Source organism: Pseudochaenichthys georgianus, chromosome 19 (assembly GCF_902827115.2).
Source record: "Pseudochaenichthys georgianus chromosome 19, fPseGeo1.2, whole genome shotgun sequence".
NCBI classification, from domain to species: Eukaryota; Metazoa; Chordata; class Actinopteri; order Perciformes; family Channichthyidae; genus Pseudochaenichthys; species Pseudochaenichthys georgianus.
In genome coordinates this window covers 9,985,530-10,049,665 of record NC_047521.1, presented here as the reverse complement: position 1 = coordinate 10,049,665, position 64,136 = coordinate 9,985,530, and the positions used below count along the sequence as shown (strand labels likewise).

The 64,136-nt window shown below is 44.0% G+C and overlaps 3 protein-coding genes and 2 long non-coding RNA genes across 10 annotated transcripts; 2 read left to right on the top strand and 3 right to left on the bottom strand.

Annotated features, from left to right (window-relative positions):
- Positions 1-7,697: 7,697 nt before the first annotated feature.
- Positions 7,698-21,371, top strand: LOC117464332 (uncharacterized). Its single transcript, XM_034106700.2, has 21 exons — positions 7,698-7,770; positions 7,848-7,918; positions 8,002-8,097; positions 16,591-16,715; positions 17,105-17,248; positions 17,328-17,414; positions 17,502-17,666; positions 17,741-17,837; positions 17,922-18,139; positions 18,221-18,377; positions 18,655-18,863; positions 18,944-19,061; positions 19,187-19,386; positions 19,455-19,569; positions 19,650-19,819; positions 19,892-19,989; positions 20,067-20,197; positions 20,367-20,556; positions 20,644-20,785; positions 20,870-20,990; positions 21,061-21,371. The coding sequence occupies exons 1-21, from the start codon at positions 7,751-7,753 to the stop codon at positions 21,129-21,131; spliced, it is 2,745 nt and encodes a 914-aa protein (XP_033962591.1). The 5' UTR covers positions 7,698-7,750; the 3' UTR covers positions 21,132-21,371.
- A 14,587-nt stretch (positions 21,372-35,958) lies between these two features.
- Positions 35,959-38,452, bottom strand: LOC117464542 (serine/arginine-rich splicing factor 6-like). The gene is made up of 4 exons (XM_071206872.1): positions 37,711-38,452; positions 36,616-36,686; positions 36,188-36,400; positions 35,959-36,104 (listed from the first exon to the last, which is right to left on the bottom strand). The coding sequence occupies exons 1-2, from the start codon at positions 38,450-38,452 to the stop codon at positions 36,640-36,642; spliced, it is 789 nt and encodes a 262-aa protein (XP_071062973.1). The 3' UTR covers positions 35,959-36,104; positions 36,188-36,400; positions 36,616-36,639.
- Positions 38,453-38,630: 178 nt separating this feature from the next.
- LOC117464543 (uncharacterized) lies at positions 38,631-40,207 on the bottom strand. The gene is made up of 3 exons (XR_004554103.1): positions 40,081-40,207; positions 39,064-39,163; positions 38,631-38,710 (listed from the first exon to the last, which is right to left on the bottom strand). It is a non-coding gene; the product is annotated as an uncharacterized lncRNA (long non-coding RNA).
- A 3,342-nt stretch (positions 40,208-43,549) lies between these two features.
- Positions 43,550-48,754, bottom strand: LOC117464541 (uncharacterized). 2 transcript variants are annotated; one of them, XR_004554101.2, is made up of 6 exons: positions 48,671-48,754; positions 47,586-47,656; positions 47,308-47,370; positions 47,158-47,225; positions 46,998-47,074; positions 43,550-43,931 (listed from the first exon to the last, which is right to left on the bottom strand). It is a non-coding gene; the product is annotated as an uncharacterized lncRNA (long non-coding RNA). The 2 variants fall into 2 exon arrangements; XR_004554100.2 differs by having other exon boundaries at positions 43,550-43,905.
- Positions 48,755-55,047: 6,293 nt separating this feature from the next.
- LOC117464804 (ORM1-like protein 3) lies at positions 55,048-63,024 on the top strand. Of its 5 annotated transcripts, none has more exons than XM_034107501.1 (4): positions 55,048-55,327; positions 56,255-56,458; positions 57,006-57,157; positions 58,803-63,024. In XM_034107501.1, the coding sequence occupies exons 2-4, from the start codon at positions 56,285-56,287 to the stop codon at positions 58,936-58,938; spliced, it is 462 nt and encodes a 153-aa protein (XP_033963392.1). In that variant the 5' UTR covers positions 55,048-55,327; positions 56,255-56,284; the 3' UTR covers positions 58,939-63,024. The 5 variants fall into 5 exon arrangements, with proteins under 5 accessions (XP_033963392.1, XP_033963390.1, XP_033963389.1 ...); XM_034107499.1 differs by having other exon boundaries at positions 56,198-56,458; XM_034107498.1 differs by having other exon boundaries at positions 56,195-56,458.
- Positions 63,025-64,136: the final 1,112 nt, after the last annotated feature.

Below are 64,136 nucleotides of genomic sequence, written 5' to 3'. Positions count from 1 at the left end.
ACTGACTTAAAACAGTCCACCCGACCTTTGAAACTAATCTACCTACATGTAGCATGCTAATTTCGGTTATAAATCTTACCTTATCACCATGGATGTGCCTGTATTTAACAACAAAAAAGCTTACAGCACCGGGTATTCCCATGCGGTCTCCCATCAAAGTACTGACCCGGCCCGAAGCTGCTTGGCTTCCGAGATCGTGCGTGCTTTTTTATTTTTTATCTTTTATATCAAAACATAAACCGTTAAAAATTTTTTAAAACATTATAGTCCACCCCACAAAAAGCAGGACCCCAAGGCTTCCTACCAATTCACATTAATCACCCCAACCATACTCTCATTTTACATGAAGCACTCTTCATTTTTGACATAAGCATATTCACACCATCACACACTTTTCCCACATATCACCACCAACAATTTCTTTATCTTCCATACTCCATTTTCCACATTTTCCCGGTCTCAGCGATCTCCCCCATTGACAATCCTCCATACATATTCCAGACATCCCCCATTATTGTCTGGTCCTATCCTATGTACATTTACATATGAATATAACTTTCCGATACATCATCGAAACTCAAAATAATACAAAACAAATCAATGTAGCTCAAAATTAAAACAGAACTTCCCATCTTTCACCTCCACCAACAAACAGTTTTCAATAATATCGTTCATGAAGGATTCTTTGTCTTTTTGCAAGTACAAAAGCCCCACATCCCTTTGTATTGTTATTTTTGCTATTTCCCATACACTTCCCACCCTTTTCTCATAATGTGCTATATTTGTCCTTATTTTCACAGCATGTCTTGCATGGCTTAGACACAAATTCAGAAAACTCACATTGCATCCTTCGCTTTTCCCATTCATTCCAAACAACCATAACTCCTTCCATTCCATACATTTCACTTTTTTGTCCTTCCAACATCTATACACCATGTCTTTCATTTTTGCAAAAAACGCGTTCTTCGCACCTGCCTGTAATCTGAGAAGGTCCCGCCTCTCTGGCTGGCTCCCGCCCGGAAAATCTTCAGTGTTGATTGACACTTCAGTATAGCCTATCAGATAGCGCTGTGGGCGGGACATTGCTCGTGTACAGAGAGTGGTGACTGCAGACAGAGAAACGGCCGCATCAGAGCCAAAGTGTTATCGGCAATTTTATAAAAAAAGGCCGATACCGATAATCGGTCAAATGATGAATATCGGCCCCGATAATCGGCCTGGCCGATAATCGGTCGACCCCTAGTCTGTGGTGTGTGTCTGCCTGTGGTGTAATTGTATGTCTGTGATGTGTGTGTCTGTGTCTGCCTGTGGTGTAATTGTATGTCTGTGATGTGTGTGTCTGCCTGTGGTGTAATTGTATGTGTGTGTCTGTGTCTGCCTGTGGTGTAATTGTATGTCTGTGATGTGTGTGTCTGTGTCTGCCTGTGGTGTAATTGTGTGTCTGTGGTGTGTGTGTCTGTGTCTGCCTGTGGTGTAATTGTGTGTCTGTGGTGTGTGTCTGCCTGTGGTGTAATTGTATGTCTGTGATGTGTGTGTCTGTGTCTGCCTGTGGTGTAGGCCTGTGGTGTAATTGTATGTGTGTGATGTGTGTGTCTGTGTCTGCCTGTGGTGTAATTGTGTGTCTGTGGTGTGTGTGTCTGTGTCTGCCTGTGGTGTAATTGTGTGTCTGTGGTGTGTGTCTGCCTGTGGTGTAATTGTATGTCTGTGATGTGTGTGTCTGTGTCTGCCTGTGGTGTAATTGTATGTCTGTGATGTGTGTGTCTGTCTGTGGTGTAATTGTATGTCTGTGATGTGTGTGTCTGCCAGTGGTGTAATTGTATGTGTGTGTCTGTGTCTGCCTGTGGTGTAATTGTATGTCTGTGATGTGTGTGTCTGTGTCTGCCTGTGGTGTAATTGTATGTCTGTGATGTGTGTGTCTGTGTCTGCCTGTGGTGTAATTGTGTGTGTGTGTCTGTGTCTGCCTGTGGTGTAATTGTGTAATTTTTTTGTAATCTTGTATATTACTTTTTTCTCAGGTACCTGGCAACCGGTGACTCGTACAGGACCATAGCATTCAGCTATCGGGTCGGGCATACAACAGTGGCTGTCATCGTCAAGGAGGTTGCGGGTGCCATCTGGACCGCCCTGGTTGAGGAGACCATGCCGGTACCACAGACCGAGGACTGGAGAGCCATCGCTGCTGGGTTCCAGGAGCGCTGGAACTTTCCAAATTGCGTTGGTGCCATTGATGGGAAGCACGTGGTGATCCAGGCTCCGGCAAATTCTGGGTCCCTCTACTTCAACTACAAGTCCACCCACTCCTTGGTACTACTGGCTGTCGTGGATGCCCAGTACCTCTTCAGGGTAGTGGATGTCGGAGGCTTTGGAAGGAGCAGCGACGGTGGGAGCCTGCGGAATTCCGCTTTTGGAGAGGGCCTCCGAGATGGCAGTCTGCAGCGACCGCCTGACACCGTCATCCCAGGAGCAGAGCGGCGGGGCCTTCTTCCCCATGTGTTTGTTGGGGATGAGGCTTTTCCGCTGCTGGACAACCTGCTGCGTCCGTTCCCTGGACGTCAGCTCACCCGTGAAAGGAGGCTGTTCCACTACCGACTCAGCCGGGCCAGGTTGGTGGTTGAATGTGCGTTTGGCATCCTCTCATCTCAGTGGAGAATGTTCCGGCGTGTCATCACCACCAGCCCGGAGGTAACAGAGTTGTGTGTGAAGGCCACCTGTGTGTTGCACAACTTCCTCCGCAGGAAGACAATAGGAAGGTCATCACGCACACCTGTCGTCGCAGAGTCGAGTGATGAAGCTCCAACCCTGCGCGATGCACCTATGATGGGCTCCAACAACGCCACACGCCGATCCATCCAACTGCGGGAGACCTTCTGCTCCTATTTCAATGAGGAGGGTGTCGTGTCATGGCAGCATAACGTGGTGTAGGGTCACCATGGCTCCTCCAAACCAAAAGCTCTTTTAAGAGCTACCCATTTTCTTTAAAGAGCAAATGTTCCAAATGAGCCATTTTAAAATCAAACATTGCTAATAAACATGTTTCTTGAATTGATATTATTATATTATGATATGACTAACAACCTTTTTCTTTCAGCCCTGTTTTTACTGATAAACCACTCATAATTTCAACAGGTTTTCACTGAACAATTACAGAAGAAAGCACATTATATATACCGACATACATGAAGCTTCTGGTATGTTGCAACTGACAAACCACATGAACAAGTGAAGACACAGTATAGCCATAACATACTTGAAATAATGTTTTATTTGGTGAATTTGAGTGAAGTGTGTGTGATGAGTGAAGTGTGTGTGATGAGTGTAAAAAAATGTAATGTGGATCAGTACGTGTGAAAAAATTATAAAATTATAAATTGTCCTGCTGGTCCACGTCAAAAATGAGCTGGTGTACCCCGAGGCTCCGGACTCTTGCCCTCTGTGCTATTGTCATCCTTCTCATGGTGGACAAGAGGCTCTTGAAAAAGTGCAAGTCCTCGTCCTCCTCCAGCACTGGTGGGGTTGGCTGGGCAATTGGTCTGTAATTGCTGACAGCAGACAGCAGACTTCTTTCAAACGGGGAGATCTCCCTCCCCCTCCCTCGTGTTTTCCCCCGGACCTCAGCATTCTCCTCCATGCTGACTGCTGCTGGCTGGCGGGCTGGCTGGCTGGCTGGCGGGCTGGCTGGCTGGCTGGCGGGCTGGCTGGCGGGCTGGCTGGCTGGCTGGCTGGCTGGCTGGCTGGCTGGCGGGCTGGCGGGCTGGCTGGCTGGCGGGCTGGCTGGCGGACTGGCTGGCTGGCTCACTCGCTACCTGGCTCTCTTCCTCTTCCACCAGGGTGGATGGAGGCAGGGTCTGCCGGGGGACATTGCTGGACGTCTCACGGTCTACGATGAATGGGGTTAAAAAACCCATCACTGCCATGAAACGCCAGGGCCTGTACCCCCCTGCAGACCCTGCCCCGCTTCGTTTGGCCTCCTTTTCCTCATGTTTTTCCTTGCGGAACCTGTCCCTCAGACTCTTCCACCTTTTCTTGCAGATGTTCTCTAATGAAATGAAATGAAATAATAAAGTTAATAAATAATAAAGTCGGACGGCTTCCCTGACCACCGGTGTCCACCAGGAGGTCTACCCCTTGGTCTCTTCCCAGCTGGACATGCCTGGAACACCTCCCTAGGGAGGCGCCCAGGTGGCATCCTAACTAGGTGCCCGAACCACCTCAACTGGCTTCTTTCGACGCGAAGGAGGAGCGGCTCAACTCCGAGTCCCTCCCTGATGACCGAACTTCTCACCTTATCTCTAAGGGAGACACCAGCCACCCGGCGGAGGAAACCCATCTCGGCCGCTTGTATCCGCGATCTCGTTCTTTCGGTCATGACCCATCCTTCATGACCATAGGTGAGGGTAGGAACGAAAATGGCCCGGTAGACAGAGAGCTTTGCCTTCTGGCTCAGCTCCCTTTTCGTCACAATGGTGCGGTAAAGCGACTGCAATACCGCTCCCGCTGCTCCGATTCTCCGGCCCATCTCACGCTCCATTGTTCCCTCACTCGAGAACAAGACCCCGAGATACTTGAACTCCTTCACTTGGGGTAAGGACTCATTCCTTACTTGGAGTGGACAGTCCATCGGTTTCCTGCTGAGAACCATGGCCTCAGATTTGGAGGTGCTGATCCTCATCCCAGCCGCTTCACACTCGGTTGCGAACCGATCCAGTGAGTGCTGAAGGTCGCAGACCGATGAAGCCATCAGAACCACATCATCTGCAAAAAGCAGTGGTGCAATCCTTAGTCCACCGAACTGCAGACCCCCTCCCCCACGACTACGCCTCGAAATCCGATCCATGTATATTACAAACAGGATTGGTGACAAAGCGCAGCCCTGGCGGAGGCCAACCCTCACCGGAAATGGGTCCGACTTACTGCCGAGGACCCGGACACAGCTCTCGCTTTGGGAGTACAGAGATTGGATGGCCCTGAGTAGAGACCCCCTCACCCCATACTCCCGCAGCACCTCCCACAGTAACTCCCTGGGAACCCGGTCATACGCCTTCTCCAAGTCTACAAAACACATGTAGACCGGATAAGCGTACTCCCAGGCCCCCTCCAGGATCCTTGCGAGAGTAAAAAGCTGATCCGTCGTTCCACGACCAGGATGCATTGTTCCTCCTCAATCTGAGGTTCGACAATCGGCCTGACCCTACTTTCAAGTACCTTGGAGTAAACTTTCCCGGGGAGGCTGAGTAGTGTGATGCCTCTGTAATTGGCACACACCCTCTGATCCCCCTTTTTGAAAAGGGGGACCACCACCCCGGTCTGCCACTCCTTCGGTACTGTTTCCGACTTCAACGCAACGTTGATGAGACGTGTCAACCATGACAGTCCCTCAACACCCAGAGCCTTCAGCATTTCCGGGCGGATCTCATCCACCCCCGGGGCTTTGCCACTGTGGAGTTGTTTGACAACCTCAGTGACCTCCCCCCGGGAGATTGGTGTTGATCCCCCGTCATACTCCAGCTCTGCCTCTAACATAGAGGGCGGAGTTGTCGGGTTCAGGAGTTCCTCAAAGTGTTCCTTCCAACGTCCCAACACTCCATCAGTTGAGGTCAACAACGTCCCATCCTTACTGTACACAGCTTGGATGGTTCCCTGCTTCCCCCTCCTGAGGTGTCGGACAGTTTTCCAGAACAACTTTGGTGCCGCCCGAAAGTCCTTCTCCATGTCTTCTCCAAACTTCTCCCACACCCGCTGCTTTGCCTCGGCCACGGATGAGGCTGCTGCCCTTCGGGCCTGTCGGTACCTTGCAACTGCCTCGGGAGTCCCCCGGGATAACAAATCCCTGAAGGCCTCCTTCTTCAGGGGTAGACCTAGGACCAGGTGGAGGGATTATATCTCTTCGCTGGCCTGGGAGCGCCTTGGGATCCCCCAGTCAGAGCTGGTTGATGTCGCCAGGGAAAAGAAAGTTTGGGGCTCTCTGCTGGAACTGCTACCCCCGCGACCCGACCACGGATAAGCGGGAGAAGATGGATGGATGGATGGAAATAATAAAGTGAATTTCTTTAATTTATTAAATTATTCCTCCATTAATGAATGCTATTTTTATGCTACATTCCATGCTGGCTAAATATAATGTCTATGCTTGATAGCTGTGAATCAAATCAAGTTTTATTTATATAGCACATTTATAAACGATTTTTGGTCGAGCCAAAGTGCTGTACATATAATAAAATTAGCCTACAGTCGAGACACTTTACAACAAATACAACAACACAGATTGTTCAGAATATCAGTATGAGAAAAACGACACCCTCTGCATGTATTATATGTTATATATTATGCTTATACTTATATTATATATAATATTTTTTTATTATTATATTAATATATATTATATGTTATGCTACATTACTAGCTGGCTAAATATACTGCCTATGCTTGATAGCTGTGCATGTATTATATGTTATGTTATATATTATGCTTATACTTATTATAATATTTTTTTATTATTATATTAATATATATGATATTGTAGTGCCGAGAGATATGGGAGTCGGAGGCGATGCATCGAAGGTGGTCACCACAATATATTATTATGCTACATTACTAGCTGTCCGTTCAATGCTAAAACGAAGTAAACTGGATATAAACTCTCCAAACAGTTGAAAACCTACCAGTTTCACCAACTGTCTCTGCCACCTCCCGCCATGCCTGGTTCCTCCGGTTTAGGTCCCGGTAGGTGAACATTATTAATTTTTCCTCCATTTTCTGACATATGGAAAATAGTCAAGACCTGCATACACGCGGTTTGATTGGCTAGCGCTTGTACTGGCGGGAATTAAAAAACGGGATTTGATTGGCTGACGCCAGCTTCGAGCAAGCCTCGAGCCTCAAAAGTTGAACATTGTTGAACTTTTGACGCCGATAGACGCTCGCGAGGCTTGCAACGCCTTGCCATGCTACCCACAATGCAGTTCGGCGAATTTTGAAAATATCCTACGTCACCCCATTCAAATGAATGGGCGAAGCGTTGGAAGCCTTTGTTGACGCCTGTAGTGTGTACGGGCCGTTATAAGATATTCTAAAAAATAATATTTGAAAACATAAAAAAAATATTTTTTTAAATATTATCATTGCATAATTGGACAGAGCAAAATCGACCCGGGTGAAACGATAAGCTCGGGTTTTACTGTCTGTAATAAATGTTAGAGCATCCTTAGTGGTTTGAGAATATATACAAACAATAATCAAGTGTTAGATTACAGTCATTATAAGGAGGCTCAAAGGAGAAATCAAAAGCACATGTGATTTTAAGGAAAAGTTTAATTTATTATTAACTGTGGATTATTTTGTTGCTTCTTCAAATATAAGAAAGTAATATATATCAAATACAAATCTACTTTTGCTGAACAATAAACACTTTTTTTACACTAAAAATGTGTGTTTTTCCTTTCCATACATATGTGTTTACAATATGTTCTTAATAAACTAGGCATACATCAGCTCACCCTGTGTGTGTGTGTGTGTGTGTGTGTGTGTGTGTGTGTGTGTGTGTGTGTGTGTGTGTGTGTGTGTGTGTGTGTGTGTGTGTGTGTGTGTGTGTGTGTGTGTGTGTGTGTGTGTGTGTGGAATCCTTAACAAGCCTCACCTGTGCTTTGTCGTTAAGTGGAATATAAAGTAGCTGCTGATGTCTCAGGTAATCATCCAGTCCCCTTCCTTTTAGACTTGTGTTTTTGTTGGAAGGTGTGCTGGAACACACTGCAACATGCCGAGGCTTGGGAACATGTAAGTTACATTTCTTGTAGATTTCTTTCTATGTGTGTACTTAATTGTCTCTAAATGATGTGTTTTATGTGTTCAAGTTTGTTATGGATGGCTGCAGCTATCATCTTGTGTCAAGCCAGGCCTAATGTGAAGCTAAATTCGCTGTCAAGTAAGCTTCAATTCTCATTAAGTAATTTTACACAGCATATTAAGTCGGTTTACATTCTCCTCACAAGCCTTTTCTTTTAACAGGCAGTGGGTTAAGGTCTGACTGTGCCGCAAATGTAATGAGACTGTCGTTGGACAAGGCTTTAGCAGTGGGAAACCAGCTTGAGGTGGAGGCTATCAGTAAGTATTAACTGCTAATTAAAACTGCGGTCACAGACGTGCACGCAGTTGTGGGCGGGCCTTCGCGTCCGAGCGCCTGTAGGGGAGGGTCGCTGGTCGTCCCGGCGTCAAGCAGATGCGCGTGTCCTCCGAAATGAGCCGTTCGTAATTTCTCAAACGTTCGTGTCCCGGACTGCATCTTCCCCATAATACTCGGGCATGCATGTGAGTGGTGGAGGAGGGGGTGGTGGAGATGCAGGGCCTTCAGCAAACTCCAACAATTCTGCAGCAAGCTGCTCCCTGACAGTCTTCTGGGTGTGTGGCTTTGTCCTGCTGCATCTAACAAATGTGGAAAAACAAAGAGATTAGATTAATTCACTGGCTTATACTTATAGGATAATATTGGACTATAAATTAATAATATTACACCAAATAAATAAGTAAACACATGTATATTCATTCACTGGCCATTCATTTAGAAAATGTAACTCCAAAAAGACAAGTAAAACTATTTAGCATTTTGCCTAATCATTCCTGTAGCTTCTTGGCTAAGCTAGCACTGTGACGCAGTTCCACCAAACACATAAGTAATATATAAAAACAGAGAGATTACATACCTTTCCCGTGGTGGAAGTTCAACATCCGAGTCACTACTGGCCGGATCCAGGTCTGGCTGGAGGAGATCTTCATCATCCGACGAAGAGTCATCTGGTATGATCATAGCCCCGCTATCGTCAGCTAGCATCTCTAGCACCTGCTCGCCTCGGTGGTGAAGCTCTCCCTTCTGGCAGCGTAATGCGTAATGGAGCCGGAGCGGGCGTAGTTTATACTACGCAGGATCATATCTTTGGAACCCATTGGTCGATTTGGGTGATTGACACCTTTTCTGAACCGTTAGAGCCAATAGAATCGAGTGACAGTTAGTAAGTCCCGCTAAACACTTACGTCAAGTAGAGAGAGGTTTGCGTAAACAGCACGTGAGACAGCATTAGCTCGGGACTGCAAAACGTTATACCTACTCTGCTGCCATGAATGTAATGATAGATTATCAGGAACAATTCTAAAGTGACTAAGAGACATTGGATTAACCTTAAGCAGCGTTTTTATTCCCTTGAACAAGAGCTTTGATCACAAAACAGCAACGGTAAGACATACTTATTGTTATGGTTTTGAAAACTGTTGTTTTTTTTCTTCTCTGTTCTGGCTGATAGCTCAGTGAGTTTGTGTCCTACAGTGATGATACTTATAACAAAAATAATCTGTGGAGTATCAGCTTTCAGATGATATGTAGTTTGTGCAGAAAACATTAAGTTTTAAAGGTCGTTTTTGCTAGTTAGCACCGGAAGTAGCATCTGCCCGTTTTAGCTAAGGGCTAATGCTAACGCTTCTTGTGAGACTTTTGTTTTGTTTCGGTAAAAATAGTTCTTATTGTCAGTTAGCTGAGATTCTTCTCGTTAATCTGGTATAACACATTAATAGGTTTTTAAATATTAAGATGCTCTGAGACACAGTGTCGTGGAAAAAAAACATGGTCCCCGCCGGCTTAACAGGTTAACCTGTGGCGTGCGGTGCAGTGGGTTGTGCAGACGTTCTGCCCTTGACTGTTTGTTTACTCAATAAACGCATCTCCTCTTGATATTAGGCCATGTATGTTCCATACCAGTGGAGTTTGCTTTTTGTTGTGTTTATTGATCAAAAAGCAAACCTTCAATACAGCTGTTATGTGGTCAAGGTAAAGTAATAATTGAAGCTGTGTATTGGTTAATATTAGCGTATGACTTAAAATGAAAACGCTACAGCATTTCACAAAACGCCGCAGCATTTCAGAAAACACCACAGCATTTCACATTGGACGGAAAGGGTATTCCTTAGGGAGAACACTTCTTGTTTATGATTGGACAGAGCCAGCCAGACAGCACTGCTGTGATTGGTTGTTTTTGCTGCCAGTGAAGAAATGACGCTTCGTGATTGGTCAACGTCCGACAGCGCAATATGTCCCAACCGGTCCCTCCCAACACATCAGCCGTTAGCACACACTCAGAGCTCACAGCTCCTCATATCTGTTCAGAAACGAGGGATGGGAATTTGAAAGCAAATGTATATTCGAATATTCGACCCCCCAAAAAACGGTTAACCGGTTAACCGAAATGTACATATCCTATAAAAAATTGGGTAACATTTTTTTTTTTACCCATTTTTTTTTTCCAATAATTTTTTACAAATACATACATGTTCAAATAAGTGTAGAAACCAAGTCGAATTTGTCTAATGTATTGAACTGGTGATCACAGTTTGACAGCTATAGGCCTACAGCTTTCATGTGTGGAGGCGATTCACAATCAGGCCAGCTGTAGAGAAGACCCTCTCAGCTGGAACAGAGGTTACGGGTATAGCAAGGTATAGCATGTATATAAGTTTAATTTGGCATAGGTTGACCTCTACACCGCACTCACTTACCTGGTCGAAATATTTCCACACATTACTCCTTTTTGACGCCATGTCTGTTGTGTAGGACTCTTCTTAGAGTGTAAATAATTACCGGACTATGACTGGTAAAATGTTGAATACCGGCAAAACTAAATCTCTCCAGTCAAAATGTCTATGTACTTTGCCGCCACACACGGTTGCCAAGCAGCGCTTATTGTTGTTTAGGCTGGCCACTCATGTGTCGCGAGTGTTGACAGGGGGCGGGGGTCGGGAGCACGCTCATGAACTGTTAGCGCCGGAACCTCGCAACGGCTGCGGAGCTCATTTGCGCCACATTTGGGCCTAAGATGAGGTTTGAGTCTGCGTGATCTGCGTGTAGGGAGGGGCAGCAGCCATATCATTGGCTAGAACTAGCCAGATCTGATGGATTTGGACATAAACGCGAGTGAAGTATAACCGGACACGAGAGAGAGATCAGCACCTGCAGCTCTGCCCGCTGTGAGGGACCGGTGAGCGGAGCAAAACACACCTTTAGACGTCACCTAACACATTTAGCTATGGCATAGTCGTATATATATATACATTGAATTATTCAATTTGATAATAATAATCAATAAGATATAATAATCAACTTAGGCATCACTCCCAAAAAAAAAATTAATAAAAAAAAAAAAGATTAATAAAAATATTCATAACTCATATTCGAATAATTATTCGAATACCTGAATCATTTCGAATATTCGAATATTCGATTAATCGTTCCCATCCCTATCAGAAACTGGACAAAAGTTAAATATGTACAAACCACAGACTGTCTGTCATGGCGAATACAGTCGCTGCTTTATTTATGTCTGTATGACGTTGTTGTGAGTGTGGACGGAACAGCTACAGGTTAGCTTAGCCTGATGGATCCGATTCCATTCTGAAAACACGCATTTTAAAAGCTTTTCGCCTGCCGTCTTGTCTGCAGACTTGTCAAAGCATTAATTCATGGTTTTTACTAACCGTTATCAGTATTAGTTACTTCGGCATCACTTTGAAACGTGTATTACAATTAAATCACTGTCAAATATGTTCATTTTGTTGTAGTTTGTATCTCCAGGATTTACATGGAGATACTTCCCGCCCCCTCTCCAGCGCGTCTTGTTTGAATGACAGGAGCAAACACAGCTGACAGCCGCGGTGAAACTCAAGCGATTAGAGCGATGTGAATATTGGGCAAGGCAAGTTTATTTATAGAGCACTTTTCAACTCAAGGCAATTCAAATTGCTTTACAAAAAAGAAAAATGAAAGATATTAAGCATTAAAAAAGAAAAGCTAATCAAATAAACATTAAGGAAAAATACATGGATAAAAGTTACAGTGCAGTCTAAAATATAAATAGTTCAATTAAACATTACAAGAAAAAGTACATGGATAAAAGTTACAGTGCAGTTTAAGATATGAATAGTTCAATTAAAAGCAGCGACAAAAAGAAAAGTCTTCAGCCTGGATTTAAAAGTAGTCAGAGTTGCAGCGGACCTGCAGGTTTCTGGGAGTTTGTTCCAGATATTTGGAGCATAATAACTGAACGCTGCTTTACCATGTTTAGTTCTGACTCTGGGGACAGAAAGCTGACCAGTCCCTGAAGACCTGGATGGTTCATAGTTTAGCAGGAGGTCAGTAATGTATTTTGGGCCTAAACCATTCAGTGCTTTATAAACCAGCAGCAGTATTTTGAAATCTATTCTTTGACACACAGGAAGCCAGTGTAAAGACTTCAGAACAGGAGTGATGTGATCCACTTTCTTAGTGTCAGTGAGGACTCGAGCAGCGGCGTTCTGAATCAGCTGCAGCTTTCTAATAGATTTTTTTAGTGAGACCTGTGAAGACACCATTGCAGTAGTCGAGTCTACTGAAGATAAAAGCATGGACAAGTTTTTCCAAATCCTGCTGTGACATTAGTCTTTTAATCCTAGATATGTTCTTTAGGTGATAGTAGGCTGATTTAGTAACTGGGTAGTCTACCATAGTATTTACATGGCGATAAGCCCCTTAAAAACCATGAATTAATAAAGCATTAATTCTGTGTTTACTCCTGTGATTCAAAAAAGACGCTGGAGAGGGGGCGGGCCGGATCTCCATGTAAATCCTATCGGAATCGATCAGGCTAAACTAACCTGTAGCTGCTCCATCCATACTCACAACAACATCATACAGACATAAATAAAGCAGCGACTGTATTCGCCATGACATAGACAGTCTGTGTTTTGCATATCTTTAACTTTTGTCCAGTTTCTGAACAGATATGAGGAGCTGTGAGCTCTGAGTGTGTGCTAACAGCTAACGGCTGATGTGTTGGTCCAATCACGAAGTCATTTCTTGATTGGCAGCAAAAACAACCAATCACAGCAGTGCTTCTCTGGCTGGCTCTGTCCACAAACAATATCACAAACAATAAGTGTTCTCCCTAAGGAATACCCTTTCCGTCCAATGTGAAATGCTGCAGTGTTTTGTGAAATGCTGCGGTGTTTTGTGAAATGCTGTGGCGTTTTGTGAAATGCTGCGGCGTTTTGTGAAATGCTGTTGTGTTTTCTGAAATGCTGTGGCGATTTGTGAAATGCTGTGGCGTTTTGTGAAATGCTGTTGTGTTTTGTGAAATGCTGTGGCGTTTTGTGAAATGCTGTGGCGTTTTGTGAAATGCTGTTGTGTTTTGTGAAATTCTGTTGTGTTTTGTGAAATGCTGTGGTTTCTTGCACTTCAGGGCCACCGTACTATAGAGATGTTTTTATTTTAAAGTAAATTCAGATGGAACATAGTAAAAACATGTAAATTCTAATGTCCGCCTAAACAAAAAAACATTACTTATAGTGAGAACCACCCTTGAATGATGAGTTTAGTAGACTAAAAGCTTTAGGAATCCAAACTATAACATATAATAAGTACCCTGTATCAAGATTGATGCAAAACAAGTGAAATTTGACCTTTTTAGAGAGGTTTAGAAAAATAAAGTCCACCTCACCTCTGGGTAATTTGGGAACCATCAGTTCCATTTGAACGTTTTCACTGTAAAAAATCATTTTATTACTTTGAATTATCACTATAGGTATTCATTCCATCCAAATACAACTGTTGTGATAAAATAAAAATAAAACAGAGGCTACTCTGTTATCCTCTTAGGCCCCACGGACCCGACATCGCGTCATTTTCAGGAAACAACGTCTAAGGAAGCTTAATATTTAATAAACTATGAATATTTTATATCCATAGAACGGGAAAAAAACTAATTTAACTGATCTTTTTCACAAAAAACACACAATGCTAACAGTGAGCCTCTGAATTAGCCCCGAGCGAAAAATGCTAACCTATTACTGCACCGAAAATCACTCCTAGCTCCCTTATTACTTATCCTAGCTCAACATCCAACACATTGTTTATGACCGCAAGGAGACACAGAATCTAACGGTGCCCACTTCAACACTAAAAGATACAAACTAGCGAGGTTACCAACAAAAACGTACATCAAAACAAGTGGCGCTAGGTATTAGCATTAGCACTGCACACACCCACGGCGTGTTCCAATGAAAAGCATACATATATATAAATAAAGTATAGGTCAACACATTTCAGTATAACACACCAATTGCGATATTACTCACATTTGACACCGTGGAGCAGGGTTTCTATGTACCGAGAAGTGGGTAGTTTAATGAGTCTGTTGACGACAAAACCTCCGCGCACACAGACAGCAAAGGCAAGCTACCTGAATTAAGTCTCTCCCTAAACCGGCAATACCGGAAATGTGACATCCGGTTTGTCCTTCACAATAACGTTTTTCAAAATAAAGGTACATTTAATATTGACGTATCAAATTGATTAAAATGTCTTACACAACACATGTATCGAGACAATAAATGAACTGTTTATATAGTCGATCAACACTGTGTATGTTACTCATTACAGGATAATCACATGGCACTAAATCAGACCGGCTGTTCTCCTCTGTTTACATCCTGCTGGTTTAAATTATGTGTTCTATAGGCTCTGTGCACAAGATTGAGTTGAGTAGTGAGCCATTCGTTTTTTTTCATGGTGAGATGTCTGCTGAGAGGTCCTTGTATACCTCGCTGACTTTGAGGACATCTGGGTCTGGCAGCTCCCCCCGCACGGCCTTGTAACGTGTACTCCTTTGAACACAGCTACAATTACTTAGGACAATATATATTACCTTACACCGTCAGCAACTGTAAACTGCTTTGACATAGTGGAAATGAACACCATGTCACTCACTCTGCCTGGTTTCACACACTATTAATTACACAAAAGAATTGTCAATTTAATTGAAAAGGTCGTTGATGCAATATACTACATCAGCTCTTGGCACAAAGGAAATACTCATTAAATCATGGATTGGCTGTGAACACATACTGTTCTATTGTATTGCATAGAAAGATGTGTTACTGTTCTGCTTGTAGTGGAAATACTGTTTGTAGTCGTAGATAGAAAAACAAAGATGGAAAACATTTCACCATACATTGTTTAGGAGTTTTATATGTATTGGGTGTTTATGGTTAATGTGGGAAATTAATACGCAGAGCTTTTGCTGGTAAATGTGTGTGCCATCATAATAGTAATGTGTATACAGCGTTTGGTGTATATCTGGAAATATATCAAAAAAAAAAGTCATTTGAGACTGGTACAGAAATGGTACATTCTCTGTTAGCCTACGTTCGCCCCGATTGAGCTAGCAACTATTTTATTCGCAATTTAGCATCACATCGGATATGGGCTGATCTTGTCCTGGTTTGAAATTTTCCCGATCATTTTCCTAGGACAAGTATGCGAAAATGCGCTTAAAATTGACATATTTCAAAATGGCCGACTTCATGGGGGGCGGAGATAATGGAAGCCATTTTTAAATATGTCCGCATTTCCATGAGGAATCTCTGTGCCAAGTTTCGGGTAGTTCGAAGAAACTATATTTGACTACCGCACAATAGGGGGCGCTACTGAGACATATTTGCTAAAACGTCCGATTTTTTTCTACAGTCTGTAAAAGGTTGTGGGCTGTGACATGCGTTCCGAATTTAAAGGCCGTAACTCATTTTCTCCCTTACTTATGGCTCGGTACATTTTTTAACCCTTCGATTTCGAGAAAAAACTGAATAGGACACGCCCACATTTTTCATTGGTTGCGACCCTTTAAAACTCAATTTATACTCACTCTGCCAGTATGTCTATGACAATATATATTTTTTTAGTCCATCGGTTCTTGAGATATAAATTAGTTGTGTTTTTGGTGCCCCCTATTGTCCGAAATGAACATTGTTTGTAGTGCCTATTCCCCAAGACACACTGTACCTATCCACCGAAATCTGTGATATTTGGATATATTTTGGATGAATTGTGAGCATTTATGTGTAGGCCACACCCTTTTGCTAATACGTTTTGATTGATGTCGGCCACATTTTTCCACACCTCGTGCTCATTTTGTACGGTAATGTGTCTGCCCCTCCATTGATGCTGTGCACTAAGTTTGGTTTTGAAAATCAAGAAATTGGAATTTAAGTTAACATTTCAATGTTTTTCACATTATGCTAATTAAAAAAAATCAAAGTAGGCGGAGCTTCGGGATATGAGAGGATAATATGTAGAGCTGCTCCACCCGGATAAGTGTGCAAAATGTCAGGTCCGTCAGACTTACGCTGCGACTTTGTAAATTTTTCGAAACACTGAAGTTACACAGGTGGCGCTAGAGAGCAAGTTGAAACATTTTCTCCCATCGAATCCAGAATGTTAACATTTTCACCGGTCCTGGCGGCGTTGCCAAATGTCGCTACATGAATAGTGTCGTAACCCCCTCAAAAACAGGTCGAAAGTGCAGAACCGGTAACAGAAGAATAATTTCATTTCATTTCATTTCAAACCTTTATTTAACCAGATTGGTCCCATTGAGATCATAGATCTCTTTTTCAAGGGAGACCTGCAATAATAATACTGACGATTTCAATAGGTCTTTGCACTACGTGCTCAGGCCCTAATAATGCAGCTGATTGGTTCATCACTGAGGAAAGGGGTCCCTGACAAAGCTTATTGTCTCCCCTCAGATGGCACCAAGCACATTTTGTTAACACCTAGCATGGCTGCTCAGTGTGGATACAGCATGGAGTCTGACCCGTGGGGTGACACCAGAATCTACACCTCCCTCATGGGCTGCTTTGTGGACAACAAGGTTTGTTTGAGCTAAAGTGGTTTAACAGCATTCAATGTAATTTTCTACCAAGTTTAGCTGTACTAATTCTGTCTCAAGTGACTGAATTAATGGCTCAACAAACACATGGTTGGTCCCATTTTTGTGTTTCCCTGAATTTATTTGTAACCCCTTACCGTTAAAAGACCCAAAGTACATTTCCCTTTTTGTTTGGTACATCCCTAAAATATTAGCACTGCCTCAAGTAATCTACTGGGTACTTTCTGGACTTGTTTGTTACATTCACAAATATCCATTTAGGCTTCAAATGTGTCCCTGAAGGCAAGGATATTACATTTTCAATGACAAAGAAGCTGGAACCAAAGAATATTGGGGAGTCTCACTTAATTTAGTTTTTTTTATATTTATAGGATGATGCTACATTTAACGTTGGCTTGAGACTCCAGATGTACGGCGAGAATCCATCAGACGTGGTCAGTCATGACGTGTCTCAGACTTGCAGCTACACTCGCTGGGCCTCCAGGGAGATCCTCTGCGACAGGAACTACATGGAAGTAGGTCATCTTTACATTGATGAGTCCACCATCTTGTGTGTATGGAAACGAATGCTAAAACCACCATTTTCTGTTTTAGGTTTCGCACCACATGGCTAACCTTGATGCTGAAGCTAAGGGTCAGACTCGGGATGGTAAAGACGAGAAGCTCAACGCCAAGCTTGAAGTATGTTGAATTAAACCGTTCAGATACTACAGTTTAATTCCTCCCTACACCAATGAGGATTTAATTATTATTTGTTCTTTCCTGTAGGCCTCTGGTGCATCACAAGGTATCTGGAAGATGACGTTTCACACCCCAGAACCAGTGGCCATGGTGTTGCAAGAGGCTGAACAAGCCGGCTACGCTGCCAAAACTACATCCAGTCGCCTGGTTATGCGAAGCCCGTACAATACAGCAGAGACTTATTCAGAGGATGTAAGCAACACACTCCTATACAGTGTTTCTTTCCTTTCCCTCCTTGTCAATTATATTAAACCTCTCCTCTCTAGGTGGCTGGAGTCCCCATGGAAGTGTTCAGGGTGAGCGCCTACTACATGGCACCACAGGGTCTGCATGTAGTGAACTTGGCAGCTGCTTGTCCCAAAGGTGAGTCCTGAGCAACATATTGCCTTCACAGTGAGCTTAATTGTTGCACAGTTAACCTCAACAGCTCCATTTTGTCATCAATAGGTGGCGTCCTCTTCACCGAGGATATGATCTCTTGGCACGTACCTCGCCGTGTGACTCCTCTGTTGGACGGCAGAATTACAGTCTCAGAAATGCACATGGGAATCAACGGGCAGAAGCTTGATAGATCCCAGATGGCCGCACGGGGGTACACACTGAGCACCACGGACTTCCACATCGTCGTCGAGATCCCAGTGGGCTCGCCTGATGGTTACTACAAGGTTGGGGAAATCTCTAGATTAGAAATGCAAGAGTCACTAGTGCATTTGCATGTTTTATTGAAATGTCATGAATTATTGCAGAGCCATGCCCCAGATTACCAGTACCACATCACCTACTTTGTGGAGCCCATGCTCGAGGTACTGTGGAGGGAAGATGACACCCAAGATGATACCAGATACAAGGTTTTGTTCCCCATCATGACCCCTCTGATGCCTCAATCTCCCCAAATCCAGGATGGTAAGTCACATTTTCTAGTAGGTATGAAAAAAAAGACATTTGAACTCGGGCTTGCTCGGATATATCCTAAAGACTGCTAAACCCATTAAATAAAGTCTTCAGTTTTTGCAAAATGGTGTGTTTGGATGGGATTTGAAGCCAAGTACAAAATCTACTTTTGCTTACAAAGGGTACTTTTTTTGTTTTTTTAAATGGCACTCAATCAACTACTCAATGTTTCTCTATCGATGTTGAGGCTGGTTTAGAAGTTGTAAACATGCCACTTTCTGTTCCTCAGACACTGTCCCAGAGACTCGGGTGTTCAGCGTTCTCTTGGGAACCTTCCTCCATGATGTTGAGCTGAGGAACATCACCTTCTCCACCGGGGTCCTCACTGTTGAGGAGAGCAATGCCAAAGGCTTCACAGTCCAGGAACACAGCTTGGCTAATGGCTCCAAGAGCTTCTCTCTTCAAGTGCCCTTTGATGCCGATGTTGTCTTAAAACATGTATGACATTATAGGTTCAAAATATCACTTTGTACCAGCATATTTTCAGTGTTGCTGAGCTTTTATTTCATTTGTTGCAGAATCCTGAGCGCTTGGTTACATCCTACTTCCTCCCTCTGATCTTTGGGTTGATCGTCCTGCCTGAAGAAACTCCTTTTGGTCTCCCGGTCGACCTGCAGGCCTCTCTGCAGGATGTTGGTGAGATCATATTGAATTTGCTTTTGACAATATCTTCATGCAAATTGTGTTTTCTAAAATTAAATAAAACGTATTGGAGTAAAAGCTACACAATCAAATGGATAATGCCTCTTTTGCTGCTCTAGTGCTACCCATCATGGCTGGCACCTGTGACCACAACCAGTTTCACATCAGCGTGAAGTTTGGGAGTCACGGCTCTAATTTCAAGGCCATCGTTGGACCTCGAGAGCTGACGGCTGAGATGGCTGAAGACTACAATTTCTATGAGAACGGCACACACCTCAGCCTCATTCTGCCATACACTGCCAAGGATGCTGTTTTCGAGGTATGTCAAAACTACAAAATCCCACCGTAGATCTTCTGCATTGGCTAACTTTACTTTCTTTTCCACAGCTGCTCACTGCAGAATCAGTCAAATCCAGAATTGACCTGCTTCTGTTGGATCGTGCAAACGACTGGGTGCTTGCTGATCTCTATCTGGCGTGCTACTTCCCCTTGAAAGCAACAGGTAAGATGGAACATGTAAGTATATTTGCTGCTTTAGTTGATGGGTGTGTGTTGCTTTACACTGCCTGCTTCTTCCTCCAGAGTGCCACCCCAATGGCACAATGACCGCTGTGGCTGTGAAGGTTGAATCGACTCGTAATCTGAAGCCAAGTCAGCTGACGCTAAAGGACCAGTCCTGCACACCACAGTTCAGCGACGATCGCTTTGCATATTTCTCCTTCAGTGTGGATACCTGTGGAACCACCAGAACGGTGAGTGTGAATCACATTTAAATATCAAAAGGGTTTTTTGTCAAATGTTAATGCGTGTTTGTTGTTAAATAGTTCTTTGACAACTACATGATGTATGAAAATGAGATCCGCCTGTCTTACAACAACGCCAAAGCAGCAGCCAACACATCACCAGTTGATCCCGATTACAGGTAAAATATTTGATTCTGTATAATTGGAGATGAACACCTTCAATGTATGCATTTATATATTATTTTTCCCCCAATAGGCAAACTATTTCCTGCTTCTATGTGGTCAATGAGACTCAGACTGTTGCCTTCAGCGCTAAACCAAGAACCTATGAGCCCGCTGCAGAGATCGGCACCGGGCAGCTGATGGTGCAGATGAGGCTTTCCCAAGGCATGGTGGAATTTTACAACATCTTGTTCATGCATACAAAACACTGTTTGCAGGTCTCCTTTGAAAAAGAGACCTATGATCTCAAGGGACCGATCTGATTAAATAAAGGTTTGAAATGAAACTGTAAATGTCCAGGCCTCCTGTCTCTAACGGGACTCTTCTCCTGCAGATCCATCCTACGAGCTCTTCTACCAAGCAGAGGATTATCCAGTGGTGAAATATCTGCAGCAGCCTCTGTATTTTGAGGTGGAGCTGATGCATTCTACCGACCCACACTTGGAACTCATTGCTGAGAACTGTTGGGCAACCCTTTATGAAGATAGGACATCTCTGCCAAGCTGGGACATCATTGTGGACAGGTAATGTTGTGCAAAACTAACTACTAACTACTCTCATTTCATTTGTTTAACTGCTGCTTTATTTTAACTTTGGAATTCCTTCACTAGCTGTGAGAATCGCAATGACAGCTATGCAACCATTTTCCATCCCGTTGTGAGTGACTCCAGAGTTGTAGTCCCGTCCCACATCAAGCGCTTCTCTGTAAAGATGTTCACTTTCACTAAAGATGACGAGGTTCTGAAAGACAAGGTAAGACTTGTAAATCCAAATCTGGAGTCTTTTGGCCACTGCTGCATGTAGCCACGTGTAATAAATCATCCTGTCCGTCCACAGATCTATGTCCACTGTGATGCAGTGCTTTGTGACACAAGCAGCCAGGCAGATGGTTCCTGCAGAGGCCAGTGTGTGCATCCTCCAGGTCAGAGCTACTCAAGACCTGCAGGTGTAAAAAAGGGTAAGTGACCGAGTCTGAACAAATGTCGTCGATCTGGATGTGCAGTTGGTAATCTTTACTTGTTTTGCAGAGCGAAGAAGCACCGACTCAACACGCCAAAGGCAGATCTCCTCTGGGGCAATTATTCTGTCTAACCTTTGAATATTTTCTACAAGTGTTTACGTTTTGTCATTTGCACCTTATGTAATTTTGTTCATCGTTTTCTTTGGGACCAGGGGAACAGTTTTATCAATGAATGTACTGTACTGCCTTTTATATTGATGGATGACAATAACCACTCGTGTATTTTAAAAAAAATAAACTAATACAAAAAAAAAAATAGCCACATTTATTTATATAGTCGCTTTTATCAATGTGTTGCATCTTCTGTGGTCAATTGTAAGTGACATATTAATAAAAGCAGGTTGTGTCAACCAGTACCCTCATAACTCCAAGAAAATGCAGAGAAGCAGCAACATATGTAGAAATGATATCTTATATAATCAAGTCAAAATGATAAGTTGATTTAGGCGCTAAATGAAAGACGTTCTGAAGTTGTTATTGCCCCGCCTACTTGAGACGCACTAAAACATGATTGGGCGTTTTTTTTTTTGTGTGTTGTCACTTCCGCCTTTAGGAACCTTAACAGAATTCACAGCCAATGGAGCAAGACAACCCTCAAATACTTGAAAATGCTCACTCTGAAAACTATAACTTCAAATGTGCAGAACAACTGTATACAAAGTTTATCTCTTCCTACTTGTCTGCAGTCTGTAGGCTACTAGCGTTGCAACTTATTCTGCTACCTGTCAAATTCTGTGTCCCCGGTTAAAGCTAACGTCCATCGTGTTCTGTCACTTTGTCATTTCATTACATGTATTGTTTTAGAGACTTTCAACGCTGTCATATTTCCACAGGGATTGTAAAGCCAGTCATTTGGCCACTGCTTACAACAACCGCGGACCGAACCGAGGTTCTGGTGGTGTGCATGAAGGGGTTTAGTCCGAGTGAGGAGTGCTCAAGTGTGGGAGGATGTGTAAGGCAGAGGAGGGTAAATAAAAACTTAGTGTGAACCTCCAGCAGGGCAGGTGGTGCTGTGAAGAAGGCCGAATATGGATGCCGATGGGCGGACGATAAAGCACCGCAAAATACACCCCCCTTTAAGGTTCCCAGGGACACGAGGTTCTTGAGGGTGTGATCATCTGGGTTTAGTCCGTGGGGGAGTGCTTAAGTGTGGGGGCCCGGGGACCCACGGTGCGCCAGGTTATGGAAGTACGCATGTCAGGGTGATATGCTGGAGGTCTTTAGTCCGTCTTTTGGGGGTCTTGGAGCGGCCACAGAGAGGTGCTGTTCCCGGTGTATTTCATGGAAGTCTGACATAGCCTGTGTCCTGTGAAATAGCCTGTTAGAATGTTCAGAATGTGCTATATCTGAATAAATAGCACATTCTGAACATATGTCAAACAGTGTCCTGGAGGAGTGAAATAAGCAGAGTGCTCGTGTCCAATCTTGCTACTAATTGATCACTTTGAATAGGATTGTCTGTTTGACATGTGTTCAGAATGTGCTATTTATTCAGAAATAGCACATTCTGAATGACCCATTTTAATTGCAAACTGACTTAAAACAGTCCACCCGACCTTTGAAACTAATCTACCCACGTTTAGCATGCTATTTCGGTTATAAATCTTATCTTATCACCATGGATGTGCCTGTATTTAACAACAAAAAAGCTTACAGCACCGGGTATTCCCAGGCGGTCTCCCATCAAAGTACTGACCCGGCCCGAAGCTGCTTGGCTTCCGAGATCGTGCGTGCTTTTTTATTTTTTATCTTTTATTATATCAAAACATAAACAGTTACATTTTTTAAAAAACATTATAGTCCACCCCACAAAAAGCAGGACCCCAAGGCTTCCTACCAATTCACATTAATCACCCCAACCATACTCTCATTTTACATGAAGCACTCTTCATTTTTGACATAAGCATATTCACACCATCACACACTTTTCCCACATATCACCACCAACAATTTCTTTATCTTCCATACTCCATTTTCCACATTTTCCCGGTCTCAGCGATCTCCCCCATTGACAATCCTCCATACATATTCCAGACATCCCCCATTATTGTCTGGTCCTATCCTATGTACATTTACATATGAATATAACTTTCCGATACATCATCGAAACTCAAAATAATACAAAACAAATCAATGTAGCTCAAAATTAAAACAGAACTTCCCATCTTTCACCTCCACCAACAAACAGTTTTCAATAATATCGTTCATGAAGGATTCTTTGTCTTTTTGCAAGTACAAAAGCCCCACATCCCTTTGTATTGTTCTTTTTGCTATTTCCCATACACTTCCCACCCTTTTCTCATAATGTGCTATATTTGTCCTTATTTTCACAGCATGTCTTGCATGGCTTAGACACAAATTCAGAAAACTCACATTGCATCCTTCGCTTTTCCCATTCATTCCAAACAACCATAACTCCTTCCATTCCATACATTTCACTTTTTTGTCCTTCCAACATCTATACACCATGTCTTTCATTTTTGCAAAAAACTCCTTCAGTTTACTGCACTCATAAAATGTGTGCATACACTTTTCTACCTCTACTTTACATACCTCACATTCTTTCTTAATCGTTTTATCAAACATGCTAATTATTAAATTGTTATAGATCCTGTTATGTCTTAACATAAAATCAAAATTCTCGCATTCTGCACTATTCCCATTCACTCTAACGGTACGTCCACACAGCAGCTTTTCAAAAATCTTGAATATCTTGGAGCTTGTCGTGTCTGACAGCTTGGGGATTTTTTGCGAGCAATGCGACCAACAACCAATCACATGAATCTCCCGCCCCCGACATACAAAGCAAAAAAACCCGGGGATTTTATGCGAGCAATATATATATATATAAACTCCCCAAACAGGCGAAAACCTACCAGTTTCCCCCACTGTCTCTGCCACCTCCCTCCATGCCTGGTTCCTCCGGTTTGTATCCCGTTAATAGTTCTGGTCGTAAAGAACCAGGTGATTTGCTACCGTAATTTCTCGTTTGGAATATGAGGAAATGAACTGCGGTCTGGTTCTCCCTGCTTACACGCGGTTTGATTGGCTAGCGCTTCTACTGTCAGATTTGCATAAACGTGTTTGATTGGCTGGCGCTTCCAGCTCAGCTTCAAAAGTTGAACATTGCTCAACTTTTGAATCCTGGAAATCCTGGACATCCTGGAAATCTTCGCTTCGCTCCCCCACAATGCAGTTCGGCGAAAAGCGAGGCAAAGGGCCTAACGGCCCGTACACACTACAGGCGTCAGAAAAGCTTGAAGCTGGGCGTGTCCGAGGCTTGGCGCTTTCTCGCGCCCAAGGCGACCAACAACCAATCAGGAATCTCCCGCCCGCCCCCGGCATACAAAGCAAAAAAAAGCCCGGCTCTTCTTCACTATTGCCAAAATGGATGCCGGTTTTGTAGCAACGGTAGCGTTGGTTTATTCAATGTATCGCAGTAGGCCACGTAAAGTACGTCGCTGTTGGGTACATCCGATACTCAAAAAACGTCTGCAACGGGGGGAATACCACGTTCTTGTCCAAGAGCTCCGCCTGGATGGTGAACTGTTTCAGCAGTACTTCAGGATGAGCAAAGACGCATTCGACGAGTTGCTCGGAAAAGTCGGTCCACTGATTGCAAAGGCAGACACCCGTTTGCGTTTGTCAATCGGACCCGCCGAGCGACTCGCCATCTGCCTACGGTACGTTTTGTGTATTTCTACTTATTTAATATGACTCTGTATATAAAGAGAGAGAATGCATGCAATGGATGAATGAAGTCTGTGATTTAGTTCAGATGAATGACATTAATTAAGATAGCTAGGTAAACACAGTATTGCTCCCCTGTGTGTGTGTGTGTGTGTGTGTGTGTGTGTGTGTGTGTGTGTGTGTGTGTGTGTGTGTGTGTGTGTGTGTGTGTGTGTGTGTGTGTGTGTGTGTGTGTGTGTGTCTGTGATGTGTGTCTGCCTGTGGTGTAATTGTGTGTCTGTGATGTGTGTGTCTGTGTCTGCCTGTGGTGTAATTGTGTGTCTGTGATGTGTGTGTCTGTGTCTGCCTGTGGTGTAATTGTGTGTCTGTGATGTATGTCTGCCTGTGGTGTAATTGTATGTCTGTGATGTGTGTGTCTGTTTGTGGTGTAATTGTGTGTCTGCCTGTGGTGTAATTGTATGTGTGTGTCTGTGTCTGCCTGTGGTGTAATTGTGTGTCTGTGGTGTGTGTCTGCCTGTGGTGTAATTGTATGTCTGTGATGTGTGTGTCTGCCTGTGGTGTAATTGTATGTCTGTGATGTGTGTGTCTGCCTGTGGTGTAATTGTATGTCTGTGATGTGTGTGTCTGTGTCTGCCTGTGGTGTAATTGTGTGTCTGCCTGTGGTGTAATTGTATGTGTGTGTATGTGTCTGCCTGTGGTGTAATTGTATGTGTGTGTCTGTGTCTGCCTGTGGTGTAATTGTGTGTCTGTGTGTGTGTGTGTGTCTGTGTCTGCCTGTGGTGTAATTGTGTGTCTGTGGTGTGTGTCTGCCTGTGGTGTAATTGTATGTCTGTGATGTGTGTGTCTGTGTCTGCCTGTGGTGTAATTGTATGTCTGTGATGTGTGTGTCTGTCTGTGGTGTAATTGTATGTCTGTGATGTGTGTGTCTGTGTCTGCCTGTGGTGTAATTGTGTGCGTGTGTCTGTGTCTGCCTGTGGTGTAATTGTGTAATTTTTTTTTTAATCTTGTATATTACTTTTTTCTCAGGTACCTGGCAACCGGTGACTCGTACAGGACCATAGCATTCAGCTATCGGGTCGGGCATACAACAGTGGCTGTCATCGTCAAGGAGTGGCTGTCATCGTCAAGGAGGTTGCGGGTGCCATCTGGACCGCCCTGATGTGATGTGTGTCTGCCTCTGGTGTAATTGTATGTCTGTGATGTGTGTGTCTGTCTGTGGTGTAATTGTGTGTCTGCCTGTGGTGTAATTGTATGTGTGTGTCTGTGTCTGCCTGTGGTGTAATTGTGTGTCTGTGGTGTGTGTCTGCCTGTGGTGTAATTGTATGTCTGTGATGTGTGTGTCTGCCTGTGGTGTAATTGTATGTCTGTGATGTGTGTGTCTGCCTGTGGTGTAATTGTATGTCTGTGATGTGTGTGTCTGTGTCTGCCTGTGGTGTAATTGTGTGTCTGCCTGTGGTGTAATTGTATGTGTGTGTATGTGTCTGCCTGTGGTGTAATTGTATGTGTGTGTCTGTGTCTGCCTGTGGTGTAATTGTGTGTCTGTGGTGTGTGTGTGTGTGTGTGTGTGTGTGTGTGTGTGTGTGTGTGTGTGTCTGCCTGTGGTGTAATTGTGTGTCTGTGGTGTGTGTCTGCCTGTGGTGTAATTGTATGTCTGTGATGTGTGTGTCTGTGTCTGCCTGTGGTGTAATTGTATGTCTGTGATGTGTGTGTCTGTCTGTGGTGTAATTGTATGTCTGTGATGTGTGTGTCTGTGTCTGCCTGTGGTGTAATTGTGTGCGTGTGTCTGTGTCTGCCTGTGGTGTAATTGTGTAATTTTTTTTTTAATCTTGTATATTACTTTTTTCTCAGGTACCTGGCAACCGGTGACTCGTACAGGACCATAGCATTCAGCTATCGGGTCGGGCATACAACAGTGGCTGTCATCGTCAAGGAGGTTGCGGGTGCCATCTGGACCGCCCTGGTTGAGGAGACTATGCCGGTACCACAGACCGAGGACTGGAGAGCCATCGCTGCTGGGTTCCAGGAGCGCTGGAACTTTCCAAATTGCGTTGGTGCCATTGATGGGAAGCACGTGGTGATCCAGGCTCCGGCAAATTCTGGGTCCCTCTACTTCAACTACAAGTCCACCCACTCCTTGGTACTACTGGCTGTCGTGGATGCCCAGTACCTCTTCAGGGTAGTGGATGTCGGAGGTTTTGGAAGGAGCAGCGACGGTGGGAGCCTGCGGAATTCCGCTTTTGGAGAGAGCCTCCGAGATGGCAGTCTGCAGCTACCACCTGACACCGTCATCCCAGGAGCAGAGCGGCGGGGCCTTCTTCCCCATGTGTTGGTTGGGGATGAGGCTTTTCCGCTGCTGGACAACCTGCTGCGTCCGTTCCCTGGACGTCAGCTCACCCGTGAAAGGAGGCTGTTCAACTACCGCCTCAGCCGGGCCAGGTTGGTGGTTGAATGTGCGTTTGGCATCCTCTCATCTCAGTGGAGAATGTTCCGGCGTGTCATCACCACCAGCCCGGAGGTAGCAGAGTTGTGGGTGAAGGCCACCTGTGTGTTGCACAACTTCCTCCGCAGGAAGACAATAGGAAGGTCATCACGCGCACCTGTCGTCGCAGAGTCGAGTGATGAAGCTCCAACCCTGCGCGATGCACCTATGATGGGCTCCAACAACGCCACACGCCGATCCATCCAACTGCGGGAGACCTTCTGCTCCTATTTCAATGAGGAGGGTGTTGTGTCATGGCAGCATAACGTGGTGTAGGGTCACCATGGCTCCTCCAAACCAAAAGCTCTTTTAAGAGCTACCCATTTTCTTTAAAGAGCAAATGTTCCAAATGAGCCATTTTAAAATCAAACATTGCTAATAAACATGTTTCTTGAATTGATATTATTATATTATGATATGACTAACAACCTTTTTCTTTCAGCCCTGTTTTTACGGATAAACCACTCATAATTTCAACAGGTTTTCACTGAACAATTACAGAAGAAAGCACATTATATATACCGACATACATGAAGCTTCTGGTATGTTGCAACTGACAAACCACATGAACAAGTGAAGACACAGTATAGCCATAACATACTTGAAATAATGTTTTATTTGGTGAATTTGAGTGAAGTGTGTGTGATGAGTGAAGTGTGTGTGATGAGTGTAAAAAAATGTAATGTGGATCAGTACGTGTGAAAAAATTATAAAATTATAAATTGTCCTGCTGGTCCACGTCAAAAATGAGCTGGTGTACCCCGAGGCGGACTCTTGCCCTCTGTGCTATTGTCATCCTTCTCATGGTGGGCAAGAGGCTCTTGAAAAAGTGCAAGTCCTCGTCCTCCTCCAGCACTGGTGGGGTTGGCTGGGCAATTGGTCTGTAATTGCTGACAGCAGACAGCAGACTTCTTTCAAACGGGGAGATCTCCCTCCCCCTCCCTCGTGTTTTCCCCCGGACCTCAGCATTCTCCTCCATGCTGACTGCTGCTGGCTGGCTGGCTGGCTGGCTGGCTGGCGGACTGGCTGGCTGGCGGACTGGCTGGTGGACTGGCTGGCGGGCTGGCTGGCGGACTGGCTGGCGGACTGGCTGGCTGGCTGGCTGGCGGGCTGGCGGACTGGCTGGCGGACTGGCTGGCTGGCTCACTCGCTACCTGGCTCTCTTCCTCTTCCACCAGGGTGGATGGAGGCAGGGTCTGCCGGGGGACATTGCTGGACGTCTCACGGTCTACAATGAATGGGGTTAAAAACCCCATCACTGCCATGAAACGCCAGGGCCTGTACCCCCCTGCAGACCCTGCCCCGCTTCGTTTGGCCTCCTTTTCCACATGTTTTTCCTTGCGGAACCTGTCCCTCAGACTCTTCCACCTTTTCTTGCAGATGTTCTCTAATGAAATGAAATGAAATAATAAAGTTAATAAATAATAAAGTGAATTTCTTTAATTTATTAAATTATTCCTCCATTAATGAATGCTATTTTTATGCTACATTCCATGCTGGCTAAATATAATGTCTATGCTTGATAGCTGTGAATCAAATCAGGTTTTATTTATATAGCACATTTATAAACGATTGCTGTACATATAATAAAATTAGCCTACAGTCGAGACACTTTACAGCAAATACAACAACACAGATTGTTCAGAATATCAGTATGAGAAAAACGACACCCTCTGCATGTATTATATGTTATATATTATGCTTATACTTATATTATATATAATATTTTTTTTATTATTATATTAATATATATTATATGTTATGCTACATTACTAGCTGGCTAAATATACTGTCTATGCTTGATAGCTGTGCATGTATTATATGTTATGTTATATATTATGCTTATACTTATTATAATATTTTTTTATTATTATATTAATATATATGATATTGTAGTGCCGAGAGATATGGGAGTCGGAGGCGATGCATCGAAGGTGGTCACCACAATATGTTATTATGCTACATTACTAGCTGTCCGTTCAATGCTAAAACGAAGTAAACTGGATATAAACTCTCCAAACAGTTGAAAACCTACCAGTTTCACCAACTGTCTCTGCCACCTCCCGCCATGCCTGGTTCCTCCGGTTTAGGTCCCGGTAGGTGAACAGTGTACAGTCATATAAGACTGGGACATTTGCCACGGCAATTATTAATTTTTCCTCCATTTTCTGACATATGGAAAATAGTCAAGACCTGCATACACGCGGTTTGATTGGCTAGCGCTTGTACTGGCGGGAATTAAAAAACGGGATTTGATTGGCTGACGCCAGCTTCGAGCAAGCCTCGAGCCTCAAAAGTTGAACATTGTTGAACTTTTGACGCCGATAGACGCTCGCGAGGCTTGCAACGCCTTGCCATGCTACCCACAATGCAGTTCGGCGAATTTTGAAAATATCCTACGTCACCCCATTCAAATGAATGGGCGAAGCGTTGGAAGCCTTTGTTGACGCCTGTAGTGTGTACGGGCCGTTATAAGATATTCTAAAAAATAATATTTGAAAACATAAAAAAAATATCTTTTAAAATATTTTTTTTTTGTTACATTTTTAATTAGTTTTACCAAAATAACTTGATTTAATTGTATTTAAAATAACATTTTAAAATAAATAAATCCTTCGAATCTGCCTGTTCAGTTTCTGTTAGAATGTGAAGGGTTAAATGCAGTCTCTGCGAGTTCTCATTCATAACACTCCGTTCGATGTCTCACTATGGGATGCGCCTCATCGCGGAGCAAACAGAAGCATCAATCTCATTACGCCAATCCTGATTGGCCGGTGATACTTGACGTCAACGTCAGGGGAAATCACCCCCTATAAGTAGCCTGCGCCACGACGCATGCGTCATTCAAACACCTCTTCTCGCTTCAGAGCACATCTCGAACGGTAGCCGGGCTAGCTTAACAGTCCACAGACTGAACCCAATTAACTTTCGGTCGACGGGCGTTAGCCGGCTACCCGATTCTCTCACAGAAGAATATTATAGTCAACCTCGCCGTTCTTCCTCTGGAGTAAGGTAAGGTTTTGACTTCAAGTTAGCAACACACCAGTTGCTAACTTGTGTTTTTTCCCTCACTACCGACACCACGGTAGCGAGGACACTTTTTTCTTCTCTCTTCCACGGAGGAGAAAAGGATTACAGGAATATTACCATACCAGGTAATATCCTTGAGAGAAAAAGACCCACGCTGTCCTTTTCCCCCCGGATTAAAGACAGATCGGTAAACATTTTTTTCTCGAACGTACCTGTCATGAGCGGACCCTCTCCACGCCTCACGGCGAACGAGATGGATGCCTCTCCCCCTCACACCAGAGGAGTCAGGAACTCGGAGGCTCGGTGCTGCGGTTGCGGGTTGAAAGTGTCAGGCACAGACTCACACCAGATCTGTTCGTCCTGCCTCGGGCTGGAACACGCCCAGGAGGCCATCGACAACCCCGGCTCGTGCGGACATTGTGCCCGCCTCACCGTGAAGAGCCTCCACCGAAGGTTAGCGCAACAAGTTAACCTGTCGGGACGGGACCCCCTCATGTCCACTGATCCGCCGACCGGCAATCAAGACACGGGGACGTCTGCCGCAGAGATGGAGCCCCTCACTGCGGTCTGGGGCTCACCGACAGCGGCACCCGCAGAACCGGAATCCCGTGCCATATCGAGAGGCCGAGATCCGGTGGCGGCAAGAAACGCGGGAACGGGGCCCCACGCTATACCAAGCTGGGGCTCCCGACTGGACCTCACCATGGTTTCACCCGCGGAAGATGTCCTGGAGTTAGACTACATGGAGGACGAAGAGTACACCTCTGAGTTCCTCCTGTCTGACTCGGATGAGCAAGAAGACGACGTCTTCGTGTCACCAGCTCAGGCTGCAAAGCCGGGAGCGATGGCTGCTCTCTCGGCGATAGCACACCAGCTTCGCCCTGTCTCAGTATGGACCTACAAGCCGTGTGTCAGCGCGCTGCGGCCAGACTAGACAAGTTGGCCGAGAAAATCTCCGGTTCCGGCTGCAGCTCAGGCTCAGCCAACCCAGAATTTCGGCCAGCAGTCGAGGAAGAAGAAGCGAGCGGCGTGACAGCCCCTCCTTCTCCCCTCCGTGAATGTGTTCCCGCCGCCTCGAGAGATGCCTAAACGCCATCCTCAAGTCCGCACAAACACATGTCACACGTTGGTTGATTCCTCTGTCATTAAACATTTGCCGCTGACGCATCCAGGCCGAGGGCCGAGGGCGCAGCTCAGAAAAATGAATAGAAAATCAATAAACCAATTTTCTCCCCTTTTGAGAGCAGCAACAGCATCTCTCAAAAGGCGGATTATTGACGGGTCTGTGAAGGCACCACCGCCACGCGCAGTGCCGGCTGGAGCTGTAAGCGTGACATCTCAGCTGGCTCTAAGGACCATGCAGCAGGAGATACTCACGACACCCAAGCTGCCTCGAACTCTGCTCGGTTTAAAACACCGAAGACGCAGAGGTCGCAGCCCATCCCGAGTCCCCAGCCCAGGCTGGAGACGAGGGCAAGTTGGCCGAGAAAAACTCCGGTTCCGGTTGCAGCTCAGGCTCAGCCAACCTAGAATTTCGGCCAGCAGTCGAGGAAGAAGAAGCGAGCGGCGTGACAGCCCCTCCTTCTCCCCTCCGTGAATGTGTTCCCGCCGCCTCGAGAGATGCCTCAACGTCATCCTCAAGTCCGCATAAAACACATGTTACATCTTTCTGTCTGAATAAACCATTTTCCGCTGACGCATCCAGGCTCCGGCCAAGGGCGCAGCTCAAAAAGATGAAAAGAAAGACAATAAACAGTCCGTTAACCATAAATCCCCTTCTGAGAGCAGCTACGGCCTCTCTCAAAAGGCGGATAATAAACGGGTCTGTGAAGGCACCACCGCCACGCGCATGCGCAGTGCCGGTTGGGGCTTTAAGGGCACTACCGCCACGTGCGTACGCAGTGCCGGCTAGAGCTGTAAAGAACGGCCCGTTAAATCCTTCCACTTTCAAGAGCAGCTACGGCATCTCTCAAAGGACGGATTATTGACGGGTCCGTGAAGCCACCGCCACACACATGCGCAGTGCCGGCCGGGGCTTTAAGGGCACCACCGGCACGCGCAGGCGCAGTGCCGACTGGAGCCGTGAGGGCACCACCGGCACACACATGCGCAGTACCGGCTGGAGCTGAAAAGGCACCTCCGTCACGCACATGCGCAGTGCCGGTCGGAGCCATAAGAGTGACATCCCAGCTGGCTCTAAGGAGCATACAGCAGGAGATACTCACGATGTCTGCCTGGGCTTCTCAAAACAGTTATAATTTATCTGTTTTCACAAACCCAGTGAGAGTCAACCCACATTCTGGTGAGAAGAGTTCTCTCTCTCCCAGAAAGAAGGGTTTTATCTATAAAGCCCACCGAGCAGAGTCAGATTACGGAGGAGAATGTCCTCGTAAAGCACCCGCTCAACATGGGCCTCATAATAAAACTAAACCCCGAACGCCACGGCTTACGGAGAGTTTTGGTGATTATGAATTGCGTAGTGGCACTACACCCGACTTTTCCAGTGCGGGACGCGCCTACGGGTGCAGTCCTTTCACGGAAGGTGGTCACCACGGACGCAGGTCAGACGGGCTGACAGGGGACTTACGAAGGTCGCCCGGTGAGAGGTCTCTAGAACAGAGACTTCCAGCGGGCACGCGTAAATTACCCGGAGCTTTTAGCGGTGTTCCCCACCCAAAAATGCTTCCTGCCTTCTCTCAGAGGACTTCATGTCCCCATGAGGATAGACAACACGATATCGTGGATGAACCGCCAGGGGAGTTTGCGTTGTCTCCAGTCACACACACTGGCACACAAACTGATCCCTTGGAGCGGCAGACGTCTCCTCTCTCTGAGAACGACACAAGTACCGGGTGTTATGCACCTAGGGACAGAATTACTGTCAAAGGGTGCACCACTCTATGCAGACTGGACTCCTCATCCAAGGATCGAGAGTCCAGCCGCGTTAAGTCTGTTCGCAAGGGGAGAAAATGCTCAATGACAGCTGTTCTCTTTAATGCACGATTTAAACGCACCGTTAGGCGGGGACACACTCGTACACGATTAACCTCCGGGTCCTCTGTACGCGTTCCCACCCCTGGTTCTGTTACCCCCAACTCCGGCCAGAGTGAAAGAGCAACGCCACACACTTACTCTGATGTTTCCGCCCTAGCCCGCAATATACGGGCTGGCGGGGATATATCAGCTGTTGTGCGGGCAGCCATGGCAGCCCCCACCACGCAGGGACAGATTGTCTCAGGCGGGGAGGGCGATCCTTCACCCACGCCCAGAGCACGGGGCACTATGGGCCTGACCCGTGAGTGGTACAATCTGAATACAGTGGGACTCCCTCAGAAGGTGATAAACACTATTCAGAGTGCGAGAGCTTCCTCCACCAGGTCTCTTTACGACTGTAAGTGGAGGGTGTTTGAGGAGTGGTGCCTTCAAGAAGGACACATCTCTTTTCAATGTCCTGTCGGGGTGATTTTATCATTCCTACAGGACTTGATCGATAAACACAGAGTTTTTTCCACGATCAAGGTGTACCTGGCTGCTATTGCTGCATGCCATGTGGGCTTTGAGGGTAAGACGGCTAGCCAACATCCTTTGGTCTGCCGTTTTATGAAGGGAGCGCGCAGGCTCCTCCCTGTTTCCAGGTCGCTGGTGCCCTTATGGGACCTGGCAGTGGTTTTAAATGGGCTCAAAATGACCCCATTTGAACCCCTGGAGGGAGCTGACATGAAACATCTGTCACTCAAGACAGTGCTGTTACTGGCCCTGGCATCCGCCAAACGGGTCAGTGATATCCATGCACTGTCTGTACATCCCTCATGCACTCAGTTCGCCCCAGGGCAAACGAGAGTGTTGTTGAAACCCAACCCTGCCTTTACACCAAAGGTGGTCGGTTCGTGTACCCCGATTGACATTGAGGCATTTCCTCCGCCGCTGGTTTCCTCCGGGGAGCAGCAGCAGGATTTATTGTGTCCAGTCCGGGCTTTACACACATATATGGACAGATCAAAAGAGCTTCGTCTTAATGACCAACTCTTCGTGTCCTGGGCTAAACCTCACAAGGGTAAGCCTGTTACTAAGCAACGACTATCCCACTGGATCGTGGAGGCGATTGCTTTGGCCTATACGAGTCAGAATCTGCAAGCACCTTTGGGTCTGCGGGCTCACTCGACTCGGGGCCTGGCTACATCCTGGGCTTTGTTCAAGGGTGTTTCCATCCAGGATATCTGTGCGGCGGCAAGCTGGTCTTCGCCACTCACTTTTGTCCGCTTTTACAGACTGGACGTCTCCGCTCCAAGCGTGGCCCGAGCAGTGCTGGGCACCTTGTTGAGTCGGGACTCCACCTGTTAAATTCTGGTTGATCGGTGATCTTCGAGATAAGCTCGTCTGGCAATACGGGAGCTACAATATCCCATAGTGAGACATCGAACGGAGTGTTATGAATGAGAACTATAGGTTACTTACGTAACCCCAGTACTCAGAGTAACATGAAGTGAGATGTCTCACCAGACGGCCCTCCTTGCTATGGTGAAGCGAGAAGAGGTGCTTATTTTGAATGACGCATGCGTCGTGGCGCAGGCTACTTATAGGGGGTGATTTCCCCTGACGTTGACGTCAAGAATCACCGGCCAATCAGGATTGACGTAATGAGATTGATGCTTCTGTTTGCTCCGCGATGAGGCGCATCCCATAGTGAGACATCTCACTTCATGTTACTCTGAGTACTGGGGTTACGTAAGTAACCTATAGTTATTGACTGTCTGATCAGTATGACAGATGAGCAGATCGCCACTGGGCTTTCAACTAAAGACACAGACACGCAGAAACTGCGGCATGTGTATGGACTTATCGGTACTGCAATTTCTGGAGTGGCGTTCTGGTGCTCTCCGTCAGAACTGCACCCCTGTCAGTCGAGACATATACCACGTGATGACACGTTAGGCTCGTGTTGTGTTCAAGGACCCTGATCTTTTGGCCAGGAAAAACAGGCACTCGCTTGTTTAATTTGTTTGCGGTCTAGATTTCTTTCATTTTTTTATTTTTTGCGTGTGTTTATAAATGACATCGAGGGCCGTACCAAATTGTCTCGCGGGCCGTATACGGCCCGGAGGCCGGAGGTTCCCCACCCCTGCCGTAGAGTCTCACTCTGAGCGAGTGCTGCTCCAGCTGCTCTCGGCTTCGTCCATACTAATTCATTCATTCATTCAATGCTCGCCGGTTCCGCGGTTCCACATTGTTTGTTGTGAGGAGTCTGATATATTTAATATATTTATATTTTAGTGCGACAGCCAGGGGTGACAGGCGCGTACGCGTCACAGGCAGCTTGCTGTTGCTAGATTGGGTGGTTTTCCGCATTATTTTGAAGCCTGTTTACGGTGTGTTTTAACTGGGTTTTCGGCTGAAAGGCATATGAAATCTGGCACACTTTTGAACGCCGTTATAATACAGTGCTGAGAATGAACGCACTTTTGAACGCCGTTATACAGCGCTGAGAATGAACGCGTTCTCAATTACGTTCATCTAGCGGAAATACAGTACGTTCAGTTCACGTTCGCCCAAAATATGAACGCGTTCATGAACGATCGTTCATTGAACGCGTTCAGGTACATCACTGCCTACGGGTGCCACTCCCACTTAACCCCGTTTCCCTGCCAGTTTTTTTCCTTAGAATACACCTTTAATTCTGTAACAAAAAAAGACAAAAAAAATCTCCAGAAAAAAATGAACAGATGAGTTATCCAACCACATTAATTTTAATAAAATATGAAATACATTGTTATTTACTTTTTACATGGGAAAGACTGCCCTTCATATTGCCCTCCACCTCCTCTCCTCTTCCTCTCATTTTCTCCCTCTAAAAACTAAAATAATAATTAAAAACTTAAATGTCGTACAAATGAACTCAATTCAACGAAACGTGGTGATAACATTAAATGATCTATACCTTTTTTTGTGAGAGGTCAAACTTAAGTATTGCCTCCTCCCTTCCTCTCCTCATTTCCTCTCAGGTCTCTAAAAGATAAAAGGAAAACATGTTAAAATCTTCAAATAACACGTGAACAGAACTTGGTGAAATCTCGTATCAGTATTTGACCTTCTTTACATGAGAAGTCATGCCTAGTTTTGCCCCTCCACCTCCTCTCCTACCCTCTCCTCTCTAAAAATAAAAACAAGTGATGTTAGAATCTTCAAAAATAACGTGTGAACCTTTATATATACAGTCTATGGTGTGAACAGATGAACTGAACTTCCTGAAATCTAGAAACAAAAGATTGAATAACTTGGTTTTTACCTTTTTTGCATGTGAAGTTCTCTACAAACGTAAATAGCTTTGTGAAATCTAGAAATTATATTGGATATCTTGATTATTACCATTTTGTTTGTGACATGTCACTCTTAATTTTGCCTCCCTCCTCCTCTCCTCTTCGCTTCTTTGCTCCCCTCTGGAAAAACAACAACACATGCAAACACTGTTAAAAACAAGTAGTACGAATGAAAATGTTAAAATGATATTTACCTTTAATAATGAGAGGGTTCCCACATGCCCCTCTCTCATATTTTCTCTTCTTGTATTCCTCGTCTTCCCTTAGTGTTTCTTCTCTACTCTTCTCTGCTGTGATCCTTTTCATCTCTCCTCTGTGCTCTTTAAACCTCTCTTTCTGATTGAATAACCCTTTTATCCCATTTTACACCCTTTCAATGTTTTTTTTTACCATTTTTAAACACCTTGTTGCTGATCTTACTATCACAGTTTGTACCACTACAGTTACTCTCCCCCCCCCCCCCTTCCCCAGTGTGGCCCCTGCCCTGAGGCCCTTGTCTCTGCAGACTCTTCTTGGCTGGGGTGGCCCTCGACAGACATATGGACCGCTATGACATGGTGTCGCCATCCTTTTCCTTCTCTGCACAGGGGGGCTTCACTGAGGGGGTGAAACACGTTGGAGGTTCACACTGTCCCCCCCAGATCCCCCCCACTCTGTGCAGACACCCTGCCTGAGTAATGGACCGGCAACAAGGATTCTAACCAGAGCAGGGTCCTTACATCTGATACACTTTCATTTAATTCAGTTCAATCCAATACTTACCGTTCACATTTAAAAATAGTTCATGACAAAGCAGTGCAATTTAAAGAAATATGAATTCATCAAATTTAAATATTTTTAGGTTCAAATCATTTCGACTGAATTGAGCTCAATTAAATGAGAAAATACTTACCCGTTCAAATCATTTAAACAAAAACAAATTGTTTTTTTAATTATTCAATTCAATTTGAACAGCTTACATTTAGATAAATGTAATTTAATTGAAATCTATTAAAAATAATTCCAATTAACTCAAATTCAAATCAATTCAATTTTAAGAAATACAATATAAACATATGTTACTCTATTTAGCCGGGGGAAAAAACATGTAGAAATTAAGTGGAAGGACAGAAGCGCTTAGCAGCACCGTTACCTGCTGACATACCTGCAGCCTCGGCTCCTCTCTTGCGCCACCTGCTGCCCACCTGGCTCCTCTTCTTCATCAGAAGTCGGACGCTCTTCATCCACTGCTGCTCCGGGACCTTCCTCACCGGTAGAGGCTCACGGGGGGGCTCGGGTCGGGGGGAGGAGCCGGACCGCTGCGGCCGCCGGAGGACGATCCTAGTGGGATGAGCACACGGCACCAGAGACCAGCCCTCCTCGGGAACAGGTGGGGAGGGTCTGCAGGAGAGGACAGGGGAGGAGGAGCAAGAAAAGCAAGAGCAAGAAGAAAAGCAAGAGGAGGAGCGAGAGGAGGAGGAGGAGCCGGACCGCTGCGGCCGCCGGAGGACGATCCTAGTGGGATGAGCACACGGCACCAGAGACCAGCCCTCCTCGGGAACAGGTGGGGAGGGTCTGCAGGAGAGGACAGGGGAGGAGGAGCAAGAAAAGCAAGAGCAAGAAGAAAAGCAAGAGGAAGAGCTAGAGGATGAGGTAGAGGAGGAGGAAGAGCTAGAACGAGAGCTAGAGCGAGAGCAAGAGCAAGTGCGAGAGGAAGAGGAGGAGGGGGAGGAGGAGGAGGAGGAGGAGGAGGAGGAGGAGCGAGAGGAAGAGCGAGAGGAAGAGCGAGAGGAAGAGCGAGAGGAGGAGGAGGAGGAGGACCTAATGGAGGAGCCAGGGTCAGACTTACCTTCATCCACAGCGCCTCTCCTGCTCCCCCTGCTGCCAGCCTGGTCCCTCCTCTTCATCAGAAGCCTCAGGTTCTTCTTCCACTTCGGCTCAGGGGCGGGGCCAGCTGGGGGGCCAAGGTGGGAGCCGGCAGAGGAGTTGCAGACCACCCTGAAGGGGGTGCGAGAAGAAGAAGTGTTAGATCCAGAGGCAGCTGTACCTGGGGAGCCAGGTGAGGAGCCACTCTGGGAGGGGGGGGCTGGGGTCCTGCGCAGGATGAGGCGTGGCCGGCTGGGGTCTGGCAGGAGGACCGCTGTCCACTTGTAGTGCCGGTCCATCTGAAGGTCAAAATAAATACAACAATCAGACCACTGCTCCACGTCATGACGACACACCAGCGAGGGTTACACAATAATCACTCTCTCATCACATACTGAATTAAAAGGAGGACAATGCAATAATACATTGTTCAAACAAGCGCTGCAGAAAGTGAAACAGACATGAGAGCATTTTACTGAAATATGAGCTAAAGAAAGGAAGCTTGCAAGAAACAGCCATGGCTGTAATGTGCACACTTTTTAAAAACATGTCTTGCCTTTACTTTTCTCAAGGACAATAAATCCATATGTGTTTATAGTAATTGTGTAAAATGTGTGATGTTTAGCTTCTGGAAAGTGTTCGCCCTTCTTACCGTGGTTCTCAGTGGACTGAATGAAGCGGAGCCAGGTGAGGAGCCAGGTGCTGCTGGGATCCTGCGAAGGATGAGCTGCCCACTTGTTTGCTTGGACCAACTGAAGGTGATAAACACAACACATCAGGTTAATATACCATGGAGTGTTACACCAGAATCACTTCCACATATTGAATTCTAAGGATCAATTATTGTAAAGAACATGTACGAAAACTAAACACGAGCAAGAGTAAAGAGTGTTTGCAGTATAAAATAGTAGCAAAGTCCCAAATGGATGCATTTGTTTCACACTTTCTTTACATTGCCTTACAAATGTTAACATATTGCTGGAACAAGGCATACAGAAAGCAAACTGTGAAAAATATGCATGCTTCAGGCTGAATAAAGGACTCAAGAATGCACCAACTTTTGTCTCAATACATCTGAATTTATGAGAACATATTTAGAATTTATATAGAAAATGTTATTTCTAATCCTAGTTTGTACTGCTATGTTTCAATGCTTTTTTACAGTGAGGTTTACATTAAGCAGGTTTATATAACTTTCACAGAGGCAAAATTACGCCACAATTTCTTCAACAATATGTTAATTTAAGCTCTCCTACTAATTGACAATAGCATGTAAATATAAATCTATTTCTGTTGCAGCTATTTCACTTAATCTAATGATCAAGAAACGAGGGCAATCGTGAATATCAGTCATATATATTCAATAAAAAGGATAAAATAATGTTTTAACTTGTAAGCTTGTTTCAGTTATGGTTTGTAGCACTACAAAGAAAAAGGTAAAATCAACATACGTTAGCATGCTAACTTTTTCAACAGGTGAAACGGTTGGTCAGTATTTTGTCACAACAGGATTATTACACTCTGATTTGATTAATTAACAATACAAATAGAAGAAATTGTCAATATCTTCAGATATATATGTGATTGTGTACGGGGTTTGGAGAGCGTCAGTGGTAAAATGCATTGAAAACAACGTGGGTGAAAAAAGTGAATAAATGTCACATCTAACCCGAAAAACGTCCTGTACGTTTTGACAGTAGGGTTTAGGGAGAGGTCCGGAAGCAAATCGTATCAGGTTTATGAGTTTGTTTTCAGAGAAATCGTCGAGTGAGAGCAGAAATGTTGAGTTTCTGACCGTCAGGAAGTTTGTGTTTGTTCAAACTAAGAGCATTAACCTGGAGAGCCTGCATAGCAACCACGGAACCCTCAAGTCTCGCTCAGAGCTCTCGTGAGGCCAGGTCATATTGTTGTTACATTTAATTTAATATAACTATCATCGAAATATCTAGCGTAGGAGCATCACATCAAAACACTCCTAGAACTAGATTTCGACTCATGGTCTCCTGATATAAACGAAACTAAAGACGATGTGCACAAGCAAAGTTGAACAAATGTGAAAAATAATGCGACCATGAATAAATGAGCCACTTATTGCAAAAACAACGTTCGTTTGAATTAATATCACTAACCTTGTGTCCATGACAGCACCTGGGCCTCCTGTAATACAGTTTCCTCTGATGATACAGTTTGAGAAACACACTAGACCAGTGGTAACCAACCTTTTCAAGCCCAAGATCACTTTTTATTCCAAAATGTAAACCGAGATCTACCAATCCGATATCTTCCAAAAAACCCACTTAGGAGTAAGACTATTCATCGTCATATTTATTTTTGCAAGGCAAGGCAAGTTTATTTATATAGCACTTTTCAACACAAGGCAATTCAAAGTGCTTTACAAAAAATGAAAGACATTAAGAAAATGGCATTTAAAATCAGTCATTAAAAAGAAAAGCTAATAAAATAAACATTAAAAGAAAAATACATGGATAAAAGTTACAGTGCAGTCTAAGATATGAATAGTTCAATTAAAAGCAGCGACAAAAAGAAAAGTCTTCAGCCTGGATTTAAAAGTAGTACGAGTTGCAGCGGACCTGCAGGTTTCTGGGAGCTTGTTCCAGATATTTGGAGCATAATAACTGAACGCTGCTTCTCCATGTTTAGTTCTGACTCTGTGGACAGAAAGCTGACCGGTCCCTGAAGACCTGAGAGATCTGGATGGTTCATCATTTAGCAGGAGGTCAGAAATGTATTTTGGGCCAAAACCATATTCATCTGGATGAAGGGTGTTATTTTCCCCATAAGGATCAAGTTGCTGCAAATTATCCCGCTTATTACATGACCACATTCTCAACAAAGTAACAACATGACTCCCAATATTAATTGAAATGCTTTTATGGATTTAGAAAATGTTTTTATTGATTTAAAAAATAGTTGTATGTTGTGGCACTACAATGTATTGATTTAAATTGACATGCATCCGCTAAGAAAAATAGTAATCAATCAATTGCAATCAATTTATGTTACAACAGGCTCAATGTACGTGTAAAGATGCACACAAAGAAAGACACAGTTATGCACAGTTATCTGTGCAATGTACAATATTCATATTTACGGTAGGCATACAGTATCTGTTCAATACAAACTATTCATATTTACAGTATCTGTTCAATGCACTATATTTAGTTTCTCAGTTGAATTAGTAATATTCACATGTACAGATATTAGCCTACAGTTCAATGTAATCCATATTAAGTTGCTCTGTTCAATGCACAATATATTTCCAATGCTCAAGTTGCTCTATCAGCCTGCCTTTAATGAGACTGCTGTGACTGCACATTATCTGTAAGCCTTTTGAAATCTGGCTGATAGTTAGTGATTGCCAGCCGGAGGCAGTCAGTAAGATGTTCTATACTTGGATTTAATTATTTTCATTTGTGAAAAGGCCGTTTCACATAAGTATGTGGAGCCAAAGTAGGCCTTCAGTTTAAGCGCACATGACACAATCAGTGGATACCTCTCTCTACTCACGAGTGACCAAAAGTCCTGATCTCTTGCTCTGGCCTTCAATTCAATGTCGTTTTGCATTTCAATGATCTCCATGTCGACAACACCCATAGGTAATGTAAACACCTCCTGCATTTTAGCTGACAGCTGTTCAATGTCAACGCTGAGGAAAGGGTTTGATACAAAACCAACTACTTGCCCCATGTCTTGTAGCTCCACAAATCGAGCACCAAATTCTGATGTCAGTTTGTTCAAATGGGCGCAGAATTGTTCAGGATGGAAAGCAGTTTTGTCTGTGAGGTTTTGTGACACCTTTTCAAGATTTGGGAAGTGTGTCAGCCTCGCATGTCTTAACTGAGTGGTCCACAAACTGAGCTTCACTTTGAATGCCTCCACTGCGCTAATCATGTGACCAAGCTCTCGGTCTTTCCCTTGCAATTCTCGGTTAAGGTCATTGAGTTTTGCAGTCAGATCGGAAAGGAACCCCAAGTCCAATAACCAAGTATCGTTGGACAGCTGCTCATACTCCTCGTTCCTCGACTTCAGAAAACTGATGATCTCTGGTGGCAAATCCAGAAAACGCTGGAGCACCTTGCCCCGACTGAGCCACCTTACATCTGCGTGAAGGATCAAATCTCCATACACAGAGTCGAGCTCGTCCAATAAAGACTTAAATAGCCGGTGCTGGAGTGCTTTTGCGCGAATTGAGTTGACAATCTTAACAACAACATTCATTACATGTGACATGTCAATTGCTTTAGCTGCCAATGCCTGTTGATGTATCACACAGTGATAGTTTACAAATGGTGGAAAGTCTGGGTCTTTTCTGCACAGCGCAACAAATCCTGAACGAACACCGAGCATCGCTGGTGCCCCATCGGTTGTGAAGGACACTATTTTATGAATGGGAATCTTGTACTCACGAACATAGTCCTTGAATGCCTTCTACACATCCTCACCCCTGGTTCTTTCTTTCAATGGGATAAGGGCAAGAACGGCCTCCTTGACAGTAAAATCCGTGAAAACCATTCGGACAAACACACCTAGCTGGGCTGTGTCTGTGGCATCGGTAGACTCGTCAAATTGAACTGAAAAGTATTCCGAGAGAGACAAGTCTTTTAATACTTGCTGGGATACATCTTCGGACAATGACTGGACTCTTCTGGCTACAGTAGGTGCACCAAGTGGTACACTTTTTATCCTTGCTTTTATGTCCTCTTTGTTTTTGAAATCCGCAAACAAGACGTCAGCTGTGGCGCTCATTGCTTCTTTAATCATCTCACCATCCGTAAATGGTTTTTTGTGCTGAGCCAAAATATGGCTAATCCGGAGGGACGTTTCTGTAGCTGCATTGCTCTTTGCTGTAGGCGCGATGAAAAGCGACTGCTGTGCTTTTAGTCCTCTTTTCAGTTCATCAATTCTTTTGGTTCTTAATGCGCTGTTGAGTGGATATGAGTCTTTGAATTTACCATGGGTGATCGCATGATGGCGCTCCAGGTTGCCTCGTTTCGCCAAGGCTACCGCCTGTTGGCATATGAGGCAGTCTTCTCTTTCGCTGATGTGAAAATAAATTCATGCTCCCATTCCGGGTGGAAATAATACGTTTTTGATTTATTTTTCGCCGGACCCTCAGCCATATCGATGTTAGTTTTTTAATGCATCAATCTGGTGCACTTTGAGAGCAAAATTAGGGACTAAATCTATGGATACATCTCTCAACACCCATATGAAACAGAACTGTAAACAGCTTTACTTTTTCTTTCAACATTTATTTGAACAGCAAGTGGAGGCAAAAGTGACTGCACCCAAAACAATAAACCTGCTAGCTAACTAGCCTAAACTCAGTAACAGAATGTGGGCAACACGTTCTTCTCCACAGCTGCGCGACCTCTGAGTCAGACGTCACTTCCCCCTTTTCTATCCTACGGGTGCCACTCCCCCTGAACCCCGTTTCCCTGCCAGTTTTTTTCCTTAGAATACACCTTTAATTCTGTAACAAAAAAAAACAAAGAAAATCTCCAGAAAAAAATGAACAGATGAGTTATCCATCCATCCATCCATCCATCTTCTCCCGCTTATCCGTGGTCGGGTCGCGGGGGTAGCAGTTCCAGCAGAGAGCCCCAAACTTTCTTTTCCCTGGCGACATCAACCAGCTCTGACTGGGGGATCCCAAGGCGCTCCCAGGCCAGCGAAGAGATATAATCCCTCCACCTGGTCCTAGGTCTACCCCTTGGTCTCTTCCCAGCTGGACGTGCCTGGAACACCTCCCTAGGGAGGCGCCCAGGTGGCATCCTAACTAGGTGCCCGAACCACCTCAACTGGCTTCTTTCGACGCGAAGGAGGAGCGGCTCAACTCCGAGTCCCTCCCTGATGACCGAACTTCTCACCTTATCTTTAAGGGAGACACCAGCCACCCGGCGGAGGAAACCCATCTCGGCCGCTTGTATCCGCGATCTCGTTCTTTCGGTCATGACCCATCCTTCATGACCATAGGTGAGGGTAGGAACGAAAATGGCCCGGTAGACAGAGAGCTTTGCCTTCCGGCTCAGCTCCCTTTTCGTCACAACGGTGCGGTAAAGCGACTGCAATACCGCTCCCGCTGCTCCGATTCTCCGGCCCATCTCACGCTCCATTGATCCCTCACTCGAGAACAAGACCCCGAGATACTTGAACTCCTTCACTTGGGGTAAGGACTCATTCCCTACTTGGAGTGGACAGTCCATCGGTTTCCTGCTGAGAACCATGGCCTCAGATTTGGAGGTGCTGATCCTCATCCCAGCCGCTTCACACTCGGTTGCGAACCGATCCAGTGAGTGCTGAAGGTCGCAGACCGATGAAGCCATCAGAACCACATCATCTGCAAAAAGCAGTGGTGCAATCCTTAGTCCACCGAACTGCAGACCCCCCCCCCCACGACTACGCCTCGAAATCCGATCCATGTATATTACAAACAGGATTGGTGACAAAGCGCAGCCCTGGCGGAGGCCAACCCTCACCGGAAATGGGTCCGACTTACTGCCGAGGACCCGGACACAGCTCTCGCTTTGGGAGTACAGAGATTGGATGGCCCTGAGTAGAGACCCCCTCACCCCATACTCCCGCAGCACCTCCCACAGTAACTCCCTGGGAACCCGGTCATACGCCTTCTCCAAGTCTACAAAACACATGTAGACCGGATAAGCGTACTCCCAGGCCCCCTCCAGGATCCTTGCGAGAGTAAAAAGCTGATCCGTCGTTCCACGACCAGGACGGAATCCGCATTGTTCCTCCTCAATCTGAGGTTCGACAATCGGCCTGACCCTCCTTTCGAGTACCTTGGAGTAAACTTTCCCGGGGAGGCTGAGTAGTGTGATGCCTCTGTAATTGGCACACACCCTCTGATCCCCCTTTTTGAAAAGGGGGACCACCACCCCGGTCTGCCACTCCTTCGGTACCGTTTCCGACTTCCACGCAACGTTGATGAGACGTGTCAACCATGACAGTCCCTCAACACCCAGAGCCTTCAGCATTTCCGGGCGGATCTCATCCACCCCCGGGGCTTTGCCACTGTGGAGTTGTTTGACGACCTCAGTGACCTCCCCCCGGGAGATTGGCGTTGATCCCCCGTCATACTCCAGCTCTGCCTCTAACATAGAGGGCGGAGTTGTCGGGTTCAGGAGTTCCTCAAAGTGTTCCTTCCAACGTCCCAACACTCCATCAGTTGAGGTCAACAACGTCCCATCCTTACTGTACACAGCTTGGATGGTTCCCTGCTTCCCCCTCCTGAGGTGTCGGACAGTTTTCCAGAACAACTTTGGTGCCGCCCGAAAGTCCTTCTCCATGTCTTCTCCGAACTTCTCCCACACCCGCTGCTTTGCCTCGGCCACGGATGAGGCTGCTGCCCTTCGGGCCTGTCGGTACCTTGCAACTGCTTCGGGAGTCCCCCGGGATAACAAATCCCTGAAGGCCTCCTTCTTCAGTCGGACGGCTTCCCTGACCACCGGTGTCCACCAGGAGGTTCGAGGGTTACCGCCCCTTGAGGCACCTAAGACCTTGAGACCACAGCTCCCCACCGCGGCTTCGGCAATAGAGGCTTTGAACACCGACCACTCTGGTTCAATGTCCCCAACCTCCACAGGAATGCCCGAAAAGCTCCGCCGGAGGTGTGAGTTGAAGGCCTCCTGAACTTGGGCCTCCTCCAGACGTTCCCAGTTCACCCGAACTACACGTTTGGGCTTACCAGGTCTATCCAGAGGCTTCCCCCGCCACTCGACCCAACTCACCACCAGATGGTGATCAGTTGACAACTCCGCCCCTCTCTTTACCCGAGTGTCCAAAACATACGGCCTCAGGTCCGATGATACGATAACGAAATCGATCATGGACCTTCTGCCTAGGGTGCTCTGGTACCACGTACACTTATGAGCATCCTTATGTTCGAACATGGTGTTTGTTATGGCCAATCCATGACTAGCACAGAAGTCCAGTAACAAACCACCACTCCGGTTCAGATCAGGGGGGCCGTTCCTCCCAATCACGCCCCTCCAAGTGTCTCCATCATTGCCCACATGTGCGTTGAAGTCTCCCAGCAAGACTAAGGAGTCCCCTTCAGGAGCCCCATACAGGACTCTTTCCAGGGTCTCCAAGAAGGCCGAATACTCTGAACTGCTGTTGGGTGCATAAGCACACACAACAGTCAGAGTTTTCCCCCCCATAACCCGCAGGCGTAGGGAGGCGACCCTCTCGTCCACTGGGGTAAACTCCAACAACGAAGCACCCAACCGGGGACTTGTGAGTATCCCCACACCCGCCCGGCGCCTCACACCTTGAGCAACTCCGGAGAAGAATAGAGTCCAACCCCTATCCAGAAGTAAGGTTCCAGAGCCGACGCTGTGCGTAGAGGTGAGCCCAACCAGATCCAACTGGTACCGCTCCACCTCCCGCACAAGCTCCGGCTCCTTCCCCCCCCAGAGAGGTGACGTTCCACGTCCCCAAAGCCAGCTTCTGTCGCCCGGGTCTGGTCCGTCGAGACCCTCCGCTTTCACTGCCTGAGTTATCCAACCACATTAATTTTAATAAAATATGAAATACATTGTTATTTACTTTTTACATGGGAAAGACTGCCCTTCATATTGCCCTCCACCTCCTCTCCTCTTCCTCTCATTTTCTCCCTCTAAAAACTAAAATAATAATTAAAAACTTAAAAGTCGTACAAATGAACTCAATTCAACGAAACATGGTGATAACATTAAATGATCTATACCTTTTTTTGTGAGAGGTCAAACTTAATTATTGCCTCCTCCCTTCCTCTCCTCATTTCCTCTCAGGTCTCTAAAAGATAAAAGGAAAACATGTTAAAATCTTCAAATAACACGTGAACAGAACTTGGTGAAATCTCGTATCAGTATTTGACCTTCTTTACATGAGAAGTCATGCCTAGTTTTGCCCCTCCACCTCCTCTCCTACCCTCTCCTCTCTAAAAATAAAAACAAGTGATGTTAGAATCTTCAAAAATAACGTGTGAACCTTTATATATACAGTCTATGGTGTGAACAGATGAACTGAACTTCCTGAAATCTAGAAACAAAAGATTGAATAACTTGGTTTTTACCTTTTTTGCATGTGAAGTTCTCTACAAACGTAAATAACTTTGTGAAATCTAGAAATTATATTGGATATCTTGATTATTACCATTTTGTTTGTGACATGTCACTCTTAATTTTGCCTCCCTCCTCCTCTCCTCTTCGCTTCTTTGCTCCCCTCTGGAAAAACAACAACACATGCAAACACTGTTAAAAACAAGTAGTACGAATGAAAATGTTAAAATGATATTTACCTTTAATAATGAGAGGGTTCCCACATGCCCCTCTCTCATATTTTCTCTTCTCGTATTCCTCGTCTTCCCTTAGTGTTTCTTCTCTACTCTTCTCTGCTGTGATCCTTTTCATCTCTCCTCTGTGCTCTTTAAACCTCTCTTTCTGATTGAATAACCCTTTTATCCCATTTTACACCCTTTCAATGTTTTTTTTTACCATTTTTAAACACCTTGTTGCTGATCTTACTATCACAGTTTGTACCACTACAGTTACTCTCCCCCCCCCCCTTCCCCAGTGTGGCCCCTGCCCTGAGGCCCTTGTCTCTGCAGACTCTTCTTGGCTGGGGTGGCCCTCGACAGACATATGGACCGCTATGACATGGTGTCGCCATCCTTTTCCTTCTCTGCACAGGGGGGCTTCACTGAGGGGGTGAAACACGTTGGAGGTTCACACTGTCCCCCCCAGATCCCCCCCACTCTGTGCAGACACCCTGCCTGAGTAATGGACCGGCAACAAGGATTCTAACCAGAGCAGGGTCCTTACATCTGATACACTTTCATTTAATTCAGTTCAATCCAATACTTACCGTTCACATTTAAAAATAGTTCATGACAAAGCAGTGCAATTTAAAAAAATATGAATTCATCAAATTTAAATATTTTTAGGTTCAAATCATTTCGACTGAATTGAGTTCAATTAAAGGAGAAAATACTTACCCGTTCAAATCATTTAAACAAAAACAAATTGTTTTTTTAATTCAATTTGAACAGCTTACATTTAGATAAATGTAATTTAATTGAAATCTATTAAAAATAATTCCATTTAACTCAAATTCAAATCAATTCAATTTTAAGAAATACAATATAAACATATGTTACTCTATTTAGCCGGGGAAAAAAACATGTAGAAATTAAGTGGAAGGACAGAAGCGCTTAGCAGCACCGTTACCTGCTGACATACCTGCAGCCTCGGCTCCTCTCTTGCGCCACCTGCTGCCCACCTGGCTCCTCTTCTTCATCAGAAGTCGGACGCTCTTCATCCACTGCTGCTCCGGGACCTTCCTCACCAGTAGAGGCTCACGGCGGGGCTCGGGTCGGGGGGAGGAGCCGGACCGCTGCGGCCGCCGGAGGACGATCCTAGTGGGATGAGCACACGGCACCAGAGACCAGCCCTCCTCGGGAACAGGTGGGGAGGGTCTGCAGGAGAGGACAGGGGAGGAGGAGCAAGAAAAGCAAGAGCAAGAAGAAAAGCAAGAGGAGGAGCGAGAGGAGGAGGAGGAGCCGGACCGCTGCGGCCGCCGGAGGACGATCCTAGTGGGATGAGCACACGGCACCAGAGACCAGCCCTCCTCAGGAACAGGTGGGGAGGGTCTGCAGGAGAGGACAGGGGAGGAGGAGCAAGAAAAGCAAGAGCAAGAAGAAAAGCAAGAGGAAGAGCTAGAGGATGAGGTAGAGGAGGAGGGAGAGCTAGAACGAGAGCTAGAGCGAGAGCAAGAGCAAGAGCGAGAGGAGGAGGAGGAGGAGGAGGAGGAGGAGGAGGAGGAGGAGCAAGAGCTAGAACGAGAGCTAGAGCGAGAGCAAGAGCGAGAGGAGGAGGAGGAGGAGGAGGAGGAGGAGGAGGAGGAGGAGGAGGAGGAAGAGGAAGAGCGAGAGGAAGAGCGAGAGGAGGAGGAGGAGGAGGAGGAGGACCTAATGGAGGAGCCAGGGTCAGACTTACCTTCATCCACAGCGCCTCTCCTGCTCCCCCTGCTGCCAGCCTGGTCCCTCCTCTTCATCAGAAGCCTCAGGTTCTTCTTCCACTTCGGCTCAGGGGCGGGGCCAGCTGGGGGGCCAAGGTGGGAGCCGGGGGAGGAGCTGTAGACCACCCTGAAGGGGGTGCGAGAAGAAGAAGTGTTAGATCCAGAGGCAGCTGTACCTGGGGAGCCAGGTGAGGAGCCACTCTGGGAGGGGGGGGCTGGGGTCCTGCGCAGGATGAGGCGGGGCCGGCTGGGGTCTGGCAGGAGGACCGCTGTCCACTTGTAGTGCCAGTCCATCTGAAGGTCAAAATAAATACAACAATCAGACCACTGCTCCACGTCATGACGACACACCAGCGAGGGTTACACAATAATCACTCTCTCATCACATACTGAATTAAAAGGAGGACAATGCAATAATACATTGTTCAAACAAGCGCTGCAGAAAGTGAAACAGACATGAGAGCATTTGACTGAAATATGAGCTAAAGAAAGGAAGCTTGCAAGAAACAGCCATGGCTGTAATGTGCACACTTTTTAAAAACATGTCTTGCCTTTACTTTTCTCAAGGACAATAAATCCATATGTGTTTATAGTAATTGTGTAAAATGTGTGATGTTTAGCTTCTGGAAAGTGTTCGCCCTTCTTACCGTGGTTCTCAGTGGACTGAATGAAGCGGAGCCAGGTGAGGAGCCAGGTGCTGCTGGGATCCTGCGAAGGATGAGCTGCCCACTTGTTTGCTTGGACCAACTGAAGGTGATAAACACATCAGGTTAATATACCATGGAGTGTTACACCAGAATCACTTCCACATATTGAATTCTAAGGATCAATTATTGTAAAGAACATGTACGAAAACTAAACACGAGCAAGAGTAAAGAGTGTTTGCAGTATAAAATAGTAGCAAAGTCCCAAATGGATGCATTTGTTTCACACTTTCTTTCCATTGCCTTACAAATGTTAACATGTTGCTGGAACAAGGCATAAAGAAAGCAAACTGTGAAAAATATGCATGCTTCAGGCTGAATAAAGGACTCAAGAATGCACCAACTTTTGTCTCAATACATCTGAATTTATGAGAACATATTTAGAATTTATTTAGAAAATGTTATTTCTAATCCTAGTTTGTACTGCTATGTCTCAATGCTTTTTTACAGTGAGGTTTACATTAAGCAGGTTTATATAACTTTCACAGAGGCAAAATTACGCCACAATGTCTTCAACAATATGTTAATTTAAGCTCTCCTACTAATTGACAATAGCATGTAAATATAAATCTATTTCTGTTGCAGCTATTTCACTTAATCTACTCTGTAATGATTAAGAAACGAGGACAATCGTGAATATCAGTCATATATATTCAATAAAAAGGATAAAATAATGTTTTAACTTGTAAGCTTGTTTCAGTTATGGTTTGTAGCACTACAAAGAAAAAGGTAAAATCAACATACGTTAGCATGCTAACTTTTTCAACAGGTGAAACGGTTGGTCAGTATTTTGTCACAACAGGATTATTACACTCTGATTTGATTAATTAACAATACAAATAGAAGAAATTGTCAATATCTTCAGATATATATGTGATTTTGTACGGGGTTTGGAGAGCGTCAGTGGTCAAATGCATTGAAAACAACGTGGGTGAAAAAAGTGAATAAATGTCACATCTAACCCGAAAAACGTCCTGTACGTTTTGACAGTAGGGTTTAGGGAGAGGTCCGGAAGCAAATCGTATCAGCTTTATGAGTTTGTTTTCAGAGAAATCGTCGAGTGAGAGCAGAAATGTTGAGTTTCTGACCGTCAGGAAGTTTGTGTTTGTTCAAACTAAGAGCATTAACCTGGAGAGCCTGCATAGCAACCACGGAACCCTCAAGTCTCGCTCAGAGCTCTCGTGAGGCCAGGTCATATTGTTGTTACATTTAATTTAATATAACTATAATCGAAATATCTAGCGTAGGAGCATCACATCAAAACACTCCTAGAACTAGATTTCGACTCATGGTCTCCTGATATAAACGAAACTAAAGACGATGTGCACAAGCAAAGCTGAACAAATCTGAAAAATAATGCGACCATGAATAAATGAGCCACTTATTGCAAAACAACGTTCGTTTGAATGAATATCACTAACCTTGTGTCCATGACAGCACCTGGGCCTCCTGTAATACAGTTTCCTCTGATGATACAGTTTGAGAAACACACTAGACGATTTGGAGAGTAAGTGAAAAAAAAATAACACATTCTTACCTGCCGTAACCTATGTTGACTGGTCCGCATTTAGTCTTTCTTCATTTACATGTGAACATAGATTAGATCTATACGCAGGGGCGGACTGGGGGGAACAAGTGGCCCGGGGAATTAATTGACAGACAGGCCCACTTAATGCACGGCATGTATCGGCCGGCCGGCGACGAAAGTATGTTACTTAACAAAACACCCTATGCATTTAATGTTATTTTGGACCATTATTCATATAGTAATCACATTACCTGAGCCCTTGAACTATAGAGCAAACATAGTTACAGCATATCTGTATTGATTTTAATGTTAACAGATCTTTGATGCAATAACATTTGGACCCAATTTGCCTGACTTGACGCATGGAATAAAACATGGGCTTAGGAAGCATCCTCAATGTGGGTAAGACAATTTAACAGGGGGTGTGGGCAGGTGGTGGACCTCACCTCCTCTAGGGGGGTCCGGGGGCATGCTCCACCGGGAAGATTTATTTTTAAATAGTTGAAGTTAAATGCATCAATCTGGTGCACTTTGAGAGCAAAATTAGGGACTAAATCTATGGATACGTCTCTCAACACCCATATGAAAACAGCACTGTAAACAGATTTACTTTTTCTTTCAACATTTATTTGGACAGCAAGTGGAGGCAAAAGTGACTCCACCCAAAACAATAAACCTGCTAGCTAACTAGCCTAAACTCAGTAACAGAATGTGGGCAACACGTTCTTCTCCACAGCCGCGCGACCTCTGAGTCAGACCTCACTTCCCACTTTTCTATCCTACGGGTACAGCCACTCCTCCTGAACCCCGTTTCCCTGCCAGTTTCTTTCCTTAGAATACACATTTAAACACTTCAAAGTATCTAGTGTAGTCTGTTCAATGAGATAATCTTCAATATATATATATATATATATATTTTCTCTGCAGGTATTTTGAGTCCTTTTAAATCGTTATATTGTTTGTGCTTTGTACGAACTATAGAAAATACGGAATATGTTAATAAGACGATAAATGGCATGGGTAATCTTTAGGAAGTGAAGGCACTTATTTGTAGTGTAATGTCGCCCCCTTTTGGCCTCAGTGCGTTATTACTACTGTTTTTTTCCCTGCACTACACTTACAGTTTAGTTTACTTTCAAATGTAGCTATCACTCTTTTTTTTATTTTACCTTTTGTCCTAATTTTCAATTAGTTTAAAGATGTATTTCTTTTAGGTTGAACTAGAACGGATTATTGTGTATATTAGCAGTGTACTGAAAGCAGTATAAAAGGAGAACAGAGTGCACTTAGGTATCCATTTATTTATCGTAAAATATGCATCATTATCATTACTTTTCAGATTGAAAATAATTATTCTGTATATATTTTTTAAATCCCTTTAATTGTCTCTCAATGATGAACAGACTCAGGTGACGTCTTGTTTATGTGTCATCTGAAGGCGTCATCATTTCCCCCCTACCTGAGGTCTATTTTATCATGGGTTTGGCCTTTGTTCCTGTGCCAGCAATGATCTCACAGCGCTGTCATCCATGGTTCGCATTAGTACAGAGCTCTAGGTTTACATAGCTATCACAGCTAGAGCACCCAAGGCTATGAGCATCAGAGAAAGTCTAAACCTGTTTCATGCCGCTCATCACAGAGGTACCCTTAAAAACAGTGGGTGTTAGGTAACATTGCATGCAGGTAGAGCACAGCTGACCCCTTTGGCCTCGGGCTACTGTGAGCCTAAATTAGTATCACAGCTTATCTTAAGATCTATAACATGACACTGTTGGTCTTTGATTTTGGGACCAGAGCATCTGCCCATCAGTCATACTTCATTGCCTCCAGCAGGTCTTCTCTCACCTGCATTAGTAGTCAAGGGCCTCCTTTTGTACTTTGCTATGAAGGGCTAACCGATGACTGAGCCAGTTGCTGTTAGAATTAAACAGAAATGTACTTAAAAAGATTTGATTTAGATCTGAATAACCCTAACCTTGATTGGAATAAAGAGTTGTATGGCTGTTCAGACAGTGGTTTGGCCCAGACCAAGACGTTTCAACATGTATTCAATGGATTGCCGTGACATTTAGTAGACATTTTTGTCTCCCTCAGGATGACATCTATTTTCCTCTAGCGATGATATTAAACATGATTTTGGGTACGCACATCCAAACCAAAACATTCTAACAAAAGATCCACAAACTGTATTTAAAGCCCTGGCAAGTTTATTTATTTAGCCAATAATTTAGTGTGTGACCATATACATGTGCGGCAAGAATTGCAAGAGTGGTTGTGTATCGCTCAGTGTTTTTGGTGGAGGTCAGAGTAAAAAAAGACCATGCCCATTTTTCATTCCCTGTCTGTTACTAGCTGGGGTGATTGAAGGTTTGATCATTTTCAAGATTCAATTCAAGGCTTTATTGTCATATGCACAGTAGTGTAGATATGGCAATGACAAACGTAACCTCCAACAATGCAACATGAATATATATGGAACATAAAACGGATACAACCAATATAAATAGTGCAAGAAATAACAGAATACAAATAAAATAGTGCAAGAGAATGTTGCAAGATGTGCAAGTAAATACAAATAAAATAGAATAATACACATTTGCAATTGCAATTCATGTATGTTATTCATTAGGGACAATTCATTTGATAATAGGCAACATAAGGTACAGTTCATGATCATAAAACCACAATAGGCCTACATTACAAATATTCTGTAGATATACATTAAAATACACATTACACAATACATTCACACCATACACTAATATATATATATAAGTGGCAATAAACAGCGCAATTTAAAAAAAAATGGGTACAGCTGTTGATATAGTGCAGAGAACAACATTCTCTTTATATTAGATATTATTTCTAACTGCACATGTTGCAATATGTACACATTTTTTAAGTATCAAAATATATATAAATTAGGACGAATACATGTTTTTTTTTATTATTATTAATTTTGCACACAAATAAGATCATAAGAGAGGTCATAGGCCACAGGCTGTTAAAACGAACATGTTTAACTAACAAGGAAATAAATAAGCTAACATCACATGTACAAAGAATGTTTGGAAAATGCACACCTATAAAAGGATTTTAAAGGATTTTTCACGAAACATACACCATTTAGTAAATGTTTCAAACGACTACTGTACAGCTTCTATTTTTTTCTCTATCAATTCCCAAGTGTAATTCATGCCCGTTTCCTCTGATCCCGCCTACGATGTGACGTCCAAAGGGGGAGTGTAACACGTTTTTTTTTTAAAAACGCATTAAATCCAGATTGGCCAGCTCTGACCACGTGATCTACAAAAACCAATCACATCAGAATGCGAAGAGTAAAAAAACTCACCCTAAATATGGGGCCGTGAAAGCGAATAGCGGTGACGTTACATCGTGAACTGTGCTGTGTTGTCACCAGCTGTTGTCTGGAAGACGAAGAGAAAAAGTGGAAGTGTGTCTCCATTGATAGTGAGCCTCCACGAGCACACCCTCAGCGCTAAGCAGCACGCTTGAAGCCGAAAGATGTTCACCGGATGACTGATGAAAGCCCTGGAGCCTAGCTGGTCCCCCGGTGATAGAACCAGTTACATAACTGAAGGCATCGATAAGACAAAAACTGTGATAACGGACTAGTGCCAATACAGGTCGGAGTTGAAACCATTTTTCTCTGCTGTGAGTGCAATGATTTACTCACCTATAATTGAATTGATAAGAATATTTGAATCCCAGTATTGTTAGCTAGTCCACTTGTGGATCTGTTTAGCCACGTTATGGATAACTGTGTAGCCAGTTAGATTTTAGGCAACTCACAAGGCAGCATGCTGGATTGACCAACGCTTTCTACATTGTTTACTTTTGTCAATCAGTTGCTGTGGAACAGGCAGATACTGACTCCATCAGCAGTTTTTCTTCCATTTTTAGCTCACTCTCTTATCTCATTTTAGCCTTATTTGTGCTTTATTTCTATCTATTTTTATGCACAAAGAATTATATCTTTTGATGGGCTGACATATGCCCGCTAAAATCTAACATTGTGCTTTATTGCTGTATTCAGGCGCTTTGGGGATTAAATAAAAGAACATATACCATGTTGAAATTAATATTGTAACTATAATAACTTATTTTCATGCTTAACGGTATTCAACATATAGTAAATTATTCAATTGATAAGTAAAGTACACTGACATTTTCACAGTTATATTTGTAATACATTTATGTATACCCCAGGAGGAATAGCTATTGTTATACAAATAGATAGATTATTTATCTCTGAAGAGGGGGAGTTATCTATAGCCTTCAGAGTTTTAAATAAATGGTAAATATTTGTATGTATTTCTTTCTGAGCCCGATATGAAAGTGTATATTTTACCTGAAGAACTTGGAGCCAGTAGGCCATAAATGTTAACAGTATATACTGTGCAATCACACTTAAGATAATTGCCATAAATCTTAATAGCCCTGAAGATAATGACTTATAATAATCAGGAAACCTCTCTCTGTTTATCTTACAGTAGACAGATAGTCACGCCAGCTTGGGTCAAACTAAGACCGTTTGTACGATTATACGGTAGGTAGAGTGCTCCGAGAAGACAGACGCCATCATGAACGTGGGCACGGCGCACAGCGAGGTGAACCCCAACACCCGAGTGATGAACAGCAGAGGAATGTGGCTGACTTACATCCTGGGCATCGGCCTCCTGCACGTCATCATACTCAGCATTCCCTTCGCCAGCGTGCCCGTGGTCTGGACCCTCACCAACCTCATTCACAATCTGGTGAGTGGTTAAAGTTTCCCTGAACATCTGTCGAATGAGTCGGCTCAGAGGAGGACACGGACAGTGAAGCCTGGTGAAAGACTTGGGGAGTGTTGAGTCAGAGGCTTACACATCTCTGAACTAAGGAATCTAAGAAGAAAGACACTTTTTATTTGCTGTGTCACTGCACTTCGTCAGGTTCTTAGTTAATAAATTGGTGCCAGAAATGTTATAACCAGCGTTTAATTAAAAGAGCTGAGGTATTACTCAGTCTTGCATCATATATTTTGATAACCTATGACTCCTCTAGCCTTAAAGAGTACAATATTAACTTCAATGTGATCTTTGAGCACCAAAAGTGCCATCTAGTTCCATCAAGCTACTACAAGTAAGGAGGAAAACATGTCTTTTTGGATTTTGGGGAGAACCCACTTGTTGCTCCCGGACTTCCTGATGGCTTTGAGGTCAATTAATCAAGACTATTATAACAATATATCACCCAACATGTATCTGTTATTGATATGTAAAATGCCCTTTTGTCTGACTATGTGTGCCTTGTCTGTTGCAGTGCATGTACCTGCTTCTCCACACGGTCAAAGGGACGCCGTTTGAGACCCCGGATCAGGGCAAGGCTCGCCTCCTCACGTACTGGGAGCAGATGGACTATGGGGTGCAGTTCACTGCATCACGCAAGTTCCTCACCATCACACCTATTGTCCTGTAAGTGGCTCCACTGAACCCAATGCTAGGCCGTTAGTTGTGTAGCTGATCGTAAGGGATGGATCTGGGCTCAAAGAGAGTAGAGGAGGACTGTACCTTTTTGGAGAACCAAAGCTTGCTATTGGTTAGGTGTCAACAGAAGAAGAGAGTGTAGATAGCCCAGCCAGAATAACTTGATCACTCACTGGCCTCCCATCCACAGGCACCAGCAGTTTGTGTGGATCTCTATGGAAGTGGGTCATTTCCCCCCCGGGCCAACCGATGCTTTAATCGGTGTGCTACCAAATGATGCATATTTACCTACAATTCTGTGCAAAGTTGTACTACTTTGGGAAGCAGTAGCTATATCTGTAGGGAAACTGAGGGTTGCTGGTTCAATTCCCCAAATGGACCAAGTACAGAGTAAGGCACCGGACCCCCACACTGCTCGCCAGGTGCTTTGCATATATAAGAGTCAGTACGAGACGGGTCTTCTGTTTCACTTCATTTTGACAATGAGTGAAACTGTACCTTTCCTTTCCAGTTGTCCTCCCCTTGCACCTCTTTTTTTGAATGGTACTTGATATCCCTGCTGGCCAAGCTCACACATGGTTACAGGTCTTAGTATTTGCAGCAGTCCTCTTTGCTGATGTCATGCTCTGTGCTTTCCCTCTTAACTGACAGAGTTCAGTTTACAGGAAGCACTCTGGTTCCCTGGGGTTGAATTGCCAGCTCAGCTCAAACATTGTAGTGATGGCAGTTTTTGCAGGTGTACACTTTTTTTTCTAATTACTTTCAAACCCTCTTGTGTTGCAACCGGTGCCAGCAGCAGGAGACATGTGGTCAGGCTCGAGTCCTGGAAAGTCTCTTGAGCCTTTATTACACGTCCTCACTTGACGAGCAGAGAACAGGGTTCCTCAATCTTAGCCGACAGAAAATCCTTAACTAGTGTGTACAGTTCATTCTAAAAATGTTGTTTCCAACAGATCAGAGTAGTTTCTTATTGACTTGGAACATCTGTGCTTCCTCTGCCAGCGTGTAGCTAAAACGAGGTCAGGGTTCAAGTGCTGGGAACTCACTGTAGAAGCATATCTGAATGTTTGTCTCATTCCATGTCTGTTGATTTGGTTGTTCTTCATTAAAGATGAGCTTTATAGATTTGTAGATTAGCATTACATCATCACATTTGCGTATTCGATTTCAATGAACTCGTGCTGCAATCCTGTTGTTCGGTGTGTCGAAACTGTGCTAAAGATTAATGTGTTTGCACTGCGAGAGCTCCGAGGTGATACACATCTGTCTGCGATTGTCAGAGGACAAATAAGTGAAAGTGTTATTGCATACATAAAGACACACAAAGTAGGATTTTCTTTAAAACAACAATAATGTATAGACGTATACTAAAATAATCTGTCTTAATGATAACTTATGACTCTCTTCTCCTTCTCCAAACGCTGTGAATACCAACAGCAACCGTCAAAGCCTTCTGATTGTAGTGATGTTTTGACAGCTTTCATTTTAATCTTTTGATTTGAGTTTTCCTTTAACTAAGATCGTGTTGTGTTCTTCAGGCTTGTTATCAAAAGGACAAGCAGACATAAACACTGTTTATCTGTTTAACCCTCGTAATCATGACTTATCCCTCTCCTGTTTGCCTCTCATTTAGGTACATCCTAACCAGCTTCTACACCAAGTACGATCGGGTCCATTTTGTGGTCAACACTGTTTCCTTGCTCACTGTCCTCATCCCCAAGCTGCCCCAGCTGCACGGCGTGAGGATCTTTGGGATTAATAAGTACTGACAAGGCTGAAGAGGACTCCTCCTTCCCCTAAAGTCCCTGTGGACTGCCGAGAGCACACAGAGTATCAGGCCTCGGATTTGGCTGCAGATCCACAAAGATCCGTGTCTCTCTGGCTCCAGACTCTGCTGAGCAGCACTCTAAATGAAGCCTAGTGAGGATACTTGCATGGTACCAAACCCCTGGAAAGAGACACAATGTACTTTTCAGAGAAGGGAAAGTGTGCTGTTGTGATTGTTGGCAGCCAATTTTCTTTTGAGGTACAGGTTTTTCTGAGGCTCTTTGTAGAAAAGGGAGTATTATGAGTATTATTTTGCTGAAACGATGTCAGAGGCAGACGACAATGTAGAACCGATTTGATGTGCCATTTCACACCCACTGGCGCACATAGGCTGTAATCAAAAAGTTATTTTGTAGGTAATGATTCACTGCTGTATTTATTCGGCTGCACTCCAACAAGAAGCTTCCTCTTTCTTGAGGTTTCTGGCCTTAGAGGAGAGTAGCAATACTTTAAAGAAACACTAAGGAGGCGAGGCACGGGAAACACAAGGTTTTATATTTAGTCCCTTGCTGTTCTGGGCCAAGAATGGGCGGTTATTAGAACACTTATTCTTATCTGACCGTTTCCATATTTGGTCTCCTCTTGTCTGGTTTGTGTCACAGTACGCCTCCCCTGCAGAGACATCTGGCCTGAGTGCAAGAGCATTCTTTTGATTCAACAAAATCCTGGAATTTAGGTTAAAGGATTATTATACTTAGTAGTACATAGTTACATGTGGGGACTCATACTTGTAATTAAAAGTCTCAGGACCCATGACATTAGCCTGTGTGGCTGCATCTTAGTTTGTAATCCAGACTCAACATACAACATGTATGTTGAGTCTGGATTATCATTTTATTAGGTACGCCTGAACAATCAAATTCCTTTAAAATAATAGCTCCAGTAGATAAGTACGGGGCAGAATGTTAGAAATCACTCAAAGTATCTCTTTTTTTTGGGATCAAAGAGAGTTCAGTTATACTGAAGTATGTGCTAAAGGGATTCTGAGTTATGTTACAAAGTTGTTGTTGTTGTTGTTGAGAGAATGTCTAAAAGGTAAAATTTGACTGATAATTTCAAATATTTAGGAAACATTGTTATTTAAAAGTTAAACCATTTGCTAGTGTAATGCATGTGTAGCATCCATGAAGCATGTCATCATGGCAGTTCTTATCTTTAATTAGTCAATTAGAATTTAACGTGAAGGGATCATATTAAATTGTTGGGAAAACTACGATTTGATTCAGTAATGATAGCCAAAACTGTATAGACATAAAGAAAATGTTATATTTAATTGTTAACTCCTACAAATGAAAAACAGATTTTTGTAGAATATTCCAAAATAAATATGTTCTTTTTTAATTGAAAATTCATTTTTGAATTATGTTTACAGATTTGAGCCCTAATATAAGGTGGACGACAAGTGCAAACGCGCTACACGGCCCAACACATCTCCATTAGGGGAGAAACGCTCTGCATTTTCAATAATGCAAAAACATTTATATAACATTCCCCTACTTCACTACTTGACACGGCAAATACAAAATGCTATAAGCTAAAAACCGACAGAAACTGGGACACTAAAAAGTGATGCACACAGCGGGGACCGGAGCACTTGTTGACATTTGGAGATTATAAAGTTAGAAATAAATGCTGCGCATGTCAAGTTGGTGACGATGTTCCTTCGTTTGCATGTGTTGTGGCACATTTGTGTTTGAAAGTGTGTTTCGCCTAATGGAAGTGTTTTTGGCCACTAACGCGTTTGCACCTGTTGGCCACCGTACACACAGTGCTGGCCTCACATCATTCTCCCAGTAGTAGTAAGAGCAGCATGTTGATGTAACTGACAGTGGCAGCAGAAGTAATAGTAGAGGTGACAATACCAGTTTCAATTATTGCGATCCATGATGTTTAATATGAATTAGAGCTGAACTAGAAACAGTTCTATTCAGTTTGTTCTTTAAGCAAATTGATGTAATGAATTGGCATCATTTAGAATTGAGGCTTTGATCCAACCAATGACCAATGGGACCAAAGAATTGGAGTTGTAAATACTGATCTGCTGCAGCTGTCAGCATCATGATGTCTAGAAATGTTCACCATAAAGGGCTTTGCTTTAACGACATGCTTTCATATTTCAGTGATAATGCATTTTTCATGTTTTTCTTTTTTAGGACAACTGTCTATTTTTAAAGAAGGTTAAATTGAATGTTAAATGTGAAACCGTGTCTTTGGTTTGTATCAGTGTTTTTGAAGGAAATGTCAATGTGATGCTCTGAAAGAGTGCTTGACCCAAAATACAGTATTTTTTAAATATCACCTTAAAATTCTTTATTGCTGCTTTTGTATTTTTTAGTGCCTGAGGTTGTATTGAAAGGAAATGGACGAGAAACGCTAGATTTATTAATATATCTGCCAAGAATGTTTGGTTTCATGTTCCGATTGTTTGTCAGCAGGATTATGGGAGATACAGTACAGCCGGCCTGTTTTCTTGTTGGAAGAGCGTAGCATGGGCCAAGGACTCACAGGTGCGTCCTTTGCTGAGAGCTAGGTTAGACACATCCACTTCTCTGCTCTGTTGGTTAATAGTTGGTGAAAGCCTGTTGAGGACTTTGAAACCTGTAGGAGCCTCCTGCCTTTTTCTTTTTACTTTATTAGTAAAAATCTTGAAGGTTCAGCATGAAATTGAAACATAGATTTAAAGATCTGATGGGGCGCTGTTTATCTTAACTCCCAGGCTTTATTTAGAACATGGGGAAATTGAGTTGAAGCGTTTGTTTCTAAAAGTTAGGTCCTTTTTAACATTACATCCCAGAATGAAGCTTTTATTGAGGCCGACTTTTAGTAATTTACCTAATAAAAGTAAGATCTTGTTTTTCAATTTCGCAAACGGTAATCGTGTGACAGAAATGAGCTTTTACAAAACAAAAAAAGGCATTATTTTTTCAAGTGTGCACAATGAGACAGTCTTTCAATACTTCAGTAGACAAGGATAACAAATATGACAAATGTTAGAAAACCTACATAGCTTAAACGTCGCTGCTTTGTACTCCCTGCCAATTCTAGCTGGTAGCAACTTCCCATCTAAAATGTAATCCTTGGTCTTTATTTGGACATTGCAAGCTGAGCCTCTGCCTGTTACACAACACCGGGGGCTGGTTAAACATTGATTAAGTGAAAGTAATGAGTGTCGGAGTGTAACAACACTTTTCTATTTCATATGTAACTCTGCGTTCATGAGTCATAGGACTGTTGAAGGTTGCCCTTTTTGATTTCTTTAAATATTTCCAGTGAAAAACCCTTGAATTAAGACTAGGAAGGTAGATAGAGTCCATCAATATGCAGGCTAATGATGGGAAATATTGGAAGTCAGGATACATGAAAATGGTCAAAATGTAATATTATCTTTTGCTGTTATCGCAGTTTTGAAACATCACATCCTGAATTACAAAGTTAATTATTGTTTGTCATGTTGTGTTCCACACTGCAGAACTTTAGTGTTTTCTTTTAGGATCATGTTGGACATTAAGTTATGAGAGCCTTGTTAATACAGAAAAGATAATGTTTTTTTTTTGTCGAGTAGATTTCCATACAAGGAATTAGCTTTGGTGAATTTGTGCTAACATGAACATAAAAAGAGTAAGAATAACTTCAAATAAAAGCAAATACTGCAAAAATCAAGAAACAAGTAAAGAAGAGAAGAACATTACAACACAAACATGAAAATAAACATATATGTGGACAATGTGGATATTCAAATAAATGTGCATTTTTTTGGGGTAACTGTGCATAAATGATAAAATTGGCAAGGAATGGGCAATTGCTTACAGTACGAAATATGCAATATACAGAGATGTCTGGTCCCAAATTGTGTGGTAATTTGAAACTATTTTTTTAGTAACATTTGGAGTTGTCAATCATAGTCTGGTACACGTCTTTTAATGGAAGTTTTAACTCTTAACCCAGTTCCAAAACATCTGTAGTGATTTGAAGTCTGAAATTGAATTAATGTTTCATTTCCACCTTGAATTAAATGTAAAGTAACATTGCTTATGTTATCGCATTATATTCATTTATATAATGGCTATTCAGAGAACACACAGAGGCAGCCATGTTTGTGTAATGATCTCTTTCTGATCATACTAATGTAACTTTATTTAGATTTATTTAGATTACCCTTGCAATACCCTTGCAATGCACAATCTTGCTTTTTCATAATAGTAAATCCTTTATATCACAAATGCATATTCAAATTAGCCTAAGGCTTCGGACGAATTTGAATATGCATTTGTGAACGGGAATTCCTGGTCCAATTTACTGAATTAAATCCCATGCCATGTAATGATTTGAGGCATGTGGTGCAACATATTGTGTGTGCTTTATAATTTTGCTATAGTTAGTTGATCATTATTCATATTAAACTTGATACATATAAAAGGATTGGAGTTAGTTCACAGAATACTGTAAAAAGATGTATTATTACGTCTAACTGTCTCTCTCCAGCAGAGGGCAGCAAACGTCTGCCATTGAGTTTAATCTGAAGCGACATACGTTAATAAATAGGAACGATTTAAGGGAGAGATTATTTGTCTTTCCTCACGTCTTTTTGTCCATTTGCTTTTTAAGGCATATCCAGAATAGCAGTCTACGGGGAGTTAATGCAATACTCCTAAATATCAAAACACATGAGCCAGGATTTGAGCGTATATGACTTTAAACATTAAGGTTTAGCACAAGCAGAACGTGTTCACCACCTGACTAATAAAAAAAGAAACATTACAAATGTGTTTTATTATGGGTTATGATGTTTATTGCTAGTTATCCCTGTTTGTAACCCACACATACATTTTATGCAGGATACTATATTCAAGATAATTGTTGGAGCCAATATTATGTGGAGAATTGGCTGCAAATTACAGTATATCTGCCATGCATTGAGATTTAAATATGTGTAATATGTGCCAGAACGATATAAAAATACTGTATTATATTTAATAGCTTTTTTTTCCTTTGCTATATAATATGCTCATTACACCACTACGCTCCCACATGATTTCTATCAATATTTTATTTACTGCACTGCCTTCCAAATCACACTCATACCCTCCGTTTGCTCCGCCTGGACCAACTCAAACATTCTGCATACGCATTAAGACACGAG

Bases quoted from the DNA above. Each gene is read 5' to 3' on its own strand.
- LOC117464332 (XM_034106700.2), top strand. From the start codon at position 7,751: ATGCCGAGGCTTGGGAACAT. The intron at 7,771-7,847 runs GTAAGTTACATT...TATGTGTTCAAG, and splicing joins ATGCCGAGGCTTGGGAACAT to TTTGTTATGGATGGCTGCAG. The intron at 17,415-17,501 runs GTATGTTGAATT...TCTTTCCTGTAG, and splicing joins AGCTCAACGCCAAGCTTGAA to GCCTCTGGTGCATCACAAGG.
- LOC117464804 (XM_034107501.1), top strand. From the start codon at position 56,285: ATGAACGTGGGCACGGCGCACAGCGAGGTGAACCCCAACACCCGAGTG. The intron at 56,459-57,005 runs GTGAGTGGTTAA...TGTCTGTTGCAG, and splicing joins CCAACCTCATTCACAATCTG to TGCATGTACCTGCTTCTCCA. The intron at 57,158-58,802 runs GTAAGTGGCTCC...CCTCTCATTTAG, and splicing joins ACCATCACACCTATTGTCCT to GTACATCCTAACCAGCTTCT.
- LOC117464542 (XM_071206872.1), bottom strand. From the start codon at position 38,452: ATGAAGAGGAGGGACCAGGCTGGCAGCAGGGGGAGCAGGAGAGGCGCT. The intron at 36,687-37,710 runs GTATGTCAGCAG...TTGTTTTTCCAG, and splicing joins GAGAGGAGCCGAGGCTGCAG to AGGGGAGCAAAGAAGCGAAG.